This window comes from Periophthalmus magnuspinnatus, chromosome 7 (assembly GCF_009829125.3).
Source record: "Periophthalmus magnuspinnatus isolate fPerMag1 chromosome 7, fPerMag1.2.pri, whole genome shotgun sequence".
NCBI lineage: Eukaryota > Metazoa > Chordata > Actinopteri > Gobiiformes > Gobiidae > Periophthalmus > Periophthalmus magnuspinnatus.
In genome coordinates this window covers 34,540,608-34,612,502 of record NC_047132.1, presented here as the reverse complement: position 1 = coordinate 34,612,502, position 71,895 = coordinate 34,540,608, and the positions used below count along the sequence as shown (strand labels likewise).

The window sequence follows — 71,895 nt, the reverse complement described above, 5'->3', positions numbered from 1 at the left end:
TAGTAGTACCAACAGCAGCACAGACGTAGTTCTGGTGGATGCGTCTCTATAATTGTACTGTGATTCACTAGGCCTGTTTAAATTTCCCGCGCTTTAGCTTGTGACTGGAGTCACAAGTTTCCGGGCAACCACATACATATTTACAACAATAAAACAGTGAATAAGTAATGCTAGTTGTAGTTATAGATGACCAAATATTGTTATGGACATTGAACTCATTCATTATATCATCCATTGTATTTTCTGGGAAGGTCAGATCATGGGAGCATTTGTAGGCCTCTTAATCTTCAGGATTGACTCAAGGAAAATTACTCAAATACCCAAGATTATACAAGACATAATAACCATGTGTCACAAGACTAAATGTATAAGGTGTATATACAATGTGTATCAGCAGGGAGTTGATTCCATAGCACAGGAGCTTGGTAACTGAATGCTCTCCCTCCCACTGTACTTTTGGACACTCTAGGAACCACTAATAGTCCTGCATTCTGAGAGCGGAGTGCTCTGTTTGGCTGGTATGGGACAATAGCATCTTGCAGATAGGATGGGGCCATACCGTTTAGGGCTTTGTATGTCAGGAGGACGACTTTGAATTTGATTCTAAGCTCGACAGGAAGCCAGTGCAGATATTTTAGTACAGGACTGATGTGGTCTCTTCTTTTAGTTCCTGTTAGGACTCTGGCCGCTGCATTTTGGACCAACTGGAGGCTCCTTATAGTACTTTATAGTACTTTATAGTACTTTTGGGGCAGGCGGCGAGCAGAGAATTACAGTAAATGAGTCTGGAAGTAACAAATGCATGGATGAGTTTTTCAGCATCGTTTTTAGGTAAAATATTTCTAATTTTAGTTATATTTTGCAGGTGAAAGTATGCGGTTTTACAAGCTAGGTTTATATGGGCTGTGAATGAGAGATTTTGATCAAATAGGACTCCAAGATTTTTTACAGTAGGACTAGAAGCTATACTCACATTGTCGAGTGAGATTATCTGGTCCGACAGAGAATCTCTTTGACCTTTGGGACCAACGACAATGACCTCTGTTTTTTCAGGATTTAAGAGCAGGTAATTCAAGGTCATCCAGGTTTTGATGTCCTTCACACAGGCACTGAGTTTATCTATTTGATCAGTCTGATTTAAACCAGAGCACATCTCCCTGTTCTAAAGTAGCCTGTGGTGTTCCACAAGGATCTGTGCTTGGTCCAATCCTATTTACTCTGTATATGTTGCCATTGGGTAACATTATCAGAAAACATGGCATTAATTTTCACTGCTACGCTGATGACACTCAGCTGTACTTATTAATGAAGCCAAATCAGACTCGCCTGGCCGATTTTTCTTGTTTTGTCTGATTTTTCCTGTTGTGTCTGATTTTTCCTGTTGTGTCTGATTTTTCTTGTTTTGTCTGATTTTTCCTGTTGTTTTGTTTTTGTGTGTATATCTCGGTGGCTGAGTGGCTCATGTCTCACAGCAAGAAGGTTTGGTTCGATCCCCGGGTCGCCAGGCCTTTCTGTGTGGAGTTTTTCATGTTTCTCCTCGTGTCTGGATGGGTTTCCTCCGGGTACTCCGGTTTCCCCCATCAACCAAAACATGAACGCCCTTCGAGACAACTGTTGTTGTGATTTTGGGCGTTACAAAAATAAATGAATTGAATTGAATTGATTTGGTTTCATTGATAAGTACAGCTGAGTGTCATCAGCATAGCAGTGAAAATTAATGCCATGTAGAGGTAAGATCTTAAGCCCGAGTCCGAGCCCGACCCGAATTTCGGGGACGGGTCGGGCCTAAAATGTCAATCATTACGTTCGGGTCGGGTCGGGCTTCTCTCTAGCTGACTTTTTAAAAATAAATATATGTTTATAAAAATGTATACTAAAACGATGTGTGGATACTAAACTTAGGAATACTTGTTATAAAAAAAATAATTTGGATAAAACAGAGAAGGCGCTGTAAGGTAATTGCTATTTAACTACTAAACAGGAGCCGCAGAGCCAGAGCACACTCTGCGCACGTGAACGCCCCCTCTTCCCATCCGCAAGTCCACATCTATTTAGACCTGGTATCCCTGATATGGAGCAGCAAGAAGTAAAGGATAAACTAAAGACAGGGGAACTGAAAAGGCAAACACGCACCGGCAAGAGTGAGGTGTGGCTTCAAATTGATTGTTGAAAATGCTACAGAAACTTGCGTTGGCTTGGCTGAATGTAGTCAATGTGGCGCTTTGCTTTCACACGAGAGCAAAAAGACTGGCACCTCGACGCTGAGCAGGCATTTAAACAGCTGTACTGGCAAAAGTGATGATCGTCAAACATCTATATTGACCCAAAGACCGCACCTCTTCGTGCTAAGCAGGCCATCACAGACAAGTGCGTGGACTTTTGCTGTCAGGACCTTAGACCATTTTCAGTAGTTAGTGGCGAAGGTTTTTTATTAGTAGGCTTATTTTTACACATGGTTAACTTTGTTTGGTTCTTTATTTTTTTTATTTATCCTCACAAATTAAATATGAAATTTCGGGTTTGCTTCGGGCTCGAGCCTGCAAATCAAGTTAATTGGTCGGGCTCGGGCTGGGTCGGGCTTTAATACCCGCGGGCCTGGGTCGGGTCGGGCTGGATTTTTTAGGCCCGATCTTACCTCTAATGCCATGTTTTCTGATAATGTTACCCAATGGCAACATATACAGAGTAAATAGGATTGGACCAAGCACAGATCCTTGTGGAACACCACAGGCTACTTTAGAACAGGGAGAGGTGCTCTGGTTTATACTAACAAACTGGTACCTATCTGATAGATAGGATTTAAACCATTTGAGGGCGGTCCCTCTGATTCCAATGTCACATTCTAACCTCTGCAGTAGAATGTTGTGATCAATGGTGTCAAACGCTGCACTGAGGTCCAGTAGGACCAGGACTGAAGCCAGCCCGTTATCAGCAGCTAGTAGTAAGTCATTTGTTACTTTAAGCAGTGCAGTCTCTGTGCTGTGGTGAGCTCTGAATCCAGATTGAAATTTTTCAAATATATTATTGTCCTGCAGGTGGCGGCAGAGCTGTTTCACCACCACTCGCTCTAGAATTTTTGAGAGGAAGGGAAGATTAGAGATAGGTCTATAGTTGACTAGTTCATCAGGATTTAGGTTAGGTTTTTTCAAAAGGGGTTTAATCACAGCATACTTAAAGGACTGAGGAACGTAGCCATTTTCTAACGACATATTTATTATGTTATGGATGGAATCTATTATTAGGGGGAGGGCTTCTTTGAGGAATCTGATTGGAATAGGGTCGAGCAAACAGGTTGATGGTTTGGACGACATGATGGCTGAGGTAATCTCCACCTCATCAACAGGAGTAACTTTATCTAATATTATTAGAGGATCCATGTGGGATATTGGTATTACAGACTGGATTAGCTCAGAGCTGATTTTTGGAGTAGCTTTGTTGATTTTTGTCTCTAATGGTTGTAATTTTGTAATCGAAGAAGTGAAGAAAGTCATCACAACTAATGTTCGAGGGGATAAGAGACTCATTAGCAGTGTGGGAGTTTGTCAGCCTGGCTACAGTGCTGAACAGAAATCTGGGGTTATTTTTGTTTACTTCTATTAGATTTGAATAGTATCTAGTTCGGGCTTTCCGCAGAGCGGCCTTATAAGTGAGCAGGCAGAGCTTCCATGCCTTCAGAGACTGCTCAGAGCGCGAGCGGCGCCAAACCTTCTCTGTGCGTCTCACATGTTGTTTGAGTGTCCTGAGCTGTAACGTGTACCATGGAGCCGGAGGTCTTGGTTTAATGCTTTTCTGTTTTAGCGGAGCTACAACATCGAGAGCAGATTTTAAGGTGAGCATTGTTCTGTCAACCAATTGATCAGTGACAATTGGATTCAAATTATTTTCATTGTCACATGACATATCTTTCAGTAATGGCTCAATAATTTCTTTAAACTCTGTAACTGATTTATCTGATAATGTTCTTTTCATTATAGTTTTTTTCTGTGGAGCTGGATAGTCTTTTAGTATAAAATGAAAGGTAATTAAGAAACAGTCAGAGAGTATAGGGGGGGCTTATTCCCAAGAGCTTTTAAAACTGCAGTCATCAAGCCTCTCCTAAAGAAGAGCAGTCTTGATGCTGCAATATTGAACAATTACCGACCAATCTCAAATCTCCCGTTTTTAGGCAAAGTTCTCGAAAAATTTGTTTACCAACAGCTTATTAACTTTCTCCAATTTCTTAGTTGAAATTGGAAAATATGTCTGAGATAAAATGTCCCTGACCTGTGGGGTGCCTCAGGGGTCAATCCTGGGACCATTGCTGTTCACTCTCTACATGCCGTTAGGCCAGTTAATACGCAGCAATAATGTGTCACAACTCTGCAGATGACACTCAGATCTATGTCTCACTGCAGCAGGTGAATATGGACCAGTGGATTCACTGCATCAACAGATCAGTGTGTGGAGGAAAAACAACTTTCTCCAGATAAATTCAGACAAGACTCAAGTCATCATCTTTGTCCACAGAAACATAGAGAAAGTGTCAGCAGTCGCCTCAAGTCTTTCTCTCTAAATCCTGCAAATCAGGCTAGAAATCTAGAGGTAATAATGGACTCAGACTTGAACTTTAACAGCCACATCAAATCAGTAACATCTGCAGCTTTTTACCATCTAAAAATCATAGAAAAAAAATCAAAGGTTTACTGTCAAAACCAGACCTAGAGAGACTTATCCATGCATTTGTCTCCAGTAAGTTAAACTACATGTGTCCTGTGCTCAGGTCTTTGGCTCCTGTGGCTCAAAGAATAGACTTTAAAGCAGCTCTGCTTGTGAACAAGTCTCTCCATGGCCTAACATCAAAATACATCTTTGACATGTTAGTGCCATATGAACCATCTCGCAGTGTGGACACCAGCAGGAGGCCTGTCCCTGAAGTCCTCAGAGTCAGGACGAAACATGGGGAATCGGCATTTTCAGTTTGTAAAACCTGGAACAGTCTTCCTGAAGATGTGAGACTGGCCTCTACTTTGACAATGTTTAAATGTAGGCTCAAAATGGTTCTGTTTAGTTGTGCATACGACTGAAAGGGTTTTATTCTGCACTGCTCTCTTTTACTGTTAATTTTAAAATGATTATTTATGTTTTGTTGTGATTTGAATATGTTTATTCTGTAAAGCAGTTTGAATTACTTTGTGTATGGATTGTGTTAAATAAATAAAACCACAAATAAACCTACCTTACCTTAGGTGCTTTTTGTTTATGTATTTGAGATTGTCAGTAACGGTCCACTGTTACACTAATTGTTCACTGCTGGCGGTTTTGCTGGCTTGTAATTTGTGGTGTTCTTCTGTAAATCTTTTGATTCCTGAAATGATGTTGAGCAACAGTATTAGAATTACTTAAGAATATTTAATGAAGAGATGTTACCAGTAACTATGAACTGAGATCCTATTTTTACCTTGTTTTCAGGTCAGGTTTTTTTGACGGGACTGAACTACTGTTGGTGAACTGGTTGCACTAACCAATTTGTTTTTTGTCCTGTGGTTCGTAGATTATGGACTTGATTACAAACTGTAATCTGCATTTATGTTATTTTGAACTGAACTAAATCCTAAAAAAGGAATGAACTGAACTCTCTCACATTAAGTTAAATATTTGACAAAGGACTGCCTTTCTTTTTGTTGTTTAAAAAGGTTTTATTTTGTTATTCAGTTTCATTTAATTAAATAATATCTCAACTACCTTATTTTGGGGAGTGTTGCCAAATACATTTCATTTTACTTAAGTCAAATCTATAATTTGTCATTCATATGCAAGCTCCCTGAGCAGCCAAGTTCTGTATCAATTGTAATGCATTGATTGCCATCAACAATAGCTCAACCAACTAAAAATATAATAGTGGTTACATACATCTTTGACATGTTAGTGCCATATGAACAATCTCGCACTCTGCGGACTTCAGAGACGGGCCTCCTGCTGGTGCTCAAAGTCAGGACTAAACATGGGGAATCAGCGTTTCAATTTTATGCAACTAAAACATGAACATTCATCTTAGAGGCCTAAGTAGAGGCCTGTCTCACATCTTCAGTCTTCCTGAAAATGCTCAAACCTGTTCTGTTTAGCTTAAAGTTTTTTTTATTCTGTAGTCTTCTCTTTTAATGTTAATTTAATTATGATTATTTATGTTTTGATTTGTTGTATGTTCTTACTCTGTGAAGCACTTAGAATTACTTTGTGTACCAATTATGCTTTACAAATGAACTTGCCTTGCTAAGTATCTCAGGGTCTTGTTCACGGGTGAGTGGAGGATGGAGTGTGAGATTGACAGTTGGATCGGTGCAGTGTCTGCAGTGATGCAGTCGCTGTACCAGACTGTTAGATTGTTGTGTAGAATAAGGAGCTGAGTCAAAATGCAAAGCTCTCAATTTACTGCTCAATCTACATTCCTACCCTCCCCTGTGGTCCTGGTTTAGTCCTGGTTTAGTCCTGGTTTAGTCCTGGTTTAGATCTCTGGTCCTGCCCTCACCTCTGGTCATGAGCTTTGGGTAATGACCAAAAGGACAAAATGGCGGTTACAAGTGGTTGAAACGAGCTTCCACAGCAGGGTGCCTGAGCGCTCTCTTAGAGATAGATGAGGAGCTCAGATTAGAGCCGCTGCTCCTCCATGTTGAGAAGAGCAGCAGAGGTGACTCGGGCGTCTCTTAAGGATATCTCCTGGATGCCTCCCTAGGGAGGTGTTCCAGGAATGTCCCCCCAGGAGGAGGCCCCAGGGAAGACCCAGGACACACTGGAGAGATTATGTCTCTCAACTGGCCTGGGAACACCTTGGGGTCCCACTTTTTGTGATGTTCTTAATTTGTGGGATAAAATTCAGCTCAGAGTCAGTTTTGTTTTTTTTTTTTCCTTGTGAAGATAAATTAAAAGATAATGCTTTGTTTTAGTCAATTTGCAAATGAGAATACCAACAGACTACACCAGGGGCGCTGTTTCTAAAAAGTCCGATATGCAGCCATTAATTCCATTAATCTGTGAAAATAAGTTTGGTCTCTTCCTTAAAGATTACTTCTGGGACATTTCAGACCAGACTCAACTTCTGCTTAAGATCCCACAGAAACCGACGAATAAGAAGACCACTTTAATAGAAGCAAAACAGCGACAAAGGGTTTTAGGCTGCGTGGCTCTCCCCTGGAAACTTGAACATCTGTGTAATCCTTCAGTCATCCAGGTCTGATCCATAGTAAAAGCCAAAAGTAAAATCTGTCAACACTTCTTCAGTTCAGGTCAGATTGCTGCTGGACACTGCCTTATATCCATCTGAGGAGAGGAGCTAGCTGCACGGAAGGCCTTAAACTGTCATGATCCCTGCATTATCTGTATCCCTATGTGCTCTCCCCCTTCCCTACCTGCCTGAATCCGGAGCTGGGCGGTGTTCCTATCTCATCCCATGCGCACCTGGAGCGCATCAAGACAATTACCACCGCCTGCTGCTGAGTATATGAGGGCTCGGCAGAAGACATTCGGAGCCAGATCGTCCGTGTGTCAAACGTGAATGTTCCAGCTTAGTTTTGTGTTTTGTTGCCTGCCTGCTCGTCTCTTATTGGATTTTGCTACTTCCCAGATTCCAGCTCTCTCGCTCGTTCCTGCTCCTGACCCTGCGCTCCAGCTCCGGTACAGTCCACCCCTTGTCTTCGCCTTCTGTCCTGTCTTGGTCTCTGGCTTGCTTCCCGCCTCCGGCCCTGCCTCCCGCTCTCTGGATTACCCTTGCTCGGTCATCCCTGGTCTCGTTCCCGGTCCTGTCTTGCTCCGGCCCTGGCTGTCTCCGTGCCTGCTCTGGACTACCCCTACTCGTCTTGCCCTGGTCCTGTTCCCGATCCTGTCCTCGTTCCGGTCCTGGCTTTCCCCATTCCTGCTGTACACTACGCCCGCCTGGTTTGCCTCCTGCTCCCCGCTCCTTGTGTGTGTTTAATGAACTATTGACTATTGTTTCTGCACGAACTGTAAATAAACACCGCCGCATCCTCTGGAGTCGAGAGGCATGGACCCGGAGCCATACTCAGGTCAGCCCAGCCTCTGCCGAGGGTTTTTGTTCCAGTGCATGTTCCTGTTTCAGTAGTGCCCCACTCGTTTTAATTCTGAGGCCACTAAGATACGTTACATTTGTGGATTACTCTGGGGAAGGGCCCTCCAGTGGGCTGAGGCACGATTAGCGAACACACCTGTGGACAATTTGGATTTTAATTACTTTATTTCCGTCTTGGTATTTGATCACCCGCACTATCAGGCCAATGCCGGTTACTGAGCCTCAACCAGGGGTCCCGGACTGTGGCGGACTATACCATTGAGTTTTGGACGCATGCCGCGGAGGTGGATTGGACGGATAGTGTGCTACGTGCCACCTTCTTATGGGGGCTTAACGAGCACCTTAAGGACGAGTTGGTGTCTTGTGATGAACCCTCTGATTTACGTGCTCTCATCACCCTGACCAACCGGATTGACAACAGGCTGCAGGCACGCCGGAGAGAGAGGCGCCGGTCGCCGGCCCAACCGGACCCGCGCGCTGCCCCGCGCGCTGCCCCGCCACCCCCTGAGGAGCCCATGCAGATCGACCGGACACTCCTATCGGTCGAGGAGTGTCGGCGGAGGCGTCGCTTGGCTGGGGCATGCCTCTATTGTGATGAACACGGACTCAGCCAAAAGGGAGCACCCACCAGTAGCACTGGGAGCACTGGTACCTGCATCCCAGATAGCAACAATAGACTTAGGCTTAATGCCAACCTGTGTGCTCATTCGGAGACTTTACCTGTTTTAGCGCTTGTTGATTCCGGAGCAGAAAAGGATTTTATTGACGCCCAATTAGCGGAGCAACTCGGCGTCAAGCTGGAGTCCCTGCAATGCCCTCTAAACGCCCAGGCTCTTAATGGACGTTTCCTTTCCCACGTGACGCACATCACAGAACCCGTCACCGTGGTTTTGTCCGGCAACCACCGTGAGACCCGGCGTTTCCATGTGCTATCCTCCTCTGCCTCCCCGCTGGTTTTGGGCTACCCCCGGCTACGTACACATAATTCCGTCTTTGATTGGGCCCGGGGTAGAGTTTCAGGGTGGAGCCCCAAGTGCCACGCCCAGTGTCTTCAGTCCGCCTTGTCTACCGCGGGGGAGGCCGGTTCCACTCCCAGTCCTTCTCCGGACGTGCCGAACCTGTCTTCAGTTCCGGCGGAGTATCACGACCTCGGGGAGGTCTTTAGCAAGAGCAGAGCGCTTTCTCTACCCCCGCACCGTCCTTATGACTGCGCTATCGACCTCCTGCCGGGTGCTCCCTTACCCTCCAGCCGGTTGTATAACCTGTCCAAGCCCGAATGAGAGTCCATGGAGGACTATATCCGTGATTCCCTGGCCCTGGGATCATCCGCCCGTCTTCGTCCCTGGTGGTTCTTCTTTGTTGCCAAAAGTGACAAGTCGTTGCGTCCCTGCATTGATTACCAGAGCCTGAATAACATTACGGTAAAAAAACAAATACCTGTTACCTTTACTTGACTCCGCCTTCACTCCTCTCCATGGAGTCACCATATTTTCTAAGCTTGACCTACAGAACGCATACCACCTGGTGCGTATAAGGGAGGGGGACGAGTGGAAGACGGCTTTTAAGACCCCCCTTGACCACTTTGAGTACCTAGTCATGCCCTTTGGCCTTACCAATGCCCCGGCAGTGTTCCAGGCTCTTATAAATGATGTCCTTCGTGATTTTTTAAACCGCTTTGTTTTTGTGTATCTGGATGACATTCTGATATTTTCCCGGTCTCCCCAGGAGCATCGTCTCCATGTACGCCAGGTCCTACAGCGCCTCCTGGAGAACAAGTTATTCGTGAAGGCTGAAAAGTGCGAGTTCCACGTGGAGGAGGTCAGTTTTTTGGGTTTCATAGTGGGGCGGGGCCAGGTGAAAGCAGACCCGGAGAAGATCCAGGCAGTCATGGATTGGCCAGTTCCTGCCAATCATAAGCAGCTCCAGAGATTTATCGGCTTCGATAACTTCTACAGACTGTTCATACAGGATTTTAGTCATGTTATCTCACCTCTCACTAAACTGACCTTTCCTTCATTCCAGTTCTCCTGGTTACCTGAAGCGCACTCGGCCTTCAACCAACTCAAGAAACTATTTACGTCCACCCCCATCCTTCACCAGCCCGACCCTTCGCGCCAGTTCGTGGTGGAGGTGGATGCATCCGACACGGGAGTGGGAGCCGTGCTTTAACAAAGATTTGACCCCCATAACCGCCTCTGCCTCTGCGCCTTCTTCTCCCGTCTACGATGTGGGGGACCAGGAACTCCTTGCCGTGAAACTTGCCTTGGAGGAGTAGCGCCACTGGCTAGAGGGGGCGGAACAACCATTTGTGGTTTGGACGGACCACGACAACTTGGAGTACATACAGTCCGCCAAAAAGCTCAACTCCCGTCAGGTACGCTGGTCCCTGTTTTTCAGCCATTTCAATTTTATCCTCACCTACCGTCCCGGATCACGGAATGTCAAGCTAGACGCCCTTTCCCGCCAATTCACCCTGGAGGACAGCCCTGCCTCGACCAAAACCATCATCCCTCCTTCCTGTGTTGTGGCGGCGGTGCATTGGGAGCCTGGAGCGCATCAAGACAATTACCACCACCTGCTGCCGAGTATATGAGGGCTCGGCAGAAGACACTCGGAGCCAGATCGTCCGTGTGTCAAATGTGAATGTTCCATCTTAGTTTTGTATTTTGTTGCCTGCCTGCTCGTCTCTTATTGGATTTTGCTACTTCCCAGATTCCAGCTCTCTCGCTCGTTCCTGCTCCTGACACTGCGCTCCAGCTCCGTTATAGTCCACCCCTTGTCTTCGCCTCCTGTCCTGTCTTGGTTTCCGGCTTGCTTCCCGCCTCCGGCCTTGGCTCCCGCTCTCTGGATTACCCCTGCTCGGTCATCCCTGGTCTCGTTCCCGGTCCTGTCTTGCTCTGGCCCTGGCTGTCTCCGTCCCCGCTCTGGACTACCCCTGCTCGTCTTGCCCTGGTCCTGTTCCCGATCCTGTCCTAGTTCCGGTCCTGGCTTTACCCATTCCTGCTGTACACTACGCCCGCCTGGTTTGCCTCCCGCTCCCCGCTCCTGGTGCGTGTTTAATGAACTATTGACTTTTTTTCTGCACGAACTGTAAATAAACACCGTAAATCTGCCCCAAGTCTGCACTCCTTGGTCCGCACCTGCACTTGCCGCTATGACATAAACAGAATTAAAGCTTGGAGGCTTTGATGAGCAGCGAAACGTCTTCACTCCTACAACTTTTTGTCCACTTGACAGATTTTACTTTTGACTTTTACTAAACTTGAACATCCCAAACCCGGAATATCCCTCTACAAAAGGTAACACAGCATTGTGTAAAAACCCACCCAACAAAGATGTACACAAAACAACATGGGCAGTTTTAAGTATCTGAAGTATTAGAAGTATCTGAAATATCTATGTTACAAATCCAGAAGAAACTACTGTCTAACTGTCCATTGTCCAGTCAGTACAGTGAGTGCTGGACCTGATGTCCGTATAGTTTATCAGTGTAATAATTAGTCTGGTTTAGCCACATGCACCACTCCTCTCAGTTTCCAAAAGAATGTAAATTACAATTACACGTGTACTGGGCCCACACCCTAAACCAGATTTCAGAGCGGGTGTGAGGACTTTTTACAGGTATTGAATTCACAAGTGCCAAGAGAAGTTGACAACACACAAGGAAAAAATAATACATGAGCTAAAAAGGCATTTATGGCATGAATTCGGGATATGAATCTTTTCATATATTTTTGGTTACAAAAACATGCACAATAGGATAGAATGTTTATTTTCTTTAGGCAGTTAGTATAATCATGATTCATGAATAGCGCAAAGAACACAAAATAACATCACACTTCTACAGAGTGAAGAGGTTTAGAAGTTTAACCTAACACTCTTAACATATAGAATACAAGATGGTAGAAAATTTATTTAAGGACAAAGACAAAAAACTCATATCATGAATGTAGGAAAGAAGACCTCTTTTTGGGTCAATTTGTCCAGCTAAGGTCGTCTTGGCCTGACCACGGTGCTGCACTGCTCCTGAATGGAGTTTAGTTTAGTCAATTGTTCCCATGTGTTAATATGCTGTATGTAGGTTCACATATGTATAAATACTCTGTATATATGTTCACTTTGCAGCTGAGGACCAAAGGACACTCTGTTAGGGACCACAGCTCTTTTACAATTGTTCACAATTGATTCAGTAAATGAGACTTTTTGATTCAAGACAACTTCTTTGTTCGTCTTATATTTTAAAGATTTTGCTATACTAAAATTCCACAACAGTTTTGACATCACAAACTACGCTTTTTGTCCAGTTTGTTTTCTGTGACTGTGATCCAGCGGCTGGTCACCCAGAGAGAGTCACTTCCTGCTTCATCTCTGCCTTTTGAGTACGACGACTGCATGGCTCTCGCTGGAAAACGCCAGCGCCAAGGCTTCAAACCTGATTTAATTCACATTGTTGTGAGCAGTCTTGTTTCAGGAGTTCTGCCTTGCTTAAAAAAATTAATAAATAAATAATTAAAAACACTTTTAATTGAAAGCCCCGCTCTTACCTGCTGTGTCCTGGTGAGACGTCTTTTCTGCTGTTTAGCTGCTGTGGTGAGCACGCTGGCTGGGATTGAAGGCTCTCTATATTGTTTAAATTCTGTCACTCTGAAGGTAGAAGATGTCAGATGACATATCGTTCTTGATGTACCTCGCAGTAATGTGGGTTTTTATTAACTGGGTAGAGCTATAGGAGACGAACATAATGTCTAGTAAAAAATTCACCCTTTGGATGCATAGAGTTCGGTATTCAGCCTGCTGACCATTTTTAGAGAAAAGAAAATGGGACAGAATCAATCCAGGAGCGAGGCTCAGTGGACCCCAGTCTGCAGTCACTGCGGTCACGCGTAACAAGTATGGTCAAAGTGTCATGATTATTTGCATATTTGGTCAGTGCACCTTAAGTGTGTTCCTACTGCAAAATTACAAATGATAAATGGATGAAAAATGGTTGAGTGTGGATGAATGAAATGTATGAGCCTAAGAAAATTTGCAAACAGGCAGCGTGTGAATGAACTGGAGAAAGGGAATAAATGGGAGAAAGGAGGAAAAGGGAAGGTCACAAGTGAGATAACAGCTCTCTCCCATGTGCTTTAAATGACTGGTCAGTTTACATTTTCTCAGGCAGCGTATAGTAATACGAGGGAACGTTTCACTTCTCCTTTACATTGTTCTGACTCTGAGGGTAATTCATTTAGACACTCCTTTCTACTTGCAATTGATGTGCAAATTGAGCCTTTGTCTTGTTTCCACACCATAAGGGCATCAAGTTGTAACCACAAAACATTTGGCTTTGAATCAATCAAATTTCACTACGGGCTTCACATGGAAGTTCTAATTCCCAGTTATGATTTTCATTGGAAATTGTCCCCAATTCTCTGGAATGTTCTTTGTCCGCAGTTGATTTGGGGCCAATTAAATTTAATCGGTGACTAATGTGGAATGAAACTGACACACCTAAAAACATAATAATGACTCTGACCATGATGTACTTTTTGATTGACCGATTAACATTAATGATGAAAAGTAAAAGGCTTTAGCAAAACCACCCTGTGGTTATTAGAGTAATTAACTTTAGAGCTTGAAATTACATTTACATGATCACTGTTCAAAATAAAAATAAATAAAAAACAAGTAAATTTAATGTTAATTTTCATAATTTAAATAAATACAAAATGTACCGTCCCTGAACAGCAGTGTGAGCCATACCATATATAAATATATAAATATATACAGACACTACAGAATTAAATACACTGATGATGCTCAGAGCTGTTGGTCATCGTCACATATTTCTCCTGTGTAATTCCTCATACTTAAATTGTGAGTCTTTCATAAATAGACTTCAGCCTCGTGCTTATGTCACCTACTGTACCACCCTCAATAATTGCTCTGCTGCACCATAATAAAAGCATCAATTAAATGTACCATGTTCCACACCTTAATCGAAATATAAAAATAAAGGCGGTGAAACAGCTTCATTTATTATTGGAGCTACAATCTGCAGTGAGTATCCTACTTCCTTCATTTTATACTGCATTAACTGGTAGTACATCTGTGTATGTTGTTTCTATTGACTTTATATTGACTTAAGGGGTTCTGTGAAAGTGTCTTGTTTTTATGTGTGCATAAACTGTTCAAACATGAACAGACCTAGGTCACTGTGAAGCAAACAGCTCAATGATGGATGGTCCTTTTTTAGAAGAATAAATGACCTCTGCTGGTATAAAGTATCTACATTTAGAGCTCACTGTTTTAAACGTGTCCGTCGATGTACGAGTCCTTTTAGAGCTTAAGCTTTGTCTTATCTGTAAAGGCTAAAATCATAAGTACTTCATTTATCATTATGGGAGACAGTACACACTGTGGTAGTAACAGTTTATGTCTAGATGAGCTTCAAATAAAACACTTTCTTTTTGGTCCTATAATCTTCTATAATCTTAAACATATAGATCTAGAAATGAACGGGTCTGAGAATCAGAACAGGTGTCAGTAGAACAGTTTTTCAAGTATTAATTTGACTAAAGTGTGACTAAATGAGTTAAAATCTACAGTCTGTTTATTTATAGTTTTATTTACATGTCTGTTATTATTTCAGTTCATTTCATTGTAAAACAAATGAATATGTTTCTCTGCTTCTCTGTCACAACAGAACAATGCACGGAGTACTTCTTACCGCAGGTACACAATCTGTTAATTTCTCTTCTTTCTGTGTAAATACAGTGACATTGTGAGAACAGGGAGTTGATGGTTCAAGTCTTATCCAAATGCATACTGTCCTTGTGTCTCTGGGCAAAACACATGACGCTTGAGACTGAGGAGGGAATCAAATGCAAGAAATTTATCTTTTGAGTGTCATAAGACATAGACGCTATATGGGTCAAATGCACTGTTATAACTGTAATAACTATTGTTCTAATCCAGTGATTCTTAATCTGGGTTCGATCGAACCCTAGGGGTTCGGTGAGTCACTCTCAGGGGTTCGGCGGAGGTCAAGACACACACCCGACTCATATGATGAGCAGACTGCGAGCGTCTTCAGACGTTGGCCTAATTCAACAAATGCACCCTTTGATGTGTCTATCGAAGTACCCGCCAGGCTTAAATGAGCTGTTCAAACGGCATAAAAACATAAATCGACATAAAAACGAAGAAAAGGAACAGACTTTGCTGTGAAAATGACATGAGAGTGGCACTTGCCAAGGTGTAGCCCTGCTTTTCTGAACTGGTCTCTCAAAGGCAACAGCAGAAGTTACACTAATTTGCAATAAATATTCATTATTATTCTAGCCTGATGGAAATTAGGTGATGGGTGTGTGTTAAAATGTTAAAAATAATGCATAGCATGAATACAATAAGTTCCTTATTGAAATACATAAGGTTAAAAATCAGAAGATTAGGAACCACTGCTATGATGAAATGTCACAAAGCAATCCTAGGCCTTACAAGTTCTGCCATTCACTTTGAAATATCATCTCTTTTAGGTCTATGCCTGCTTTTGGCTAGTACAGGTAAGTTTCTTTAGTCAATCATCAAAATTATACATTTTTCCACATTTTAGATTTTAACATATTTATTTTTTTCAGCCTCTTCCACTAGGATGGTCTGTGTCTATGACAGAGTGGCATCCACCAGACCCTCCGTCGGCCGGGTCACCCCGGCTATGATTGATCCAACTCTCTGCACTCACATCATCTTTTCTTCTGCAAAAATTAAGACACATAAAGTTGTACCTTTTGACTCCAAAGACATGACTCTCTACGCACAACTGAACAGCCTGAAAAACAGGTTTGTGCCCAAATCTCAAATATATCACTAAATTTAGTTTAAGTCTGACACTTGTTTTTACAGGAATCCACAGCTTAAAACTCTGCTGTCTGTAGGCGGCCCAGGCTTCAACAATCAAAGGTGAGGTTAATATAACTTTGATTATATTTAACATATAAAAGATAATATAAAAATAACTAAAATGTCCATGCTATACTTACAGGTTTTCTGCAGCAGTCGCATCAGCCAATAACAGAAAAAAATTTATCACTTCAGCCAAGGCTCTAATTAAAAACAATGGGTTTAATGGGATTCATCTGGATTGGCGTCATCCTGGAGGTGCAGGTAGCCAGCGAAAGGACCCAACCAGATTCCTAACTCTTTGTCAGGTTAGACAATGCTCTTCTATAAAGTAATATAATTCATTCCCCCCTAAACCCTAAACCCTCAACCTTAACCCTCACATTTATTGATTAGATGTTTTCACAACATATTTTTTGTGGATGGTTTAGGAGCTCAGAGCTGAATTTGATAAAGAGGTTCCAGCTCTGCTCGTCTCTGCCAGTGTGTCTGCAGTAAGAGCAACGATTGACAGCAGTTATCCCGACCCCCGTGCTTTGGCCTCGTAAGAGCATCACTTAATATTTTTATTACATTTATCAGAATATGGTTTTCCTCCCAATAATCTCCCATCTCTGTTTTGACAGTGCAATGGATTTCGTCAATGTTTTAACGTTCAACTTTCACAATCCATCAGAATCAAACACAGCACATCACAGTCCTTTGGGGGCATTATCCTCAAACCCTTCAGATACTCTGACCACGGCAAGAACAGTTTTAAAGATGTTTAATCTTTATTGTTTTCAATCATATATTTATTTATTTGTTATGCACTTAAAGGAATTTGCAATGAACTACTGGAGCACGACTCTGGGTGTCCGAGCAGATAAACTAAACGTGGGATTTGCTGCTTTTGGAGTCGCCTTCAGACTGGCTAATGCTAATACTAATGGAGTTGGTGCACGTACCAGCATTGTGGCTCCAGAAAAGGGATGCTACAGGAATCAGCCGGGTGTTTGGTCATATTATGAGGTAAAGTTACAGAATGTTTCTCAATGGGAATATAAAATAATGTAATATACTGTTTAATTTTGATGTTTAAAGACAAATACGGCAAGTATAAGGGTCACTTAAAAAAAAAGAAAATACTCCATCAGACACAATTTAATTTTCAGTAAAAGTTTTTAATTAATCTAAGCTGCAGTGACATGTCATCAGGTTATTTGTTGAATAAACTATATCAAAAGGAATCTTGGAAGGTGTTAAATTAGGTACTCAGCCGCACACAAAAACCTTCAGTCCTTCCTGACACTATGGTGCAAAATTAACTAAAAGAAAATACTAACCTATCTAATATCTTTAATAATTATTTTGCCTCTGTTGGTAAACTACTTTCTAAAAATATATGTCCACTCGGTGGACATATATTTGGACCTACCTGTAAAGTAGAAGTGATCAACATCATAAACAAGCTAAAGTCTTCTCATACCACTGGTGCTGAAAACATCTGTAGCATAATCATTAAAGCCACAATAAATGAAATTGCTGAGCCTCATGTCTACACTATTAATCTTTCATTAGCACAAGGCATTGTGCCAAAATTAACCAAGATGGCAAAAATAATACCCATATGCAAGTCTGGGGATAAAAATGACACTCAAAATAACAGACCTATATCCATCCTCCCAACTCTCTCTAAAGTATTAGAACGAGTAGTATACTCCAGACTTGTAGAATATTTGGATAAGTATAACATATTAGTACCCTCGCAATATGGGTTTAGGAAAAACAGCACCACATGCTTGGCCATTTTAGATCTTGTTTAGAAAATTAATGATGCTTTTGAAAAAGGAGAGTACGGTATTGGGGTGTTTCTAGATCTTTCAAAGGCATTTGATACTATAGATCATGAAACTCTTCTTGGTAAATGAATGCACTATGGTGTCAGAGGAGTAGCACTCCAGTGGTTTAGAAGTTATATCTGTGGAAGAGAGCAATATGTGCATGTTGAGGAACAAAATTCAGACACAAAAATCATTGAGACAGGAGTCCCACAAGGATCCATTATGGGGCCACTCTTATTTATTATTTATATAAATGATTTTGTCTTTTGTTCCAACGACATTCATAAAGTACTATTTGCTGATGACACAAATCTGTTTATATCACATAAAAACCTGGATCAGTTAGGGAAACTTCTAAATGAATATCTCGTAAAGGTAAATTCCTTTCTTTAGTCTTTAAATATTAACAAAACCTTCTTTATTGTCTTCCTGCTAATCAGACATAAATCCTGTGATGGAGACATATGCATAAAAGTAGATGGCCAAGTTATCCAACAAGTTGATTTCACTAAATTCTTAGGAGTGTATATTGATAAATCTTTAAATTGAAAAAAACACATTGATGAGCTGGTTAAAAAAATATATCCAAAATTGTTGGCCTACTGTTTAAAATAAGACATGTACTTCCATCAGAAGCTCTGCTGACACTGTATATAGATCCTTGTTTGAAACGCACTTGAATTAATGCAATGTGATATGGTGCAACACCGATCCCACTTACACTGCTAAACTTCAGATATTAGAAAAAAAAAAAAAAAAAAAAAGCCATAAGGGCGATCACCTGGTCCTTGTCAAACTCCCCAACAAATCCACTCTTCCACAGATATGGTCTTCTAAAGCTATGTGAAAGTATTTATTTATTTATTTATTTATTAGTTTATTTGAATAGGGACAATGCACATTAATCGACATTTCTGTAAATGCGCCAGTATTAGCTATACAGCTAGTTTCCAACTGCTGTCCCTATGGCAAGATGTAAAATGCCACCACACGCATAACATATATCATATGCTTGTACAATGTACAGTGTGGTTCACAAACTAAACAGTGGATTGTGTGACCTTATCCCACTGCAATCATCCGCTCATCAGCACAACACAAGGAAAAAATGTATATTAAAAGGAAAATTTAGGAAATTAAAATGTACCAGCTTTAGTGTCTGCTGTAGAGGTCCACAAATATGGGATGAATTAAACATTGATAATAAACAGTCTGCCTCATTACCCATATTTAAAAGAATCTAAAATACAAACTAGTGGAAAGTTATAGTGCCTGATGGACTTAGTGCGGCTCAAGTTCTCCTTGCATTGGGTCTTCTCTCTGCTCATATGGGTGTGTGTATGTAAACGTATGTGGATGTGTGTGTGTGTATTATACATATATTAATATGTGTGTGTATGTATGTGTGTGTGTATATATGTATGTATGTTATGCAAGTGTCATATTTAGATATTGGATATGTTGTAAAGGTTATATATGATGTGTGTATGTATATTATTATATGTGTATGTATGTATGTATATATATATATATATATATATATATATATATATATATATATACATACATACACACACACATATATACACACACACACACATATATATATATATATATATACATACATACACACACACATATATACACGCACACACACACACACACACACACACATATATATATATATATATATATATATATATATATATATATATGGCAAAAGTAAAAAAAAGAAAAGAAAAACTTGCCAAGCCATCACAGGTGTTTTGCACAGGGTGATGGACCCCATTACATGAGCTTTACAGCTTCTTGGGGTTCCATGTTTTTCACAGGGTCAATTGGAAATAGGTGAACGATATACACTTCTATATGTAGCATGTCAATGCTGAGTTGTAGATGTGTATGTTGCTATGTGTGTGTATGTATGTGCCTTACTAAACTTTGACCATTGTGAAAGATAAAATTGAATTGAACTGTTAATCCTGTTTACATGTTTCCGTCGTGTGTTTCAGACTTGCACCTACGTTGTGAATGGTATTACAAAAAGGATTCCGGGTCAGAGGGTTCCTTATACGGTCACAGAAGGGCAATGGGTTGGATATGATGATCATCTCAGTATTGACGCTAAGGTATGTAAGCACCACGAACGCAATAAAAGTCAATGTAATAAACCCACAGATTTTAATAACGATTAGGTTTGTGTGAGTTTCGTGTGAGCAAACATGTCCTGCAAACGTAATAACGTCCCATGATGTTTACAATGTTTATTGATGAGTTAAAAATTATTTAGCTTAGAATATTACGGTGCTAACCCACTGTGGACTTCTAATTTCACAGTTTGATCACTGCAAACAGTTCTGGGGATTTAGGACAGAGACTGAAGCCTATGTTCTTTTTGAACTCCATTAGTCACAAGTCTGAAAGTCCATCAGGTCTAAAAATGTCATATATTTACCAATATTACTGTCCAAAAACAAACTGCCTGGCAAAAAAAAAAGTCATCACTTTAAAAAAAAAAAAGTCATACATTCTAATATTTGGTTGTTCCACATTTTTTCTGCATTACTTTTTCACCTGTTGCATTGATGATGGTGGAGTCTGACGCTGCTCAAAGCTTCTCCAGCACATCCCAAAGATTCTCACTGGGGTTAAGGTCTGGACTCTGTGGTGGACATGTGTTAAAATGACGTCTCATGCTCCTGATCCACTCTGTCACAATCTGAGCCCCATGAATTGTGGCATCGTCATCTTGGAATATGCCCAAAACTCCATTGATGGAATAACCTGGTCATTCAGTATATTCAGGTGTCAGCTGACCTCACTCTGCTGAACCTCGACTGGACCAACTGCAGGAGGAGACGACCTGTTTGTTTAGTTTAATCCAGGTGGAGACTTATTTTTGGCCATGCAGTGTATAACTATTGTCCACATTGTTATCATGGAATTAGTTGCCTATAAAACTGCTTCATATTTAATTATTTAAAGACGGAGTGTTTCACTTCTGTGGGGCAATAAAGACAGGGTATTTTAATTCTATGGGATATTAATTAACACATAACATATTTAGATCACCATGTCATCTTTTACTGTTTTAAAAATGTTATATTAACGACGATAGAATCAATAGAATCCGCCAGAATAGGGTCAAGTCAAAATACTGTTTACCTAAATACAATTTACAATTGGCTCAACTAAAGTGCATTGAATAAACAAAAGACAGCCACTTGGCCAAAGAGCAAAAGGCTACATTATCTTAAAATAAGATTATAAATCAGCTACATTAGCATAACAATGCACCGTGATATACTGACATATGAACCAAGGTTCAAGATGGCGTATTGTGATGTTAATGCTCCATAGCAAACAAACAGTTTCACTAATCCGCTGTTTATCGGTCACAGCGGTCTATACCCAGCGTCACTGGTGGTGGTAAGGACTCCTACAAGTTTAGAACATTTAGGACACGGATGGCATTATTTAATGGCAAAAATAGCAAAGACGTGATACCTGCGCAGCTGTCCTGTGGCACTTTGCTCCCAGTTCTGGCGGGACAGCAGCGATTGGTCGAGGTGGTCACATGAGTGAAAACGAAACCCTGTGGTGCTTTCACTGTCATGTATAGATGGGAATTTATGTTTTTGACTGCAGGTTAGTGTATTTTACTCCTGGGTTACACTAAGATAAGAAAAAGGCTCAATAATCGATACCAATTTTGATTTCAAAATAATTAAAAAAGAAAAACACTTAGACAAGAGCATGTCATTTTCAGCACAAAATAAAATACTTCCTTGTGATGATGATGATGATGATGATGATGATGAAATGAAGAAACATCTGGAATCTTGAGTTTATGTAATAGCACAGTTTCTGTTTTCTCTGGTTCTGTTCTATATATATATATATATATATATATATATATATATATATATATATATATATATATATATATATATATATATATTTTTTTTTTTTTTTTTTTTTTTTTATTTAACCTTTATTTAACCAGGAAGGTCCCATTGAGATTAAAAACCTCTTTTTCAAGGGAGTCCTGGCCAAGAGGCAGCACATCTCAAAACAAGTACATAGAAACAAACAATGTTAAAATTGCATAGATCATGAAAAACAGTTGCACATAATCGAGGCAGACTGTAAGGCTTTGAGTTTAGTTTTAAAAACATTTAAGGACAACGGTTCAGTCAGTTTCCAGTCTTTCTGCAGCAAGTTCCAAGTAAAAGGTGCAGAGTGAACAAAGGCTTTCTTCCCCAGCTCTGTGCGGGCAAAAGGAACAGACAGCAACAACTGATCATTTGATCGCAAGGAGTAAGAGCCACTATTTTACCTTGTGATCAACGTACAAATATAAGGAGGCAGCAATCCAAGTATGGCTTTGTAAATAAAAGTGTACCAATGCCCCTGCTTAAGTACAAGTCACAGTGATGGGTCATAGATCTACAGTTGGTATAAATAAACATATTATTATGTTTGTTCCTATTATAATGTCGTAAATCCAGTCTATGTTAATTTTGTCTACATAATTTTAAATTGTAATCTCTTTTCAGACTGCACACATTGGCACTAGGGGCTATGGAGGAGCGTTTGTGTGGGCTCTGGACCTGGATGACTACAGTGGAGGTTATTGCAAGCAAGGCACTTTCCCCTTCACGAGATACCTGAAAAAGAAACTTCCAGGTAAATAGTTACTGCAACCATTTTATTACCCATGAACCAGGAAGGAACACTGGTGCACTGTTAGCATGTTAGTTGTTGTTGGCAGGAGCGTGACAGCAAAACTCTGCTCTAACCTCTTCAAGTTGTAATATGCCCTTAAAAACTCATCACAGTGAATCATTTGGATGTTCAGAATGTGCTATGAAAGTGAGAAATAAGTTTGGACTCCAACCCACTGAAAATGAATTTGTGCTGTTTTTAGGACAGTAAAAATCAGGTACAGCACCTTTAACATGTCTGTTTTTCTCCAAGCCATGACCACCACCACCACCACCACCACCATAAACTTATTAAACATTTTATTACAAAGTCTTAGGTAGATATAGTCTTTTCAAAACAATCAAAGGTAACATGCTGATCGAAATATATAATGTGTTATCATTTAATACCTCATAGAATTGTAATACTCCCTCTTTTCTTTTAGGTACCACTACCACATCCTCTGGCAGCGGTAAAGGGGACGTCTGCAATGGCGTTAGTGGAGTCCACGCCAACCCAGAGGACAATACCACCTTTTATAACTGTAATCACGGCAAAGCCACTCTGCAGAAATGTCCTTCAGGTCTGTTCTTTTCAAAATCGTGCAACTGCTGTGCCACTCCACTGGACATCTGCATTGGCCAAGGGGGCCGTGTGGCCAACCCAGATGACCCTACCACCTTTTATAACTGTGACTGGGGGATTGGCACTCTGGAGAAGTGTCCTAACAAACTGGTCTTTAAAAAATCATGTGACTGCTGTGAGCATCCACCCAAGACTTACACCACCACCTCTACTGCTTCCACCACCACCACGACCACCACGACTCCCACGAAAACCACAACTCCCACCACCACCATGACTCCCACCACCACCACAACAACCACCACGACTCCCACTACCACCACCACGATTCCCACTACCACCACCTCTGCTGCTTCCACCACCACCACGACTCCCACCACCACCACCACGACTCCCACCACCACCACCACGACTACCACCACCACCTCTCCGACCACCACCACGACCAAAGGTAATAAACTGTTTAGTCTGAATGCAATATTAACATGAAGACGAACATTCATGCATATTTGAGTAATCTAGTGATCTATCCTGGGCACTATTCAAACCCTCCTCACAGTTAGCTGTACGATTCTGTCCAATTCGTAAATATACAAGAGCTACAACTTCACAAAACTGACACAATGTGCAGTAGTTTCATTAGCAAAATGTCAATTGAGTTGTGAAACGAAATGAAATATAAACTTATTAAACATTTTATTACATATTTTTTGGCAGAAATAGTCTTTTCAAAACAATCAAAGGTAACATGGTGATCTAAATATATAATGTGTTATCATTTAATACTCATAGAATTGTAATACTCCCTCTTTTCTTTTAGGTACCACTACCACATCCTCTGGCAGCGGTATAGGGGACGTCTGCAATGGCGTTAGTGGAGTCCACGCCAACCCAGAGGACAATACCACCTTTTATAACTGTAATCACGGCAAAGCCACTCTGCAGAAATGTCCTTCAGGTCTGTTCTTTTCAAAATCGTGCAACTGCTGTGCCACTCCACTGGACATCTGCATCGGCCAAGGGGGCCGTGTGGCCAACCCAGATGACCCTACCACCTTTTATAACTGTGACTGGGGGATTGGCACTCTGGAGAAGTGTCCTAACAAACTGGTCTTTAAAAAATCATGTGACTGCTGTGAGCATCCACCCAAGACTTACACCACCACCTCTACTGCTTCCACCACCACCACGACCACCACGACTCCCACGAAAACCACAACTCCCACCACCACCATGACTCCCAGGACCACCACCACGACCACCACGACTCCCACCACCACCACCACCACGATTCCCACTACCACCACCTCTGCTGCTTCCACCACCACCACGACTCCCACCACCACCACCACGACTCCCACTACCACCACCACGATTCCCACTACCACCACCTCTGCTGCTTCGACCACCACCACGACTCCCACCACCACCACCTCTCCGACCACCACCACGACCAAAGGTAATAAACTGTTTAGTCTGAATGCAATATTAACATGAAGACGAACATTCATGCATATTTGAGTAATCTAGTGATCTATCCTGGGCACTATTCAAACCCTCCTCACAGTTAGCTGTACGATTCTGTCCAATTCGTAAATATACAAGAGCTACAACTTCACAAAACTGACACAATGTGCAGTAGTTTCATTAGCAAAATGTCAATTGAGTTGTGAAACGAAATGAAATATAAACTTATTAAACATTTTATTACATATTTTTAGGCAGATATAGTCTTTTAAAAACAATCAAAGGTAACATGGTGATCTAAATATATAATGTGTTATCATTTAATACTCATAGAATTGTAATACTCCCTCTTTTCTTCTAGGTACCACGACCACCACCACCACCACCACCACCATGACTCCCACCACCATGACCACCACTCCCACCACCACCACGACTCCCACCACCACTCCCACCACCACTCCCACCACCACTCCCATCACCACCACCACCACGACTCCCACCACCACTACCACCACCACCACTCCCATCACCACCACCACGACTCCCACCACCACCACCACCACGACTCCCACCACCACCACCACGACTCCCACCACCACCACGACTCCCACCACCACGACCACCACTCCCACCACCACCACCACTCCCACCACCACTCCCACCACCACCACCACTCCCACCACCACCACTCCCACCACCACCACAACTCCCACCACCACCACAACCAAAGGTAATAAACAGTTTAGTCTGAATGCAATATTAACATGAAGATAAACATTCGTGCATATTTGAGTAATCTAGTGATCTATCCTGGGCACTATTCAAACCCTCCTCACAGTTAGCTGTACGATTCTGTCCAATTCATAAATATACAAGAACTACAACTTCACAAAACTGACAAAATGTGCAGTAGTTTCATTAGCAAATTGTCAGTTGTGTTGTGAAATGAAATATAAACTTATTAAACATTTTATTACGTAGTTTTTATTTTATTACATAGTTTTAGGCAGATATAGTCTTTTCAAAACAATCAAAGGTAACATGGTGATCTAAATATATAATGTGTTATCATTTAATACTCATAGAATTGTAATACTCCCTCTTTTCTTCTAGGTACCACAACCACCACCACTCCCACCACCACCACACCTCCCACCAAAACCACCACTCCCACCACCACCACACCTCCCACCACCACCACCACTCCCACCACCACCACAACCACCACCACGACTCCCACCACCACCACGACCAAAGGTAATAAACTGTTTAGTCTGAATGCAATATTAACATGAAGACGAACATTCATGCATATTTGAGTAATCTAGTGATCTATCCTGGGCACTATTCAAACCCTCCTCACAGTTAGCTGTACGATTCTGTCCAATTCGTAAATATACAAGAGCTACAACTTCACAAAACTGACACAATGTGCAGTAGTTTCATTAGCAAAATGTCAATTGAGTTGTGAAACGAAATGAAATATAAACTTATTAAACATTTTATTACATATTTTTTGGCAGAAATAGTCTTTTCAAAACAATCAAAGGTAACATGGTGATCTAAATATATAATGTGTTATCATTTAATACTCATAGAATTGTAATACTCCCTCTTTTCTTTTAGGTACCACTACCACATCCTCTGGCAGCGGTATAGGGGACGTCTGCAATGGCGTTAGTGGAGTCCACGCCAACCCAGAGGACAATACCACCTTTTATAACTGTAATCACGGCAAAGCCACTCTGCAGAAATGTCCTTCAGGTCTGTTCTTTTCAAAATCGTGCAACTGCTGTGCCACTCCACTGGACATCTGCATTGGCCAAGGGGGCCGTGTGGCCAACCCAGATGACCCTACCACCTTTTATAACTGTGACTGGGGGATTGGCACTCTGGAGAAGTGTCCTAACAAACTGGTCTTTAAAAAATCATGTGACTGCTGTGAGCATCCACCCAAGACTTACACCACCACCTCTACTGCTTCCACCACCACCACGACCACCACGACTCCCACGAAAACCACAACTCCCACCACCACCATGACTCCCACCACCACCACAACAACCACCACGACTCCCACTACCACCACCACGATTCCCACTACCACCACCTCTGCTGCTTCCACCACCACCACGACTCCCACCACCACCACCACGACTCCCACCACCACCACCACGACTACCACCACCACCTCTCCGACCACCACCACGACCAAAGGTAATAAACTGTTTAGTCTGAATGCAATATTAACATGAAGACGAACATTCATGCATATTTGAGTAATCTAGTGATCTATCCTGGGCACTATTCAAACCCTCCTCACAGTTAGCTGTACGATTCTGTCCAATTCGTAAATATACAAGAGCTACAACTTCACAAAACTGACACAATGTGCAGTAGTTTCATTAGCAAAATGTCAATTGAGTTGTGAAACGAAATGAAATATAAACTTATTAAACATTTTATTACATATTTTTTGGCAGAAATAGTCTTTTCAAAACAATCAAAGGTAACATGGTGATCTAAATATATAATGTGTTATCATTTAATACTCATAGAATTGTAATACTCCCTCTTTTCTTTTAGGTACCACTACCACATCCTCTGGCAGCGGTATAGGGGACGTCTGCAATGGCGTTAGTGGAGTCCACGCCAACCCAGAGGACAATACCACCTTTTATAACTGTAATCACGGCAAAGCCACTCTGCAGAAATGTCCTTCAGGTCTGTTCTTTTCAAAATCGTGCAACTGCTGTGCCACTCCACTGGACATCTGCATTGGCCAAGGGGGCCGTGTGGCCAACCCAGATGACCCTACCACCTTTTATAACTGTGACTGGGGGATTGGCACTCTGGAGAAGTGTCCTAACAAACTGGTCTTTAAAAAATCATGTGACTGCTGTGAGCATCCACCCAAGACTTACACCACCACCTCTACTGCTTCCACCACCACCACGACCACCACGACTCCCACGAAAACCACAACTCCCACCACCACCATGACTCCCAGGACCACCACCACGACCACCACGACTCCCACCACCACCACCACCACGATTCCCACTACCACCACCTCTGCTGCTTCCACCACCACCACGACTCCCACCACCACCACCACGACTCCCACTACCACCACCACGATTCCCACTACCACCACCTCTGCTGCTTCGACCACCACCACGACTCCCACCACCACCACCTCTCCGACCACCACCACGACCAAAGGTAATAAACTGTTTAGTCTGAATGCAATATTAACATGAAGACGAACATTCATGCATATTTGAGTAATCTAGTGATCTATCCTGGGCACTATTCAAACCCTCCTCACAGTTAGCTGTACGATTCTGTCCAATTCGTAAATATACAAGAGCTACAACTTCACAAAACTGACACAATGTGCAGTAGTTTCATTAGCAAAATGTCAATTGAGTTGTGAAACGAAATGAAATATAAACTTATTAAACATTTTATTACATATTTTTAGGCAGATATAGTCTTTTAAAAACAATCAAAGGTAACATGGTGATCTAAATATATAATGTGTTATCATTTAATACTCATAGAATTGTAATACTCCCTCTTTTCTTCTAGGTACCACGACCACCACCACCACCACCACCACCATGACTCCCACCACCATGACCACCACTCCCACCACCACCACGACTCCCACCACCACTCCCACCACCACTCCCACCACCACTCCCACCACCACTCCCACCACCACCACTCCCATCACCACCACCACCACGACTCCCACCACCACTACCACCACCACCACTCCCATCACCACCACCACGACTCCCACCACCACCACCACCACGACTCCCACCACCACGACCACCACTCCCACCACCACCACCACTCCCACCACCACTCCCACCACCACCACCACTCCCACCACCACCACTCCCACCACCACCACAACTCCCACCACCACCACAACCAAAGGTAATAAACAGTTTAGTCTGAATGCAATATTAACATGAAGATAAACATTCGTGCATATTTGAGTAATCTAGTGATCTATCCTGGGCACTATTCAAACCCTCCTCACAGTTAGCTGTACGATTCTGTCCAATTCATAAATATACAAGAACTACAACTTCACAAAACTGACAAAATGTGCAGTAGTTTCATTAGCAAATTGTCAGTTGTGTTGTGAAATGAAATATAAACTTATTAAACATTTTATTACGTAGTTTTTATTTTATTACATAGTTTTAGGCAGATATAGTCTTTTCAAAACAATCAAAGGTAACATGGTGATCTAAATATATAATGTGTTATCATTTAATACTCATAGAATTGTAATACTCCCTCTTTTCTTCTAGGTACCACAACCACCACCACTCCCACCACCACCACACCTCCCACCAAAACCACCACTCCCACCACCACCACACCTCCCACCACCACCACCACTCCCACCACCACCACCACCACCACCACGACTCCCACCACCACCACGACCAAAGGTAATAAACTGTTTAGTCTGAATGCAATATTAACATGAAGACGAACATTCATGCATATTTGAGTAATCTAGTGATCTATCCTGGGCACTATTCAAACCCTCCTCACAGTTAGCTGTACGATTCTGTCCAATTCGTAAATATACAAGAGCTACAACTTCACAAAACTGACACAATGTGCAGTAGTTTCATTAGCAAAATGTCAATTGAGTTGTGAAACGAAATGAAATATAAACTTATTAAACATTTTATTACATATTTTTTGGCAGAAATAGTCTTTTCAAAACAATCAAAGGTAACATGGTGATCTAAATATATAATGTGTTATCATTTAATACTCATAGAATTGTAATACTCCCTCTTTTCTTTTAGGTACCACTACCACATCCTCTGGCAGCGGTATAGGGGACGTCTGCAATGGCGTTAGTGGAGTCCACGCCAACCCAGAGGACAATACCACCTTTTATAACTGTAATCACGGCAAAGCCACTCTGCAGAAATGTCCTTCAGGTCTGTTCTTTTCAAAATCGTGCAACTGCTGTGCCACTCCACTGGACATCTGCATCGGCCAAGGGGGCCGTGTGGCCAACCCAGATGACCCTACCACCTTTTATAACTGTGACTGGGGGATTGGCACTCTGGAGAAGTGTCCTAACAAACTGGTCTTTAAAAAATCATGTGACTGCTGTGAGCATCCACCCAAGACTTACACCACCACCTCTACTGCTTCCACCACCACCACGACCATCACGACTCCCACGAAAACCACAACTCCTACCACCACCATGACTCCCACGACCACCACCACGACCACCACGACTCCCACCACCACCACCACCACGATTCCCACTACCACCACCTCTGCTGCTTCCACCACCACCACGACTCCCACCACCACCACCACGACTCCCACTACCACCACCACGATTCCCACTACCACCACCTCTGCTGCTTCGACCACCACCACGACTCCCACCACCACCACCTCTCCGACCACCACCACGACCAAAGGTAATAAACTGTTTAGTCTGAATGCAATATTAACATGAAGACGAACATTCATGCATATTTGAGTAATCTAGTGATCTATCCTGGGCACTATTCAAACCCTCCTCACAGTTAGCTGTACGATTCTGTCCAATTCGTAAATATACAAGAGCTACAACTTCACAAAACTGACACAATGTGCAGTAGTTTCATTAGCAAAATGTCAATTGAGTTGTGAAACGAAATGAAATATAAACTTATTAAACATTTTATTACATATTTTTAGGCAGATATAGTCTTTTAAAAACAATCAAAGGTAACATGGTGATCTAAATATATAATGTGTTATCATTTAATACTCATAGAATTGTAATACTCCCTCTTTTCTTCTAGGTACCACGACCACCACCACCACCACCACCACCATGACTCCCACCACCATGACCACCACTCCCACCACCACCACCACCACGACTCCCACCACCACTCCCACCACCACTCCCACCACCACTCCCACCACCACCACTCCCACCACCACCACTCCCATCACCACCACCACCACGACTCCCACCACCACTACCACCACCACCACTCCCATCACCACCACCACGACTCCCACCACCACCACCACCACGACTCCCACCACCACCACCACGACTCCCACCACCACCAAGACTCCCACCACCACGACCACCACTCCCACCACCACCACCACTCCCACCACCACTCCCACCACCACTCCCACCACCACCACTCCCACCACCACCACAACTCCCACCACCACCACAACCAAAGGTAATAAACAGTTTAGTCTGAATGCAATATTAACATGAAGATAAACATTCATGCATATTTGAGTAATCTAGTGATCTATCCTGGGCACTATTCAAATCCTCCTCACAGTTAGCTGTACGATTCTGTCCAATTCATAAATATACAAGAACTACAACTTCACAAAACTGACAAAATGTGCAGTAGTTTCATTAGCAAATTGTCAGTTGTGTTGTGAAATGAAATATAAACTTATTAAACATTTTATTACGTAGTTTTTATTTTATTACATAGTTTTAGGCAGATATAGTCTTTTCAATACAATCAAAGGTAACATGGTGATCTAAATATATAATGTGTTATCATTTAATACTCATAGAATTGTAATACTCCCTCTTTTCTTCTAGGTACCACAACCACCACCACTCCCACCACCACCACACCTCCCACCAAAACCACCACTCCCACCACCACCACACCTCCCACCACCACCACCACTCCCACCACCACCACAACCACCACCACGACTCCCACCACCACCACGACCAAAGGTAATAAACTGTTTAGTCTGAATGCAATATTAACATGAAGACGAACATTCATGCATATTTGAGTAATCTAGTGATCTATCCTGGGCACTATTCAAACCCTCCTCACAGTTAGCTGTACGATTCTGTCCAATTCGTAAATATACAAGAGCTACAACTTCACAAAACTGACACAATGTGCAGTAGTTTCATTAGCAAAATGTCAATTGAGTTGTGAAACGAAATGAAATATAAACTTATTAAACATTTTATTACATATTTTTTGGCAGAAATAGTCTTTTCAAAACAATCAAAGGTAACATGGTGATCTAAATATATAATGTGTTATCATTTAATACTCATAGAATTGTAATACTCCCTCTTTTCTTTTAGGTACCACTACCACATCCTCTGGCAGCGGTATAGGGGACGTCTGCAATGGCGTTAGTGGAGTCCACGCCAACCCAGAGGACAATACCACCTTTTATAACTGTAATCACGGCAAAGCCACTCTGCAGAAATGTCCTTCAGGTCTGTTCTTTTCAAAATCGTGCAACTGCTGTGCCACTCCACTGGACATCTGCATTGGCCAAGGGGGCCGTGTGGCCAACCCAGATGACCCTACCACCTTTTATAACTGTGACTGGGGGATTGGCACTCTGGAGAAGTGTCCTAACAAACTGGTCTTTAAAAAATCATGTGACTGCTGTGAGCATCCACCCAAGACTTACACCACCACCTCTACTGCTTCCACCACCACCACGACCACCACGACTCCCACGAAAACCACAACTCCCACCACCACCATGACTCCCACGACCACCACCACGACCACCACGACTCCCACCACCACCACCACCACGACCGCCACGACTCCCACAACCACCACGACTCCCACTACCACCACCACGACTCCCACAACCACCACGACTCCCACTACCACCACCACGATTCCCACTACCACCACCTCTGCTGCTTCCACCACCACCACGACTCCCACCACCACCACCTCTCCGACCACCACCACGACCAAAGGTAATAAACTGTTTAGTCTGAATGCAATATTAACATGAAGACGAACATTCATGCATATTTGAGTAATCTAGTGATCTATCCTGGGCACTATTCAAACCCTCCTCACAGTTAGCTGTACGGTTCTGTCCAATTCGTAAATATACAAGAGCTACAACTTCACAAAACTGACACAATGTGCAGTAGTTTCATTAGCAAAATGTCAATTGAGTTGTGAAACGAAATGAAATATAAACTTATTAAACATTTTATTACATATTTTTAGGCAGATATAGTCTTTTCAAAACAATCAAAGGTAACATGGTGATCTAAATATATAATGTGTTATCATTTAATACTCATAGAATTGTAATACTCCCTCTTTTCTTCTAGGTACCACGACCACCACCACCACCACCACCACCATGACTCCCACCACCATGACCACCACTCCCACCACCACCACCACCACGACTCCCACCACCACTCCCACCACCACTCCCACCACCACCACTCCCACCACCACCACTCCCATCACCACCACCACCACGACTCCCACCACCACTACCACCACCACCACTCCCATCACCACCACCACGACTCCCACCACCACCACCACCACGACTCCCACCACCACGACCACCACTCCCACCACCACCACGACTCCCACCACCACCACGACTCCCACCACCACGACCACCACTCCCACCACCACCACCACCACTCCCACCACCACTCCCACCACCACCACCACTCCCACCACCACCACAACTCCCACCACCACCACAACCAAAGGTAATAAACAGTTTAGTCTGAATGCAATATTAACATGAAGATAAACATTCATACATATTTGAGTAATCTAGTGATCTATCCTGGGCACTATTCAAACCCTCCTCACAGTTAGCTGTACGATTCTGTCCAATTCATAAATATACAAGAACTACAACTTCACAAAACTGACACGATGTGCAGTAGTTTCATTAGCAAATTGTCAGTTGTGTTGTGAAATGAAATATAAACTTATTAAACATTTTATTACATATTTTTTGGCAGAAATAGTCTTTTCAAAACAATCAAAGGTAACATGGTGATCTAAATATATAATGTGTTATCATTTAATACTCATAGAATTGTAATACTCCCTCTTTTCTTTTAGGTACCACTACCACATCCTCTGGCAGCGGTATAGGGGACGTCTGCAATGGCGTTAGTGGAGTCCACGCCAACCCAGAGGACAATACCACCTTTTATAACTGTAATCACGGCAAAGCCACTCTGCAGAAATGTCCTTCAGGTCTGTTCTTTTCAAAATCGTGCAACTGCTGTGCCACTCCACTGGACATCTGCATTGGCCAAGGGGGCCGTGTGGCCAACCCAGATGACCCTACCACCTTTTATAACTGTGACTGGGGGATTGGCACTCTGGAGAAGTGTCCTAACAAACTGGTCTTTAAAAAATCATGTGACTGCTGTGAGCATCCACCCAAGACTTACACCACCACCTCTACTGCTTCCACCACCACCACGACCATCACGACTCCCACGAAAACCACAACTCCCACCACCACCATGACTCCCACGACCACCACGACTCCCACCACCACCACCACCACGATTCCCACTACCACCACCTCTGCTGCTTCCACCACCACCACGACTCCCACCACCACCACCACGACTCCCACTACCACCACCACGATTCCCACTACCACCACCTCTGCTGCTTCGACCACCACCACGACTCCCACCACCACCACCTCTCCGACCACCACCACGACCAAAGGTAATAAACTGTTTAGTCTGAATGCAATATTAACATGAAGACGAACATTCATGCATATTTGAGTAATCTAGTGATCTATCCTGGGCACTATTCAAACCCTCCTCACAGTTAGCTGTACGATTCTGTCCAATTCGTAAATATACAAGAGCTACAACTTCACAAAACTGACACAATGTGCAGTAGTTTCATTAGCAAAATGTCAATTGAGTTGTGAAACGAAAAGAAATATAAACTTATTAAACATTTTATTACATATTTTTAGGCAGATATAGTCTTTTAAAAACAATCAAAGGTAACATGGTGATCTAAATATATAATGTGTTATCATTTAATACTCATAGAATTGTAATACTCCCTCTTTTCTTCTAGGTACCACGACCACCACCACCACCACCACCACCACCACCATGACTCCCACCACCATGACCACCACTCCCACCACCACCACGACTCCCACCACCACTCCCACCACCACTCCCACCACCACTCCCACCACCACTCCCACCACCACCACTCCCATCACCACCACCACCACGACTCCCACCACCACTACCACCACCACCACTCCCATCACCACCACCACGACTCCCACCACCACCACCACCACGACTCCCACCACCACCACCACGACTCCCACCACCACCACGACTCCCACCACCACGACCACCACTCCCACCACCACCACCACTCCCACCACCACTCCCACCACCACCACCACTCCCACCACCACCACCACTCCCACCACCACCACTCCCACCACCACCACAACTCCCACCACCACCACAACCAAAGGTAATAAACAGTTTAGTCTGAATGCAATATTAACATGAAGATAAACATTCATGCATATTTGAGTAATCTAGTGATCTATCCTGGGCACTATTCAAACCCTCCTCACAGTTAGCTGTACGATTCTGTCCAATTCATAAATATACAAGAACTACAACTTCACAAAACTGACAAAATGTGCAGTAGTTTCATTAGCAAATTGTCAGTTGTGTTGTGAAATGAAATATAAACTTATTAAACATTTTATTACGTAGTTTTTATTTTATTACATAGTTTTAGGCAGATATAGTCTTTTCAAAACAATCAAAGGTAACATGGTGATCTAAATATATAATGTGTTATCATTTAATACTCATAGAATTGTAATACTCCCTCTTTTCTTCTAGGTACCACAACCACCACCACTCCCACCACCACCACACCTCCCACCAAAACCACCACTCCCACCACCACCACGACTCCCACCACCACCACCACTCCCACCACCACCACCACCACCACCACGACTCCCACCACCACCACGACCAAAGGTAATAAACTGTTTAGTCTGAATGCAATATTAACATGAAGACGAACATTCATGCATATTTGAGTAATCTAGTGATCTATCCTGGGCACTATTCAAACCCTCCTCACAGTTAGCTGTACGATTCTGTCCAATTCGTAAATATACAAGAGCTACAACTTCACAAAACTGACACAATGTGCAGTAGTTTCATTAGCAAAATGTCAATTGAGTTGTGAAACGAAATGAAATATAAACTTATTAAACATTTTATTACATATTTTTTGGCAGAAATAGTCTTTTCAAAACAATCAAAGGTAACATGGTGATCTAAATATATAATGTGTTATCATTTAATACTCATAGAATTGTAATACTCCCTCTTTTCTTTTAGGTACCACTACCACATCCTCTGGCAGCGGTATAGGGGACGTCTGCAATGGCGTTAGTGGAGTCCACGCCAACCCAGAGGACAATACCACCTTTTATAACTGTAATCACGGCAAAGCCACTCTGCAGAAATGTCCTTCAGGTCTGTTCTTTTCAAAATCGTGCAACTGCTGTGCCACTCCACTGGACATCTGCATTGGCCAAGGGGGCCGTGTGGCCAACCCAGATGACCCTACCACCTTTTATAACTGTGACTGGGGGATTGGCACTCTGGAGAAGTGTCCTAACAAACTGGTCTTTAAAAAATCATGTGACTGCTGTGAGCATCCACCCAAGACTTACACCACCACCTCTACTGCTTCCACCACCACCACGACCACCACGACTCCCACGAAAACCACAACTCCCACCACCACCATGACTCCCACGACCACCACCACGACCACCACGACTCCCACCACCACCACGACCGCCACGACTCCCACAACCACCACGACTCCCACTACCACCACCACGATTCCCACTACCACCACCTCTGCTGCTTCCACCACCACCACGACTCCCACCACCACCACCTCTCCGACCACCACCACGACCAAAGGTAATAAACTGTTTAGTCTGAATGCAATATTAACATGAAGACGAACATTCATGCATATTTGAGTAATCTAGTGATCTATCCTGGGCACTATTCAAACCCTCCTCACAGTTAGCTGTACGATTCTGTCCAATTCGTAAATATACAAGAGCTACAACTTCACAAAACTGACACAATGTGCAGTAGTTTCATTAGCAAAATGTCAATTGAGTTGTGAAACGAAATGAAATATAAACTTATTAAACATTTTATTACATATTTTTAGGCAGATATAGTCTTTTCAAAACAATCAAAGGTAACATGGTGATCTAAATATATAATGTGTTATCATTTAATACTCATAGAATTGTAATACTCCCTCTTTTCTTTTAGGTACCACTACCACATCCTCTGGCAGCGGTATAGGGGACGTCTGCAATGGCGTTAGTGGAGTCCACGCCAACCCAGAGGACAATACCACCTTTTATAACTGTAATCACGGCAAAGCCACTCTGCAGAAATGTCCTTCCGGTCTGTTCTTTTCAAAATCGTGCAACTGCTGTGCCACTCCACTGGACATCTGCATTGGCCAAGGGGGCCGTGTGGCCAACCCAGATGACCCTACCACCTTTTATAACTGTGACTGGGGGATTGGCACTCTGGAGAAGTGTCCTAACAAACTGGTCTTTAAAAAATCATGTGACTGCTGTGAGCATCCACCCAAGACTTACACCACCACCTCTACTGCTTCCACCACCACCACGACCACCACGACTCCCACGAAAACCACAACTCCCACCACCACCATGACTCCCACCACCACCATGACTCCCACCACCACCACCACAACCACCACGACTCCCACCACCACGACCGCCACGACTCCCACAACCACCACGACTCCCACTACCACCACCACGATTCCCACTACCACCACCTCTGCTGCTTCCACCACCACCACGACTCCCACCACCACCACCACGACTCCCACCACCACCACCACGACTACCACCACCACCTCTCCGACCACCACCACGACCAAAGGTAATAAACTGTTTAGTCTGAATGCAATATTAACATGAAGACGAACATTCATGCATATTTGAGTAATCTAGTGATCTATCCTGGGCACTATTCAAACCCTCCTCACAGTTAGCTGTACGATTCTGTCCAATTCGTAAATATACAAGAGCTACAACTTCACAAAACTGACACAATGTGCAGTAGTTTCATTAGCAAAATGTCAATTGAGTTGTGAAACGAAATGAAATATAAACTTATTAAACATTTTATTACATATTTTTAGGCAGATATAGTCTTTTCAAAACAATCAAAGGTAACATGGTGATCTAAATATATAATGTGTTATCATTTAATACTCATAGAATTGTAATACTCCCTCTTTTCTTCTAGGTACCACGACCACCACCACCACCACCATGACTCCCACCACCACCACCACCATGACTCCCACCACCACTCCCACCACTCCCACCACCACCACCACCACGACTCCCACCACCACTCCCACCACCACTCCCACCACCACTCCCACCACCACTCCCACCACCACCACTCCCACCACCACCACTCCCATCACCACCACCACCACCACCACTCCCATCACCACCACCACGACTCCCACCACCACCACCACCACCACCACGACTCCCACCACCACGACCACCACTCCCACCACCACCACCACTCCCACCACCACCACGACTCCCACCACCACGACCACCACTCCCACCACCACGACCACCACTCCCACCACCACCACCACTCCCACCACCACCACCACTCCCACCACCACTCCCACCGCCACCACCACTCCCACCACCACCACTCCCACCACCACCACAACTCCCACCACCACCACAACCAAAGGTAATAAACTGTTTAGTCTGAATGCAATATTAACATGAAGATAAACATTCATGCATGTTTGAGTAATCTAGTGATCTATCCTGGGCACTATTCAAACCCTCCTCACAGTTAGCTGTACGATTCTGTCCAATTCATAAATATACAAGAACTACAACTTCACAAAACTGACAAAATGTGCAGTAGTTTCATTAGCAAATTGTCAGTTGTGTTGTGAAATGAAATATAAACTTATTAAACATTTTATTACGTAGTTTTTATTTTATTACATAGTTTTAGGCAGATATAGTCTTTTCAAAACAATCAAAGGTAACATGGTGATCTAAATATATAATGTGTTATCATTTAATACTCATAGAATTGTAATACTCCCTCTTTTCTTCTAGGTACCACCACCACCTCCACCACCACGACTCCCACCACCACCTCCACCACGACTCCCACCACCACCTCCACCACCACGACTCCCACCACCACCACTCCCACCACCACCACGACTCCCACCACCACCACTACCACCATCACCACGATTGCCTCCACCACCACGGCTCCCACCACCACCACCACCACTCCCACCACCACCACAACCACCACCACGACTCCCACCACCACCACGACCAAAGGTAATAAACTGTTTAGTCTGAATGCAATATTAACATGAAGATAAACATTCATGCATATTTGAGTAATCTAGTGATCTATCCTGGGCACTATTCAAACCCTCCTCACAGTTAGCTGTACGATTCTGTCCAATTCATAAATATACAAGAGCTACAACTTCACAAAACTGACACGATGTGCAGTAGTTTCATTAGCAAAATGTCAGTTGTTTTGTGAGAAGAAATGAAATATAAACTTATTAAACATTTTATTATGTAGTTTTTATTTTATTACAAAGTTTTAGGCAGATATAGTCTTTTCAATACAATCAAAGGTAACATGGTGATCTAAATATGTAATGTGTTATCATTTAATACTCATAGAATTGTAATACTCCCTCTTTTCTTCTATGTATCGAAGCTCCCAACCCCTGCGAAGGCAAAAACTACAATTATGCCAACCCAGATGACCCACACACCTTTTTTAACTGTGACTGGGGTCATGGCTCTCTGATGAGTTGTCCTTCAGATCTGGTCTATTATGAATCGTGCGACTGCTGTGACTACGCCACCAACCCTCACCACGCCAGGACTACCACCACCACCACCAAAAAGACCGGAACCACCACCACCACCAAAGGTAATAAAGTGGTCGGAGGATCGAGTCCAGCTCGGACCAAGTTCTGTCGTTGTGTCCTTAGGCAAGACACTTCACCCACATTGCCTAGTATCAAAGTGGTGTGTGCGTGAATTATAGGTGGAGATTGATAGATTGGCAGCCTCCCTTCCGTCAGTCTGCCCCAGGGCAGCTGTGGCTACAATAGTAGCTTACCATCGCCAAGTGTGGAAATGAATGAATAATGACTATAGTGTAGAGCTTTGAGAGGGTGTGAAAAAGTGCATTACAAGTGTAAGCCATTATTATTATTATTATTATTATTATTATTATTATTATTATTATTATTATTAATATTAAGGTGGAAAAGATCATCCATGCATGTTTGAGCAATCTAATGATCTCTCGATTGTTTTGTCAAACTTAGTCAAACTGACACTTGTTAAACATTTTATTACAAAGTTTTTGGCAGATATTTTGGCCCCTCCCCGAACCGCCACCTTAACGTGGTTGAGGGGTTTGAGCACCCGAATGATCCTGGGAGCTATTTTGTCGGGGGCTTCATGCCCCTGGTAGGGTCACCCATGGCAAACAGGTCCTGGGAGACGGGTCTGACTAAGAGCGGATCAGAAGCCCCCCATGAAAAGAAAAAGAACAAGGCCAGTTACGTCGTCCGGACTGGCGTTACCGGGGCCCCACCCTGGAGCCAGGCCTGGGGTGGGTGCTTGGCAGCGAGCGCCTGGTGGCCGGGCCTTTCCCCACGGGGCCCGGTCGGGCCCAGCCCGAAGGAACGACATGGGGCCGTCCTCCCGTGGACCCACCACCTGCGGGAGGAGCCATGCGGGGCGGGTGCAGAGAGATCTGGGCGGCAGTCGGAGGCGGGTACCTCGACGACTGGATCTCCGGACATGGAGACTAGCTCTGGGGACGTGGAATGTCACCTCGCTGGGGGGGAAGGAGCCTGAGCTTGTGCGGGAGGTTCAGCGTTACCGGCTAGATATAGTCGGCCTCACCTCCACGCACAGCTTGGGCTCTGGAACCCAACTTCTTGAGAGGGGTTGGGCTCTCCATTTCTCTGGCGTTGCCCACGGGGAGCGGCGGCAAGCTGGTGTGGGCTTGCTCATTGCCCCACAGCTCAGCCGCTGCGTGTTGGGGTTCACTCCGGTGAACGAGAGGGTCGCGTCCCTGCGCCTTCGGGTCGGGGACAGGTCTCTCACTGTTGTGTCGGCCTACGGGCCAAGCAGCAGTGCAGAGTACCCGGCCTTCTTGGAGTCCCTGGGAGGGGTACTAGACAGTGCACCAACCGGGGACTCCGTTGTTCTCCTGGGGGACTTCAACGCCCATGTGGGTAACGACAGTGACACTTGGAGGGGCGTGATTGGGAGGAACGGCCTCCCCGATCTGAACCCGAGCGGTGTTTTGTTATTGGACTTCTGTGCTAATCACAGCTTGTCCATAACAAACACCATGTTCGAGCACAAGGGTGTCCATCGGTGCACGTGGCACCAGGACACTCTAGGTCGGAGGTCGATGATCGACTTTGTTGTCGTGTCATCTGACCTCCGACCGCGTGTCTTGGACACTCGGGTGAAGAGAGGGGCTGAGCTGTTAACTGATCACCACCTGGTGGTGAGTTGGATTCGCTGGCGGAGGAGGAAGCCGGACAGACCTGGCAGGCCCAAGCGCATTGTGAGGGTCTGCTGGGAACGTCTGGCGGAGCCCTCTGTCAGGGGGGTCTTCAACTCCCACCTCCAGCTTCTCCCTGATCCCGGGGGAGGTTGGAGACATGGACTCCGAGTGGGCCATGTTCTCCACCTCTATTGTCGATGCGGCTGCTCGTAGCTGTGGTCGTAAGGTCTGTGGTGCTTGTCTTGGCGGCAATCCCCGAACCCGGTGGTGGACACCGGAAGTAAGGGATGCCGTCAAGCTGAAGAAGGAGTCCACTCGAGCCTTGTTGGCTCGTGGGACTCCTGAGGCAGCTGATGAGTATCGGCGGGCCAAGCGTGCCGTGGCTCGGGCAGTCACAGAGGCAAAAACTCGGGGTTGGGAGGAGTTCGGGGAGGCCATGGAGGAGGACTACCGGACGGTCTCAAAGAGATTCTGGCAAACCGTCCGATGCCTCAGGAGGGGGAAGCAGTGCTTCACCAACACCGTTTACAGTGTGGGTGGAGAACTGCTGACCTCGACTGGGGATGTTGTCGGGCGGTGGAAGGAATACTTTGAGGATCTCCTCAATCCCACTGTCACGTCTTCCGAGGAGGAAGCAGAGACTGGGGACCCAGAGGCGGACTCGTCCATCACCCTGGCTGAAGTCACTGAGGTGGTTGGCAAGCTCCTCGGTGGCAAGGCTCCGGGGGTGGACGAGATCCGTCCTGAGTACCTCAAGTCTCTGGATGTTGTGGGGCTGTCTTTGCTGACAAGTCTTTGAAACATCGCGTGGCGGTCGGGGACAGTACCTGTGGAATGGCAGACCGGGGTGGTGGTCCCTCTGTATAAGAAGGGGGACCGGAGGGTGTGTTCCAATTACAGGGGAATCACACTCCTCAGCCTTCCCGGTAAGGTCTATTCCAGGGTACTGGAGAGGAGAATCCGATCGATAGTCGAACCTCGGATTCAGGAGGAGCAGTGTGGTTTTCGTCCTGGTCGTGGAACACTGGATCCCCTCTATACTCTCCATCGGGTCCTCGAGGGCTCATGGGAGTATGCCCAACCAGTCCACATGTGTTTTGTGGATCTGGAGAAGGCATTCGACCGTGTCCCTTGTGGTGTCCTTTGGGGGGTGCTCTGGGAGTATGGGGTCCGGGGCTCTTTGCTAAGGGCTGTCCGGTCCCTGTATGACCGAAGCAGGAGCTGTGTTCGCATTGCCAGCAGTAAGTCAGACCTGTTCCTGGTGCATGTTGGACTCCGCCAGGGCTGCCCTTTGTCACCGGTTCTGTTCATTATATTTATGGACAGAATTTCTATGCGCAGCCAGGGGCCGGAGGGGGCCTGGTTTGGGAACCACAGGATTTCATCTCTGCTGTTTGCAGATGATGTTGTCCTGATGGCTTCTTTGAGCCAGGACCTGCAACAGGCACTGGGGCGGTTTGCAGCCGAGTGTGAAGCGGCTGGGATGAGAATCAGCTCCTCCAAATCCAAGGCCATGGTTCTCGACCGGAAAAAGGTGGTTTGCTCTCTCCGGGTGGGTGGTGAGTCTCTGCCCCAAGTGGAGGAGTTCAAGTATCTCGGGGTCTTGTTCACGAGTGAGGGAAGGATGGAGCGGGAGATTGACAGGCGGATCGGTGCAGCGTCTGCAGTGATGCGGTCGCTGTATCGGTCCGTTGTGGTAAAGAAGGAGCTGAGCTGGAAGGCGAAGCTCTCGATTTACCTCAATCTACGTTCCTACCCTCACCTATGGTCATGAGCTCTGGGTAATGACCGAAAGGACAAGATCGCGGATACAAGCGGCTGAAATGGGCTTCCTCCGCAGAGTGGCCGGGCACACCCTTAGGGATAGGGTGAGGAGCTCAGTCACACGGGAGGAGATCGGAGTAGAGCCGCTGCTCCTACACGTTGAGAGGAACCAGTTGAGGTGGCTCGGGCATCTGCTCAGGATGCCTCCTGGACGCCTCCCTAGGGAGGTGTTCTGGGCATGTCCCACCGGGGGGTCTCGGGGAAGACCCAGGACACGCTGGAGGGACTATGTCTCTCGGCTGGCCTGGGAACGCCTTGGGGTCCCACCGGAGGATCTGGAGGACGTGTCCGGGGTGAGGGAAGTCTGGGAGTCCCTGCTTAGACTGCTGCCCCCGCGACCCGGCCCCGGATAAGCGGAAGAAAATGGATGGATGGATGGGTTTTTGGCAGATATAGTCTTTTCAAAACAATCAAAGCTAACATGCTGATCTAATTATGTAACTTGTTATGATTTAATACCTCATAGAATTGTAATACTCCCATTTTCTTCTAGATACAGAGAACGTCTGTGAAGGCAAAAATGGCCGTTATACCAACCCAGATGACCCACACAGCTTTTTTAACTGTGACTGGGGTCATGGCTCTCTGATGTATTGTCCTGGAGATCTGGTCTTTTACGAATCGTGCGACTGCTGTGACTATGTCGACAAGTATCACTACTACGACAAGACTACCACCACCAAAAAGACCGGAACCACCACCACCACCACCAAAGGTAATAAACTGTTTAGTCTGAATGTAATATTAAGGTGGAAAAGATCATCCATGCATGTTTGAGCAATCTAATGATCTTTTGATTGTTTTGTCAAAATAAATGAAACTGAAACCTGTTAAACATTTTATTACATAGTTTTAGGCAGATATAGTCTTTTAAAAACAATCAAAGGTAACATGGTGATCTACATATATAATGTGTTATCATTTAATACTCATAGAATTGTAATACTCCCTCTTTTCTTCTAGGTACCACGACCACCACCACCACCATGACTCCCACCACCATGACCACCACTCCCACCACCACCACCACCACGACTCCCACCACCACTCCCACCACCACCACTCCCATCACCACCACCACCACGACTCCCACCACCACTACCACCACCACCACTCCCATCACCACAACCACCACTCCCACCACCACCACCACCACGACTCCCACCACCACGACCACCACTCCCACCACCACCACCACTCCCACCACCACCACCACCACTCCCACCACCACGACTCCCACCACCACCACGACTCCCACCACCACCACTACCACCACCACCACGATTGCCTCCACCACCACGGCTCCCACCACCACAACCACCACCACGACTCCCACCACCACCACGACCAAAGGTAATAAACTGTTTAGTCTGAATGCAATATTAACATGAAGATAAACATTCATGCATATTTGAGTAATCTAGTGATCTATCCTGGGCACTATTCAAATCCTCCTCACAGTTAGCTGTACGATTCTGTCCAATTCATAAATATACAAGAGCTACAACTTCACAAAACTGACACGATGTGCAGTAGTTTCATTAGCAAATTGTCAGTTGTGTTGTGAAATGAAATATAAACTTATTAAACATTTTATTACGTAGTTTTTATTTTATTACATAGTTTTAGGCAGATATAGTCTTTTCAAAACAATCAAAGGTAACATGGTGATCTAAATATATAATGTGTTATCATTTAATACTCATAGAATTGTAATACTCCCTCTTTTCTTCTAGGTACCACCACCACCTCCACCACCACGACTCCCACCACCACCTCCACCACGACTCCCACCACCACCTCCACCACCATGACTCCCACCACCACCTCCACCACCACGACTCCCACCACCACCTCCACCACCACGACTCCCACCACCACCACCACTCCCACCACCACCATGACTCCCACCACCACCACTACCACCATCACCACGATTGCCTCCACCACCACGGCTCCCACCACCACCACTCCCACCACCACCACAACCACCACCACGACTCCCACCACCACCACGACCAAAGGTAATAAACTGTTTAGTCTGAATGCAATATTAACATGAAGATAAACATTCATGCATATTTGAGTAATCTAGTGATCTATCCTGGGCACTATTCAAACCCTCCTCACAGTTAGCTGTACGATTCTGTCCAATTCATAAATATACGAGAGCTACAACTTCACAAAACTGACACGATGTGCAGTAGTTTCATTAGCAAAATGTCAGTTGTTTTGTGAAAAGAAATGAAATATAAACTTATTAAACATTTTATTATGTAGTTTTTATTTTATTACAAAGTTTTAGGCAGATATAATCTTTTCAATACAATCAAAGGTAACATGGTGATCTAAATATGTAATGTGTTATCATTTAATACTCATAGAATTGTAATACTCCCTCTTTTCTTCTATGTATCGAAGCTCCCAACCCCTGCGAAGGCAAAAATTACAATTATGCCAACCCAGATGACCCACACACCTTTTTTAACTGTGACTGGGGTCATGGCTCTCTGATGAGTTGTCCTTCAGATCTGGTCTATTATGAATCGTGCGACTGCTGTGACTACGCCACCAACCCTCACCACGCCAGGACTACCACCACCACCACCAAAAAGACCGGAACCACCACCACCACCAAAGGTAATAAAGTGGTCGGAGGATCGAGTCCAGCTCGGACCAAGTTCTGTCGTTGTGTCCTTAGGCAAGACACTTCACCCACATTGCCTAGTATCAAAGTGGTGTGTGCGTGAATTATAGGTGGAGATTGATAGATTGGCAGCCTCCCTTCCGTCAGTCTGCCCCAGGGCAGCTGTGGCTACAATAGTAGCTTACCATCGCCAAGTGTGGAAATGAATGAATAATGACTATAGTGTAGAGCTTTGAGAGGGTGTGAAAAAGTGCATTACAAGTGTAAGCCATTATTATTATTATTATTATTATTATTATTATTATTATTATTATTATTATTATTAATATTAAGGTGGAAAAGATCATCCATGCATGTTTGAGCAATCTAATGATCTCTCGATTGTTTTGTCAAACTTAGTCAAACTGACACTTGTTAAACATTTTATTACAAAGTTTTTGGCAGATATTTTGGCCCCTCCCCGAACCGCCACCTTAACGTGGTGGAGGGGTTTGAGCACCCGAATGATCCTGGGAGCTATTTTGTCGGGGGCTTCATGCCCCTGGTAGGGTCACCCATGGCAAACAGGTCCTGGGAGACGGGTCTGACTAAGAGCGGATCAGAAGCCCCCCATGAAAAGAAAAAGAACAAGGCCAGTTACGTCGTTCGCACTGGCGTTACCGGGGCCCCACCCTGGAGCCAGAACTGGGGTGGGTGCTTGGCAGCGAGCGCCTGGTGGCCGGGCCTTTCCCCACGGGGCCCGGTCGGGCCCAGCCCGAAGGAACGACATGGGGCCGTCCTCCCGTGGACCCACCACCTGCGGGAGGAGCCATGCGGGGCGGGTGCAGAGAGATCTGGGCGGCAATCGGAGGCGGGGACCTCGACGACTGGATCTCCGGACATGGAGACTAGCTCTGGGGACGTGGAATGTCACCTCGCTGGGGGGGAAGGAGCCTGAGCTTGTGCGGGAGGTTCAGCGTTACCGGCTAGATATAGTCGGCCTCACCTCCACGCACAGCTTGGGCTCTGGAACCCAACTTCTTGAGAGGGGTTGGGCTCTCCATTTCTCTGACATTGCCCACGGGGAGCGGCGGCGAGCTGGTGTGGGCTTGCTCATTGCCCCACAGCTCAGCCGCTGCGTGTTGGGGTTCACTCCGGTGAACGAGAGGGTCGCGTCCCTGCGCCTTCGGGTCGGGGACAGGTCTCTCACTGTTGTGTCGGCCTACGGGCCAAGCAGCAGTGCAGAGTACCCGGCCTTCTTGGAGTCCCTGGGAGGGGTACTAGACAGTGCACCAATCCGTTGTTCTCCTGGGGGACTTCAACGCCCATGTGGGTAACGACAGTGACACTTGGAGGGGCGTGATTGGGAGGAACGGCCTCCCCGATCTGAACCCGAGCGGTGTTTTGTTATTGGACTTCTGTGCTAATCACAGCTTGTCCATAACAAACACCATGTTCGAGCACAAGGGTGTCCATCGGTGCACGTGGCACCAGGACACTCTAGGTCGGAGGTCGATGATCGACTTTGTTGTCGTGTCATCTGACCTCCGACCGCGTGTCTTGGACACTCGGGTGAAGAGAGGGGCTGAGCTGTTAACTGATCACCACCTGGTGGTGAGTTGGATTCGCTGGCGGAGGAGGAAGCCGGACAGACCTGGCAGGCCCAAGCGCATTGTGAGGGTCTGCTGGGAACGTCTGGCGGAGCCCTCTGTCAGGGGGGTCTCCAACTCCCACCTCCAGCTTCTCCCTGATCCCGGGGGAGGTTGGAGACATGGACTCCGAGTGGGCCATGTTTTCCACCTCTATTGTCGATGCGGCTGCTCGTAGCTGTGGTCGTAAGGTCTGTGGTGCTTGTCTTGGCGGCAATCCCCGAACCCGGTGGTGGACACCGGAAGTAAGGGATGCCGTCAAGCTGAAGAAGGAGTCCTATCGAGCCTTGTTGGCTCGTGGGACTCCTGAGGCAGCTGATGAGTATCGGCGGGCCAAGCGTGCCGTGGCTCGGGCAGTCACAGAGGCAAAAACTCGGGGTTGGGAGGAGTTCGGGGAGGCCATGGAGGAGGTCTACCGGACGGCCTCAAAGAGATTCTGGCAAACCGTCCGATGCCTCAGGAGGGGGAAGCAGTGCTTCACCAACACTGTTTACAGTGTGGGTGGAGAACTGCTGACCTCGACTGGGGATGTTGTCGGGCGGTGGAAGGAATTCTTTGAGGATCTCCTCAATCCCACTGTCACGTCTTCCGAGGAGGAAGCAGAGACTGGGGACCCAGAGGCGGACTCGTCCATCACCCTGGCTGAAGTCACTGAGGTGGTTGGCAAGCTCCTCGGTGGCAAGGCTCCGGGGGTGGACGAGATCCGTCCTGAGTACCTCAAGTCTCTGGATGTTGTGGGGCTGTCTTTGCTGACAAGTCTCTGCAACATCGCGTGGCGGTCGGGGACAGTACCTGTGGAATGGCAGACCGGGGTAGGGGTCCCTCTGTATAAGAAGGGGGACCGGAGGGTGTGTTCCAATTACAGGGGAATCACACTCCTCAGCCTTCCCGGTAAGGTCTATTCCAGGGTACTGGAGAGGAGAATCCGACCGATAGTCGAACCTCGGATTCAGGAGGAGCAGTGTGGTTTTCGTCCTGGTCGTGGAACACTGGACCCGCTCTATACTCTCCATCGGGTCCTCGAGGGCTCATGGGAGTATGCCCAACCAGTCCACATGTGTTTTGTGGATCTGGAGAAGGCATTCGACCGTGTCCCTCGTGGTGTCCTTTGGGGGGGTGCTCTGGGAGTATGGGGTCCGGGGCTCTTTGCTAAGGGCTGTCCGGTCCCTGTATGACCGGAGCAGGAGCTGTGTTCGCATTGCCAGCAGTAAGTCAGACCTGTTCCTGGTGCATGTTGGACTCCGCCAGGGCTGCCCTTTGTCACCGGTTCTGTTCATTATATTTATGGACAGAATTTCTAGGCGCAGCCAGGGGCCGGAGGGGGCCTGGTTTGGGAACCACAGGATTTCATCTCTGCTGTTTGCAGATGATGTTGTCCTGATGGCTTCTTCGAGCCAGGACCTGCAACAGGCACTGGGGCGGTTTGCAGCCGAGTGTGAAGCGGCTGGGATGAGAATCAGCTCCTCCAAATCCAAGGCCATGGTTCTCGACCGGAAAAAGGTGGTTTGCTCTCTCCGGGTGGGTGGTGAGTCTCTGCCCCAAGTGGAGGAGTTCAAGTATCTCGGGGTCTTGTTCACGAGTGAGGGAAGGATGGAGCGGGAGATTGACAGGCGGATCGGTGCAGCGTCTGCAGTGATGCGGTCGCTGTATTGGTCCATTGTGGTAAAGAAGGAGCTGAGCTGGAAGGCGAAGCTCTCGATTTACCTCAATCTACGTTCCTACCCTCACCTATGGTCATGAGCTCTGGGTAATGACTGAAAGGACAAGATCGCGGATACAAGCAGCTGAAATGGGCTTCCTCCGCTGAGTGGCCGGGCGCACCCTTAGGGATAGGGTGAGGAGCTCAGTCACACGGGAGGAGCTCAGAGTAGAGCCGCTGCTCCTATATGTTGAGAGGAACCGGTTGAGGTGGCTCGGGCATCTGCTCAGGATGCCTCCTGGACGCCTCCCTAGGGAGGTGTTCTGGGCATGTCCCACCGGGGGGTCTCGGGGAAGACCCAGGACACGCTGGAGGGACTATGTCTCTCGGCTGGCCTGGGAACGCCTTGGGGTCCCACCGGAGGATCTGGAGGACGTGTCCGGGGTGAGGGAAGTCTGGGAGTCCCTGCTTAGACTGCTGCCCCCGCGCCCCGGATAAACGGAAGAAAATGGATGGATGGATGGATGGATGGATGGATGGGTTTTTGGCAGATATAGTCTTTTCAAAACAATCAAAGCTAACATGCTGATCCAATTATGTAACTTGTTATGATTTAATACCTCATAGAATTGTAATACTCCCATTTTCTTCTAGATACAGAGAACGTCTGTGAAGGCAAAAATGGCCGTTATACCAACCCAGATGACCCACACAGCTTTTTTAACTGTGACTGGGGTCATGGCTCTCTGATGTATTGTCCTGGAGATCTGGTCTTTTACGAATCGTGCGACTGCTGTGACTATGTCGACAAGTATCACTACTACGACAAGACTACCACCACCAAAAAGACCGGAACCACCAACACCACCACCAAAGGTAATAAACTGTTTAGTCTGAATGTAATATTAAGGTGGAAAAGATCATCCATGCATGTTTGAGCAATCTAACGATCTTTTGATTGTTTTGTCAAAATAAATGAAACTGAAACCTGTTAAACATTTTATTACATAGTTTTAGGCAGATATAGTCTTTTAAAAACAATCAAAGGTAACATGGTGATCTACATATATAATGTGTTATCATTTAATACTCATAGAATTGTAATACTCCCTCTTTTCTTCTAGGTACCACCACCACCACCACCACCACGACGCCCACCACCACTCCCACCACCACCACCACCACCACCACCACCACTCCCATCACCACCACCACTACCACCACTCCCACCACCACCACCACGACTCCCACCACCACGACCACCACTCCCACCACCACCATCACTCCCACCACCACCACCACCACCACACCTCCCACCAAAACCACCACTCCCACCACCACTCCCACCACCACCACGACTCCCACCACCACTACCACGACTCCCACCACCACTCCCACCACCACCACACCTCCCACCAAAACCACCACTCCCACCACCACCACGACTCCCACCACCACTACCATCACTCCCACCACCACCACCACCACGACTCCCACCACCACCACACCTCCCACCAAAACCACCACTCCCACCACCACCACCACCACGACTCCCACCACCACCACGACCAAAGGTAATAAACTGTTTAGTCTGAATGCAATATTAACATAAAGATGAACATTTCTGCATGTTTGAGTAATCTAGTGATCTATCCTGGGCACTATTCAAACCCTCCTCACAGTTAGCTGTACGATTCTGTCCAATTCATAAATATACAAGAGCTACAACTTCACAAAACTGACACGATGTGCAGTAGTTTCATTAGCAAATTGTCAGTTGTTTTGTGAAATGAAATATAAACTTATTAAACATTTTATTACGTAGTTTTTATTTTATTACATAGTTTTAGGCAGATATAGTCTTTTCAATACAATCAAAGGTAACATGGTGATCTAAATATATAATGTGTTATCATTTAATACTCAGAATTGTAATACTCCCTCTTTTCTTCTATGTACCAAAGCCCCCAATGTCTGCGAAGGCAAAAATGGCCGTTTTGCCAACCCAGATGACCCACACACCTTTTTTAACTGTGACTGGGGTCATGGCTCTCTGATGTATTGTCCTGGAGATCTGATCTTTTACGAAGCGTGCGACTGCTGTGACTATGTCAAAGACCCTTGGCATTTAAGGACTACCACCACCACCACCAAAAACACCGGACCCACCACCACCACCACCAAAGGTCTGAATGTAATATTAAGGTGGAAAAGATCATCCATGCATGTTTGAGCAATCTAATGATCTCTTGATTGTTTTGTCAAACTAAATGAAACTGAAACTTGTTAAAGATTTTATTACAACGTTTTTGGCAGAAATAGTCTTTTCAAAACAATCAAAGGTAACATGGTGATCTAAATATATAATGTGTTATCATTTAATACTCAGAATTGTAATACTCCCTCTTTTCTTCTAGGTACCACCACCACCACCACCACCACCACCACGACGCCCACCACCACTCCCACCACCACCACCACCACCACCACCACCACTCCCATCACCACCACCACTACCACCACTCCCACCACCACCACCACGACTCCCACCACCACGACCACCACTCCCACCACCACCATCACTCCCACCACCACCACCACCACCACACCTCCCACCAAAACCACCACTCCCTCCACCACTCCCACCACCACCACGACTCCCACCACCACTACCACGACTCCCACCACCACCACCACCACTCCCACCACCACCACACCTCCCACCAAAACCACCACTCCCACCACCACCACGACTCCCACCACCACTACCATCACTCCCACCACCACCACCACACCTCCCACCAAAACCACCACTCCCTCCACCACTCCCACCACCACCACGACTCCCACCACCACTACCACGACTCCCACCACCACCACCACCACTCCCACCACCACCACACCTCCCACCAAAACCACCACCACCACCACCACCACGACTCCCACCACCACCACACCTCCCACCAAAACCACCACTCCCACCACCACCACCACCACGACTCCCACCACCACCACGACCAAAGGTAATAAACTGTTTAGTCTGAATGCAATATTAACATAAAGATGAACATTTCTGCATGTTTGAGTAATCTAGTGATCTATCCTGGGCACTATTCAAACCCTCCTCACAGTTAGCTGTACGATTCTGTCCAATTCATAAATATACAAGAGCTACAACTTCACAAAACTGACACGATGTGCAGTAGTTTCATTAGCAAATTGTCAGTTGTTTTGTGAAATGAAATATAAACTTATTAAACATTTTATTACGTAGTTTTTATTTTATTACATAGTTTTAGGCAGATATAGTCTTTTCAATACAATCAAAGGTAACATGGCGATCTAAATATATAATGTTTTATCATTTAATACTCAGAATTGTAATACTCCCTCTTTTCTTCTATGTACTAAAGCCCCCAATGTCTGCGAAGGCAAAAATGGCCGTTTTGCCAACCCAGATGACCCACACACCTTTTTTAACTGTGACTGGGGTCATGGCTCTCTGATGTATTGTCCTGGAGATCTGATCTTTTACGAAGCGTGCGACTGCTGTGACTATGTCAAAGACCCTTGGCACCTAAGGACTACCACCACCACCACCAAAAACACCGGACCCACCACCACCACCACCAAAGGTAATAAACTGTTTAGTTTGAATGTAATATTAAGGTGGAAAAGATCATCCATGCATGTTTGAGCAATCTAACGATCTTTTGATTGTTTTGTCAAACTAAATGAAACTGAAACTTGTTAAAGATTTTATTACAACGTTTTTGGCAGAAATAGTCTTTTCAAAACAATCAAAGGTAACATGGTGATCTAAATATATAATGTGTTATCATTTAATACTCAGAATTGTAATACTCCCTCTTTTCTTCTATGTACCAAAGCCCCCAATGTCTGCGAAGGCAAAAATGGCCGTTTTGCCAACCCAGATGACCCACACACCTTTTTTAACTGTGACTGGGGTCATGGCTCTCTGATGTATTGTCCTGGAGATCTGATCTTTTACGAAGCGTGCGACTGCTGTGACTATGTCAAAGACCCTTGGCATTTAAGGACTACCACCACCACCACCAAAAACACCGGACCCACCACCACCACCACCAAAGGTAATAAACTGTTTAGTTTGAATGTAATATTAAGGTGGAAAAGATCATCCATGCATGTTTGAGCAATCTAACGATCTTTTGATTGTTTTGTCAAACTAAATGAAACTGAAACTTGTTAAAGATTTTATTACAAAGTTTTTGGCAGAAATAGTCTTTTCAAAACAATCAAAGGTAACATGGTGATCTAAATATATAATGTGTTATCATTTAATACTCAGAATTGTAATACTCCCTCTTTTCTTCTATGTACCAAAGCCCCCAATGTCTGCGAAGGCAAAAATGGCCGTTTTGCCAACCCAGATGACCCACACACCTTTTTTAACTGTGACTGGGGTCATGGCTCTCTGATGTATTGTCCTGGAGATCTGATCTTTTACGAAGCGTGCGACTGCTGTGACTATGTCAAAGACCCTTGGCACCTAAGGACTACCACCACCACCACCAAAAACACCGGACCCACCACCACCACCACCAAAGGTAATAAACTGTTTAGTTTGAATGTAATATTAAGGTGGAAAAGATCATCCATGCATGTTTGAGTAATCTAGTGATCTCTTGATTGTTTTGTCAAACTAAATGAAACTGAAACTTGTTAAAGATTTTATTACAACGTTTTTGGCAGAAATAGTCTTTTCAAAACAATCAAAGGTAACATGGTGATCTAAATATATAATGTGTTATCATTTAATACTCAGAATTGTAATACTCCCTCTTTTCTTCTATGTACCAAAGCCCCCAATGTCTGCGAAGGCAAAAATGGCCGTTTTGCCAACCCAGATGACCCACACACCTTTTTTAACTGTGACTGGGGTCATGGCTCTCTGATGTATTGTCCTGGAGATCTGATCTTTTACGAAGCGTGCGACTGCTGTGACTATGTCAAAGACCCTTGGCATCTAAGGACTACCACCACCACCACCAAAAACACCGGACCCACCACCACCACCACCAAAGGTCTGAATGTAATATTAAGGTGGAAAAGGTCATCCATGCATGTTTGAGCAATCTAATGATCTCTTGATTGTTTTGTCAAACTAAATAAAACTGAAACTTGTTAAACATTTTATTACAAAGTTTTTGTCAGATATAGTCTTTTCAAAACAATCAAAGGTAACATGCTGATCTAATTATGTAACGTGTTATCATTTAATACCTCATAGAATTGTAATACTCCCTCTTTTCTTTTAGATACAGAGAACGTCTGTGAAGGCAAACATGGCCGTTATACCAACCCAGATGACCCACACAGCTTTTTTAACTGTGACTGGGGTCATGGCTCTCTGATGTATTGTCCTGGAGATCTGGTCTATCGCGAATCGTGCGACTGCTGTGACTATCCTACCAAGACTTACTAACACTAAGGGGGTGAAGGCGCTCTGATGTATTGTCCTGCAAACCTGGTCTTTAAAAAATTGTGCAACTGCTGTGACTATCCCTAAAACAATCCCATGGAAATATACTGGTCACATTTAAACAGTGATTTTTTTGTCACATTAAGTGGGTTGGGATTGTTCTGTTTCCAGTTTATTATTTATAATTTATAATATCATAATTTAACTTCTATACCTGATCACAAAATGTCTTGAAATGATATCAGTAATATATATATATATATATATATATATATATATATATATATATATATATATATATATATATATATATATATATATATATATATATATATATAAAATGTGTTGAAATTGTAATAAAATTCCACTAAATCAAAAAGTTGTCCATCCATTTTCTTCAGCTTATCCTGAACCAGGTCACAAGGTCATCAGTCTAAGCAGGGACTCCCAAACTTCCCTCACCCCAGACACGTCCTCCAGCTCCTCTAGTGGGACACCAAGGCGTTCCCAGGCCAGAGAGACATAGTCTCTTCCAGCGTGTCCTGAGTCTTCCCCGGGGCCTCCTCCCAGTGGGACATGTCCGGAACAATTGCCTAGGGAGGCGTCCAGGAGGCATCCTGAGCAGATGCCCAAGCCACCTCAACTGGTTCCTCTCGATGTGTAGTAGCAGCGGTTCTACTACAAGCTCCTCCAGTGTGACCGAGCTCCTCTCCGTATCTCTAAGAGAGTGCCCAGCCACCCTATGGAGGAAACTCATTTCAGCCGCTTGTATCTGCGATCTCGTGCTTTAGGTCATTAGGCAGAGCTCATGACCATAGGTGAGGTGGACGTAGATTTAGGGTAAATCAAGAGCTTTGACTTCCAGCTCCGGTCCTTCTTTACCACAACGGACCGATACAGCGACCGCATCACTGCAGACGCTGCACCGATCTGTCTGGTCAAGAACCATGGCCTCAGATTTGGAGGAGCTAATTCTCATCCAGCCACTTCACACTCGGCTGCAAGCCGCCCCAGTTCCTGCTGCAGGTCCTGACTCGATGAAAACATCAGGACAACATCATCCACAAATAGCAGAGATGAGATCCTGTTGTTCCCAAACCGGACCCCTTCTGGCCCCTGACTGCATCTAGAACAGGGGTCAGCAACCCGCGGCTCAGGAGCCGCATGCGCCTCTTTCAGCCTTATACTGTAGCTCTGCGTGTCTTGGGAAAACACATTTTAAGTATTTAATTGAAGTGTATTTTATTTGTGTTAGCTCTTTTTTGTTGTAGTTTAAATTGGAAGATTATTATGGTCTTAAAATAAAATCATATTTTCTTATTTTTCGATGCTCAAAATAAGCGTCACACTTGTGGAACAATGTTAAAAACAAACACTGCTCACGTCTCACAGACACAGACATAGACACAGACACAGCTCACAGTACTGCATAAAGAGCCCTGATGTTCAGACGCTGTGCGCATAGGGGTCAGGAGGATCCTCTCCAACGTAACTTTCGCCCGTCCCTAATGACACACTAATAAGCTCATCCATAGATATATCATGAAAATCCTGCTGGAAATCGCGACAGAAATCTATTTGATGCAGTAGCAAGTGTATTATCTGCTCTTCTCTCCGCGATGACGTATCACATGTAACACATCAGACACGAAAAGTAGAGCCACAAGTGAGTGAAAATGAGTCAAAGCAACAATCTTTGGAGAGATTTTTAACAAAGGGGAAAAGGCCAACTGAGGAGCCAGAAGAGGAGCGACCTCCAAGAAAAAGAAAGCTAAATTTAGCAGACAATACCTACTTAAAATCTGGGATTGTCTCTACAGGTGACTCTCGCGCCCTGCGTAATATGCGGGAAAAACAAATGAGGCAATGAAACCTTCAAAACTACTTTGGCATATGGAGAATAAGCACCTGGGATTAAACAATACGCCTTTAGAGCTTTTTGAAAGAAACTGTGGAGCAGAGTAGACATAATCACATAATCAGCGCAGGGCTCACACTGATGCTGCGGTTTGGTGAGTTGTATTTTTTTATGCACTTTACTTATTTTTGCCATATTTATCTGCCATATGTAGAAGGCCAGTCCGTGAAAATAAAATCTACATTATTCCTTTACATTATTATTATTATATACAGTGTTATCTTTATTTTAGATGTCAAAAGGTATTTGCGACTCCCAGTGTTTTATTTTACGTGGAAAGTGGGTCCAAATGGCTCTTTACTTGTTAAAGGTTGCCGACCCCTGATCTAGAAATTCTGTACATAAACATCATGAACAAAACAAGGGCAGCTCAACATGTCCAACATGCACTGGGAACAGGTCTGACTTACAGCCAGTAATGAACACCGCTCTGGCTCCAGTCATACAGGGAGCGGACAGCTCTTAGCAAAGAGCCCCAAACCCCATACTCCCAGAGCACCTGCCCAAAGGACACCACGTCTTCTCCAGATCCATAAAGCTCATGTGGGCTGGTTGAGCAAACTCCCATGAAGCCTCAAGGACCCAATGGAGAGTATAGAGCTGGTCCAGTGTTCCGCGACCTGGACAAAAACCACACTGCTCCTCCAGAATCCGAGGTTCGACTATTGGTCAAATTCTCATCTCCAGTCCACTGGAATAGACCTTACCGGGAAGGCTGAGGAGTGTGATTCCCCTGTAATTGGAACACACCCTTCTTATACAGAGGGACCACCATCCCGGTCTGCCAATCTAGCGTTACTGTCCCCAACCGCCACTCAATGTTGAGGTACTCAAAAAGTATCTCCCGGGGGCCTTGCCCCCGAGGAGCTTGCCAACCACCTCAGTGACTTCATCCACCTCCAGGTCCCCAGTCTCTGCTTCCTGCTCAGAAGACGTGATGGTGAGATTGAGGAGATCTTCAAAGTATTTCTTCCACCGCTGACAATATCCCCAGTCGAGGTCAGCAGCTCTCCACCCGCACTGTAAACAGTGTCGGTGAAGCACTCCTTCCTTCTGAGGCATCGGACGGTTTGCCAGAATCTTTTTGAGGCCATCCGATAGTCCTCCTCCATGGCCTCTCCGAACTCCTCCCAACCCCGAGTTTTGCCTCTCCGACCGCATGAGCCGTGGCACACTTGGCCTGCTGGTACTCGTCAGCTGCCCTAGGAGTCCATAGGTCTCCTTCCTTCAGCATCACTTACTTTTGGTGTCCACCACCGGGCTTGCCGCCATGACAAGCATCGCAGACCTTAGGACCACAGATATGAGCAGCCACATCAACAATAGGGGTGGAGAACACGGCCAACTCGGAGTCCATTTTTCCCAATCACACCCCTCCAGGTGTCTCTGTGGTTACCCACATGGGCATTGAAATCCCATAGGAGAATAATGGAGCCCCCGGTTGGTACACTGTCTAGTACCCCTCCCAGGGATTCCAGCAAGGCCAGGTACTCTGTACTGCTGTTTGGCCTGTAGACCGACATAACAGTGAGAGACCTGTCCTCGACCCAGAGGCACAGGGACACGACCCTGTAGTTCACTGAAGTGAACTCAAACACATGGCGGCTGTAATCGTGAAGGAAGAGATTGAAGACCAGGTAGAGAGTTGAATGAAGTTGTGTGTGTTTTGACAATTCCTGGAAGCTAACTTCATCCTGCTTCCCAGAAATGGACTCTGTGCAAAGGATGTTGTGAAATGTTTTGTAGGCGAATGTCAAGATGACCCTTGTGAGAGGAACCAGATGCCAGATTGAGCTCAGATCCCGTCTCACTTCCCTAAATTTTGGCGTCACGACATTCAGGAGGAAAGAGAGGCCGATACAGGCGACACACGGCAGAATCAGGTAAGTATAGATTTCTTACTCCGCTGGTTGTCGCTTTTGAGTATTGGTGTTTTTCCAAAAAACTGTGTGCTGGGGTTGACCCAAGGGGATGTAGACGCAGTAAATTGAGAAACAAATTAGTTACGTAGTAATCGCTTTTGGTATGTTACGCAAAATAAAGGAAGATAATGGAAAAAAAGGAAACCTAAGGGCAGTCTTTTGACCACGTAAATATAGGGGTTTAGCACCGCTGGCTGAGGAACTGATCAGCAGGACGAAAATTGGGGCGAAATGTGTAGGCCAGGACTGAGATGCTGGTTCTGACCATAAAACTTTAAAATACTGACTGCAGGGCGTTAACTCTCTGATAAAAGCAGGTCTGCCTAGAATAGGGGCCCCAAATGAGTAGACATTCCTAAGGTGAGATTGGAACCCTGTGTGAAGAAAAAAGGGCGAGTGTAGCCAGGAGCATCACAAAAAATTTTGAGGCAGTGTCAGGGAGGAGAGAACGCAGCTCTGTGCCGTTTTGACCTTAAAAGTGAGAAATAGTATTTGGTTCAAGTTAAATTTTCGGAGTTTGTGGGCTACAGAGTTTAAGGAGAAAGAATAAGTGCACGAGGGAGGTGCCAGGGGAGGACTGATCACCCTTTCTGGGCAATCTCTTTAGGGATAAACCTCTTGAGTGTACACTGGAGATGGCCAAAAATCCTGCGTCAGCGCTGTTTGTTAAATATGTAAATACATTTTAAAGTCTAGACAGCATATTATATAAAATAGTGTTGTATTCAGTTCATTGTTGTACATAGTGCCATAAACTGCTCTTCTCTATGCTTGGCTCTGTAGTCTTCACTCTCGCATGCGTGTGATGCGAGAGGGAGGAAAGCTGGCTTGGCCTGAGGTGAACCCTAGTGAGTGAGAGCAGCCCCCACCATCAAATATTTTAGACTTAGAAAGGCGCGCACACGACACGGCGCGCGAGAGCAGCCCCCACCTTTGCGGATTTGGGACTGTGGAGGACAGGGAGCATGCAGAAATCAGAGCTCAAAGGGCCAGCTGTATTTAATACTTTGTACAAAGTGACAGAAAATGGCAGGAGGTGGCGTAAGTGCGGTCCAATTACTGAACAAATTTAACCCATTATTAATGGACAAAATTTTGAAATTCTCAAAAAAGTGGGCGAAGCGCACTAAACCTGATCAATCACCGTGGCCTGAAGATGGCACCTTTGATTTGTCTGTGTGCGGCAATTTGGAGGTGGCAATTAAGAATCATAAACCCATCCATCCATCCATTTTCTTCCGCTTATCCGGGGCCGGGTCGCGGGGGCAGCAGTCTAAGCAGGGACTCCCAGACTTCCCTCACCCCGGACACGTCCTCCAGATCCTCCGGTGGGACCCCAAGGCGTTCCCAGGCCAGCCGAGAGACATAGTCCCTCCAGCGTGTCCTGGGTCTTCCCCGGGGCCTCCTCCCGGTGGGACATGCCCAGAACACCTCCCTAGGGAGGCGTCCAGGAGGCATCCTGAGCAGATGCCCGAGCCACCTCAGCTGGTTCCTCTCAACGTGTAGGAGCAGCGGCTCTACTCCGAGCTCCTCCCGTGTGACCGAGCTCCTCACCCTATCCCTAAGGGTGCGCCCGGCCACTCTGCGGAGGAAGCCCATTTCAGCCGCTTGTATCCGCGATCTTGTCCTTTCGGTCATTACCCAAAGCTCATGACCATAGGTGAGGGTAGGAACGTAGATTGACCGGTAAATCGAGAGCTTCGCCTTCCGGCTCAGCTCCTTCTTTACCACAACGGACCGATACAGCGACCGCATCACTGCAGACGCTGCACCGATCCGCCTGTCAATCTCACGCTCCATCCTTCCCTCACTCGTGAACAAGACCCCGAGATACTTGAACTCCTCCACTTGGGGCAGAGACTCACCACCCACCCGGAGAGAGCAAACCACCTTTTTCCGGTCGAGAACCATGGCCTCGGATTTGGAGGAGCTGATTCTCATCCCAGCCGCTTCACACTCGGCTGCAAACCGCCCCAGTGCCTGCTGCAGGTCCTGGCTTGAAGAAGCCATCAGGACAACATCATCTGCAAACAGCAGAGATGAAATCCTGTGGTTCCCAAACCAGGCCCCCTCCGGCCCCTGGCTGCGCCTAGAAATTCTGTCCATAAATATAATGAACAGAACCGGTGACAAAGGGCAGCCCTGGCGGAGTCCAACATGCACCGGGAACAGGTCTGACTTACTGCCGGCAATGCGAACACAGCTCCTGCTCCGGTCATACAGGGACTGGACAGCCCTTAGCAAAGAGCCCCGGACCCCATACTCCCAGAGCACCCCCCAAAGGACACCACGAGGGACACGGTCGAATGCCTTCTCCAGATCCACAAAACACATGTGGACTGGTTGGGCATACTCCCATGAGCCCTCGAGGACCCGATGGAGAGTATAGAGCTGGTCCAGTGTTCCACGACCAGGACGAAAACCACACTGCTCCTCCTGAATCCGAGGTTCGACTATCGGTCGGATTCTCCTCTCCAGTACCCTGGAATAGACCTTACCGGGAAGGCTGAGGAGTGTGATTCCCCTGTAATTGGAACACACCCTCCGGTCCCCCTTCTTATACAGAGGGACCACCACCCCAGTCTGCCATTCCACAGGTACTGTCCCCGACCGCCACGCGATGTTGCAGAGACGTGTCAGCCAAGACAGTCCCACAACATCCAGAGACTTGAGGTACTCAGGACGGATCTCATCCACCCCCGGAGCCTTGCCACCGAGGAGCTTGCCAACCACCTCAGTGACTTCAGCCAGGGTGATGGACGAGTCCGCCTCTGGGTCCCCAGTTTCTGCTTCCTCCTCGGAAGACGTGACAGTGGGATTGAGGAGATCCTCAAAGAATTCCTTCCACCGCCCGACAACATCCCCAGTCGAGGTCAGCAGCTCTCCACCCGCACTGTAAACAGTGTTGGTGAAGCACTGCTTTCCCCTCCTGAGGCGTCGGACGGTTTGCCAGAATCTCTTTGAGGCCGTCCGATAGTCCTCCTCCATGGCCTCCCCGAACTCCTCCCAACCCCGAGTTTTTGCCTCTGTGACTGCCCGAGCCGCGGCACGCTTGGCCTGCCGGTACTCATCAGCTGCCTCAGGAGTCCCACGAGCCAACAAGGCTCGATAGGACTCCTTCTTCAGCTTGACGGCATCCCTTACTTCCGGTGTCCACCACCGGGTTCGGGGATTGCCGCCACGACAAGCACCACAGACCTTACGACCACAGCTACGAGCAGCCGCATCAACAATAGAGGTGGAGAACATGGCCCACTCGGAGTCCATGTCTCCAACCTCCCCCAGGATCAGGGAGAAGCTCTCCCGGAGGTGGGAGTTGAAGACTCCCCTGACGGAGGGCTCCGCCAGACGTTCCCAGCAGACCCTCACAATACGCTTGGGCCTGCCAGGTCTGTCCGGCTTCCTCCTCCGCCAGCGGATCCAACTCACCACCAGGTGGTGATCAGTTGACAGCTCAGCCCCTCTCTTCACCCGAGTGTCCAAGACACGCGGTCGGAGGTCAGATGACACGACAACAAAGTCGATCATCGACCTCCGACCTAGAGTGTCCTGGTGCCACGTGCACCGATGGACACCCTTGTGCTCGAACATGGTGTTTGTTATGGACAAGCTGTGGCTAGCACAGAAGTCCAATAACAAAACACCGCTCGGGTTCAGATCGGGGAGGCCGTTCCTCCCAATCACGCCCCTCCAAGTGTCACTGTCGTTGAAGTCCCCCAGGAGAACAACGGAGCCCCTCCCCGAACCGCCACCTTACCGTGGTGGAGGGGTTTGAGCACCCGAATGATCCTGGGAGCTATGTTGTCGGGGGCTTCATGCCCCTGGTAGGGTCACCCATGGCAAACAGGTCCTGGGAGACGGGTCTGACTAAGAGCGGTTCAGAAGCCCAACATGAAGAGAAATCCAAGGAGGCCGTTTACGTCGCCCGGACTGGCGTTACCGGGGCCCCACCCTGGAGCCAGGCCTGGGGTGGGTGCTCGGCAGCGAGCGCCTGGTGGCCGGGCCTTTCCCCACGGGGCCCGGTCGGGCCCAGCCCGAAGAAACGACGTGGGGCCGTCCTCCCGTGGACCCACCACCTGCGGGAGGAGCCATGAGGGGCTGGTGCGGAGAGATCCGGGTAGCAGTCGAAGGCGGGGACCTCGACGACCGGATCTCCGGACATGGAGACTAGCTCTGGGGACATGGAATGTCACCTCGCTGGGGGGGAAGGAGCCTGAGCTTGTGCGGGAGGTTGAGCGTTACCGGCTAGATATAGTCGGCCTCACCTCCACACACAGCTTGGGCTCTGGAACCCATCTTCTTGAGAGGGGTTGGACTCTCCATTTCTCTGGCGTTGCCCGCGGGGAGCGGCAACGCCAGAGTGTAGATGAGTTAGTACAGAAAATGAGCAAGTGTACCTTGGCTCCATGGGAGGTAAAGCCAGGCCAACCAGGCCGACTAGCATGAGGCTATAGTGAGGACGTGAAAAGGAAATTAAGACAAGCTGAGGGTCTCGAGAGGGTGAGTGAGAGCCCCCCGAAGGAGGAGGGGGCCTGGGGAGGAAGACTTGCAGATAAATCATTGATTGACGTTGAGTATTCAGAACTACCTACTCCAGCGAAATCCGTTAAAAAGAAGAAAACAACAATTATAATTAACAACAATACACCCCCTCCCCCGCCACAGGTCATACTTGTGCCTGCAGGTTGGCCCCCAAGAGGGAGAGGTTATCAAAGGTTCCGTACGAGAGACGGGAGGAGGATGAATTGGGGTGGTGACAGGCTAAGAAACGCCATATGTTATGCTTGTGGGAAACAGGGTCACTTAAGTTACACGTACCCAGAGTTACAACCTCGGAGAGAGGGGGGACAAACAAGAAATAAACACACCTATCCAGCAGAACCAGGGGATCAGTGGCAGGGCCAGTCTGGTCTGGTGGACCCCTGGAGAGGAGCTCCTGCTGGTTATTAGGGGTGCCCAGAGAATCCAAAAGGGGGACAGCAGCTGGCTATTACATCAAGCCTTGATGAGGAACCTATCGTTCTATCGGGGAAAAGAAACTGAAATGATGGTCGATACAGGTGCAGCATACACCTGTGTCGGTCACGCCAGTTCCTCTCACATCCCCCGAGGTGGACCGTTTGTGAAGGTGGTTGGATTCTCAGGGAAGAAGAAGCTAATCGAAAAATCTGTTCCCGTCCCCCTGGCAAGGACGAACTATTGAACTGCCTGTGTTAATTTCAGATCAGACACCTGTTAATCTGCTGGGGAGAGATGCTTTATGTAAACTGAATTGTATTATCTTGTGCACCTCAGATGGACTAGTGGTGGACGTGGGACACTGTCAAATGAACGTGATGAAAACCAGTGAAGCGATGGTGTACTGGTAGTGACATTTTTATGGATGCTGCCAGAGAGTGGATGGACTTTATCAAGGTAAAGCTGCCGGAGGCCAGAGCACCGTCCTGCCCTCCCCACTGTACTCTGAAATACTTTAAAGATGGGTCTGAGGCAGATCTGGGGGAGTGGCTGAAAGCGCAGCCAAAAAAAGTTCAGTTGTACACATCCCACATTGTGTTGGGAAGATAGGGAGCTGCTATGGTGATTGACCAGAATGAATATTTAAAAAAAGAGTTTGAAATAAGAAACAGCATTCCACCTGTTAGTAAATCCAGGATATGAATCAAAACATTTGGGACCAATGGTTGTAGAAGCGTCAAAAGTCAATTTTTTACCAACAGAAAATAAAAATATTTGTATTAGTGAGGATAATATGTACATTAAGATTGTAGTTACTGCATTTGGTTGGACGCACCCATGAGTGGTCCAGCTTCTGTGTGAATCGAAAATTTGTTTGCAACATTGTGAGGTTAAAGAGGAGATGTTAGCCGCAGTCCCACCACAACTTTGGGCTAAACATGAGACAGATGTGGGACTAATTAAGTCCGCACAACCAGTAGAGATTAAGCTGAAACCAGGATGTCACCCGCCCTGGGTGCCACAGTACCAGCTGAAGCCGGAAGCTGAGGCTGGAATAGAGCCAATTATCAAAGGTATAGAAAAAGCTGGCATATTGGTGAGGGACACCAATCCATGCAGTAACACACCAATTTTTCCGGTGAAAAAAGTGAACAAAAATAAGTACAGATTAGCTCATGATCTCCGGGCATTGAATGAGATCATAGAGGGGTGTATATCACAAGTGCCAAACCCGCATACTTTGTTAACGATCGTGCCATCAGATGCAAAATGGTTTACGGTGGTGGATCTGTGCTCTGCGTTTTTTCAGCGTCCCCTTGAGTCCGAGAAGCAGTCATCTCCTGGCATTTACGTACAAAAATTAATCATACAGATACACCCGATTGGCACAAGGCCTGAAACACAGACCACACCTGTTTAACAAAGCATTAAAGGAGGACATGGCAGAGTTACCTAGCAAGATTTCTAGCACAGTAATACAATATGTGGATGACATTCTCTTATGTGCACCTGACCTGGAGACGTGTCACCGAGACTCCATAACCTTGTTGACGATCCTAGCACAAAAAAGTCATAAAGCTTTTCTGGAGAAGTTGCAATATTGCAAACCAGAGGTTGAATATCTGGGCCAATTGATCAAAGAGGGGTCATGGGCCTTGGCCCCAGCTCAATTAGAAACAATAACAAGAGCTCCAAAACCGATAACGATGAAACAAATGTTGAAGTTTCTGGGAATAACGGGTTACAGAGCAGAATAGATCGACAGATACTCTGCCATTGTACAGCCACTGAGAGACATGTTTAAAAAACAGGTGCTAAACTGGAGTGGACTCCAGAAGGCCACATGGCTTTCGAAACGATCAAAAATTTATTACAGCAGGCACCAGCTTTGGCTCTTCCAGACTACAACAAACCTTTTCAATTGTTTGTGTCGTGTCGTTGCACGTGGGGTTTTAGCTCAGACAACAGGGGTTGGCCTGCATGCCCAACCTATCCGTTACTATTCTGTCGGACTCTCAGCGGTAGAATTGGGGCTGTCAGAATGTTATAGGGATCTGGCAGTGGCACACCTTATTCATGAAAAACCGTCAGCAGTAACTATGGGATACCCTGTGGAACTCCTGTCGCACCACAAACTGGTAAACTCAATTGAAAAAGGGAGATTTGTCTTAACGACACAGAGACTTAATGATTACTATCAATTGCTTGAATATCCGGATGTAACAATTAAGGTCTGTAAGGTGAAAAATCTTTTTGCAAAAAATCAGACAATGGAATTTCTGGGCGCCAAATTTACAGCAACATATTGACAGTGTGTTTAGCCGGTGTGATACATGTCTAAAAAGTAACATCAGGAAAGGCGAATCCCCGCCCGCGAGTCACATTCCAGCACCAGAAGGACCATTTATGTATTTAGCCATGGATTTTGTAGACATGATTAGACCAGTACAGGGGAAAAGGTACATGCTGGTGCCATCAAAACACAAAAATGCAGACACAGTGGTGAAATTCCTGTGCAGAGAAGTTATACCTCGATTTGGTATCCCAGCTCGGATCAGCTCAGACAATGGTCGCAACTTTGTGGACAAAGTAGTAAAATGCATCTTACAAAAACTGGGAGTTAAACAGAGACTATCTTGTGTCTACGCGCCTTGGGCCAACGGAATGGTGGAAAGAGCGAACGGAGTGTTAAAAAATAAGCTGTTAAAAATTTGCATGAGCACAGGATTAAATTGGGTGGATGCCCTTCCACTGGCACTGATGGCATATAGAGCAAGTGCAAATAGGATGCTAAAATTGTCACCACATGAGGCTTTAACGGGAAGGGTTATGCCAACACCAGTGTATAAAACTACCAAGGGCCCACCGTTAGATATTCTGGTGAATGATTTAAAGGCGTATATACGACAACTAACCAAAATCCATGGGAGCATTTCTGCTCATGTGGCTTCTCTGTATTTGCAGGAAAAGGGAGACGAGGAGGAGAAACCCAGGGTGAAATCGGGGGATCTCGTGTATGTTAAGGTCTTTCGGAGGAAGTGGGATGGTCCACGGAGGGAAGGACCTTACGAGGTTACCAGAGCTACAACGACAGCTGTCCAAGTGAAAGGGTCAGACACTTGGTACTGTTTAAATCACTGTGTGAATGTTCCTTCAGATTTGATAGACTCTGGTGAAGGGAAGGCTCAAGATGGTGCTGGATTCCAGGAAAAAGAATTTCTGGAAAAGGGGGGAGGTGATCTTGATGGTTTTGATTCTCCTGTTAACAGTGCAGATTGCGACCAGGAGTGGAAAGGAGAGACGTAGACGCAAAAGGGCAACTGAAGCTGTAACTCCGATAGATTGGCCCACCAGCAATAATGGATGTCCTCAGGAGAGCTGAAGAATGTTGATCATCGATGGTCTGTGAGAATGTCCAAATATTAATGGTCTGACCGTGTCAGGTACTTTCAGTTACAGGTGGTGAAGGGAAAAGGTGTAAGTTAGTTATTAAAGGAGTGCAGAAGCAGATGATGTTGAATTCAGTGCCGAATTACGCGTTGGAGACTATGGGTGATGACAGTACTCTGAGGAATGGTCTCAATTTGCCGTGCAGGGACATAGACAGCGTAGGGTCTAACGACGATTAATTTTCAGGATGGAGATCTGCTTATGTGCTGGAAACCTCTGAGCAGATCTCGCACCTAAGACCTCTCTCTCGACTGTGTGTAAAACACGAGGTGAAGAGAAGAAGACATCGTTCCAGAAATAAATAACTTAGGGCATGGACTCTGATCTTTACTTTCATGTTCACTCACTTAATTTTAACCAGGTCATTCACTGTCAATGCTTGTGTATGTTATCCTGATTGTTGTTCCTTTAATGTGATCACATGGTTGTACTCAACACATCATTATGGGGGTCTTATTCAAGAGATCTCAGTATACTTTCAGTATTCTACAACGCAAAGTGCCAACATGATCTGCAACAGCTTACAATCATGTGTACCAGGTTATCATTTCATTATCATAATTCATTCACATGGTATATTTTCACTAATGTGTACTGTCAGGACCTTTCATGCAACTGGGACACGATGAATGATAGATGGCATCTGGCGGTGGCTGCTCAAAAATTGAGAGTCGTGGAGGAATTTTTCCCTAATTCACACTGGGGTTTTTTTGCCTCCACTGCATGAAGGGTCTCCAATGACAGTCAACAGTTTTTATATGTTCACTTTAATGATGTTATGCACTGTACACTGTTTAAAGGGTATTTGAGGTCAGGCAGAGAATGCCTGAAAGGGGGGTTATGTGGGTGTTTTGACAATTCCTGGAAGCTAACTTCATCCTGCTTCCCAGAAATGGACTCTGTGCAAAGGATGTTGTGAAATGTTTTGTAGGCGAATGTCAAGATGACCCTTGTGAGAGGAACCAGATGCCAGATTGAGCTCAGATCCCGTCTCACTCCCCTTCTATGGTCAGAGTCAGGGACGGAGTTAGAGTGCACCAAATTGCGTCAGGTGGGTGGACGGCCGAGGAAAGGGTGGAACCTCTATTCGAGTAGATCTAATAAAAGTGACAGCCACACCCAAATCTGGGGCTTTTGCTGGGGCTTTTGGGGCTTTGTTGGGCACCTTTAGATTCAGAGCCACTTGTTTCTCACTGAACTGGTCTGGGTCCTCTCAATTGGGTCTAATGACTGAGACACCTGATCTGTAAGCTAAAGTAAATTCTGTTCATACTCAACACTTCAATAAACCTGTGGAACCTTATTTCTGGACTCGGCTTCTTTCGAGAGAAAGCACCCACAAAGTTTATCTGATCAGATGAATGAAGTTACAGACAGCAGGCACATGCGTTACGTTTCAGACGAGTTTTCCAGTACTTAAAGCCCCTTCAAGGTACTATCTATAGAAGGCAGGTCTTATAAGGACTTAACTGATTTTACATACTGTCCATACAAGGTCACAAAGGGATGTATAGTTAGCCATTGTCAAATTTGCGTTACCTTCCTCTACTGATGGTAAATAAGTACAACAGCTATCTCCACCCACAATTTAACAAACTCCCCACAATTCAGCAGTAAGATAATCTAAAGCTATTCGATTGTGTTGTACAAATTGTTTCAAGGTTATCAATTCAGCATTCGCGTCTTGGAAACCGCGGATTGTCTCATTAGATAATTTAACTAAATCATGTCTAGTAAGAGCTATGAGATAATGATTGTCATATTGAAGACTAGTACTAGCAAACCAAGATTTAAAAAACATTTGTGTACTAGTAAAAGGTTTAAATTCATCAGGCAAAGCATGAAATCTAGAAGCAAGAGATTGAGGGTTTGGTTTGCGTTGAATAAGTGGACATATCCACCTACTATACTACATTTTTGGATGTGTGAATTGGAAGTAGATATAAAGTTAGATGGTTGAACAATGTAAGTAAGATCATTCATAGTACAAATACCACAAAGACCAGTCCAGTTAAGGGGAAGAGACACCCAAATATTTTTTACCACAACACCAATAGAAATTAGGGGTTTGAATTGTACCAACTGTAGGAAGAATAGAAAAATTTCCTTTAAGAGTACTTATCTGTGTACACTGTTGATGTTTTAAAGTACCCACATTTACTGTAAATTGATCTAGTCTTGATAGGCTAGAATTAATACAGAAATCAAAAATAGCAGAATTATTAATTGTGGCAGAAACTTGTAAAGGGTAATTCATTATCTCCAGGGGAACATGGATAACATGCTTTCTATAAAAGCTGGAACAGGTGCGTGTAGATGGATAATGGTCAGGGATGTGTAGTGTAGTAATATGTATCTTATTATCAGCAGACTTTTGTTGGTCAATAATTGTAATATTAGAATATATTGCATATTTTAAAATTGGGTTATCATGTGGATTAATCTTATCAGTATTGTCAACATTTAGAAGTGTGATTAATAAATTGTTAGGTCTAACTAGAAGGTTATCTTGTTTTTGTAGTAAAGGGTGTGTTTGCATTACATATTGAAAAACTAGAATGCATAGAGTTGGCACACCAAGGGTCCCTGGTGGGCCTCCTGTAAGAGGAAGTGCTACATATGGAAATGTAATTTCAGCAGATTGAGGCAATAAAGAACAAGCATAACAGGAAGCTGTGGTTATCCTTTGTACTCTAGATTCTAGATTAGTATACCATGAATTGGAATAAAAAGGATGATTGGTGCTTTGCTCAAGATCCAGTTCGTTTGATCTATATATCGTTTTCTCACTGTCTTCAATAAAATCGTCAGACATCACGTCATTGTTAAATTTAGGCCATGCAGCTTTAGTAGGTGGTACCGTGGCTCTAGTAGGGTTACCTGAACAAATACTGGGTTTTGAGACCCAGTATGGCGCACAATTTCTCTGCCAACCCACAGGTAGAAAACTGTACATGTAGGAGTCACAATTCCATATATGTTGTAACGGTGCGGGTTTAGGACCAAAGGATGCGGACTCAGAGCGGGTTGACAGTGTTTATTTACAAGTTTGTGAAAGGAGTCTTAAACAGTTCAGACGACACACACACGAGGATCCGGGAAGCAGGAGGCAGGCAGGACGGACGGAGAGCGGGTCGGGAACGGGAAGCCGGGGCCGGAGTGAAGAGGGAGGCGGAGACGAGACCAGGACGAGCGGGGAGAGCGTAATCCAGGAAGCGGGACCCAGAGTCAGAGGCAGGCGGGACGCCAGAGACCAGGACAGGCAGAGCAGAAGGAGATGACGGTACCGGAGCGGGCGAAGGCAGGAGTCTGGAAAGGGAGCAAAATCCAAAATGAGCACAGGCAAGCGGGTCATACGAATGCAAAAAACAGAGCTGGACGTTTTACACGTGGACGGTCTGGCGCCGAGTGTAGTCTGCCCAGTCTTCTTATACACCGCAGCAGGTGATGGTGATTGCGCTAATGCGCTCCAGGTGTGGGCAGAAGGAGTCATAGAATCCGTCCAGCTCCAGACAGACAGGTGAGGGAGGGGGAGAGAGAGTACAGGAGGGCAGCACAAACAGGCATCATGACAATATAATATGATCTATTGAAGGAAATGGGAGATTATTATTTATAAAATCAGTAAAGGGAGCTAATAAACAAGCAGTTGAAGTTCCTAAGTCAAAACGTACAGGAGTCCATGGTATGGACCTTAAGCAAACTACTGGAGATTGAGCTTCTTTGGATTGCATAAATTTGGGATGAAAATTATCATAACTCTCTAGATCTACCTGTGCATATAATCCAGGTGTAAATGTTTTCCATAAATTATTACAATGTTCTACAGAGGCTAGCTCTTTGAAATGAGATAGAACCATTGCCAATGACATTATTTCCTCTCCTACATTTGATTGGTACTGGACTCTAACAGAAACCTTGTTTAGTTTAATTTCTAAGAAAGTAACATTGTTTACGTAGAAAGGTTGAGTAGCATTAACAAAAAGGGGATTATATAAGCATTGAAAATCAAGATGGTTCACTGGGATGTGAGATAGGTCTCTCCACCTTTGGCCAACAGTGCTAGGTTTGAGCTGTGCACTTGTTGTGGCCTGTAACAAAAAGAAAAACCTTTCAGTCATCTGTTCAGTTAAATCCTCCAAGCTTATCCTGTTATATTTCCTATTTTTAGATTTGAACTCATTCCCTTCCCTAACAGCTCCAGGGAAGTCTCTAAATATAGTAGTCAAGTCTTGTGTAGTCTCTCTTTTTCCCAAGCATAGAGTACTTATAAAATAAGGGTCAGTGTTGTATATAAACAGACCTAAACCCCCTCCTATTATAAGTTATATGCCAATGGCATGCCTAATGGAAAAAATAGGCATTCGTAAGGTAGAATTTATGGTGGTAAAGCGGATGTCATTGTTGTTGGCGCCGCTTTGACTCGACTGGCTTGGACCCATGAGGGCGTCCCCTTAACCTTTAAGGTGGTCCTTGTAACCAGCAACACCTTTACGGGTTCCCCGTATCATGGTTCTGTTGCAGTTGGCTTAAAACTCCAGATCAACACCAAGTAACCGGGTTGAAAAGGATGAGTAGGCTTTTCAGACGGCACCGGACCAGCATCAGAGACCTGTTGGAGATACTGAGCAATAAATGTGAATAAATTGTGAACATACTGTTGTTGCAATTCTTGCAAATTTGTGAGGTCCGGTGCTGGATTGGTCTCCTTTGCTGCCAACGGAAATGGATGATCCATTAGAATTTCATAAGGAGATAAGTCAATTGATTTACAGGGCATTGCTCTGATAGACAATAGTGTCAGAGGTAATGCGTCTAACCATGTCATTTGACATGTGAATTTTCATGATTTTGTTTTTTATTGTCCTGTTAAGTCTTTCTACCATTCCACTTGAAGGTGGATGCCATGGCACATGAAATTGCCACTTGATGCCCAATGCTGTTGTGATAGAAATTTAAGTAGTCATGTTGTGTAATTAAAAAGCATTTGATCTGTGTCAGTCTGCCAGACCCAGACCAGACATTAACATGTGTGAAGCTCTCTCTCCATCCCACAGGAAACTCGCTGTTGTTCTACCTGTCTAAGTGTAAAAGTTCATTATCATATGGGTGTGAAACAAAAGTCACTCTGCTTTGAAATGTCATTGACAATCATTGTGGTATAAAATAGTCAGAGCTCAGATGCTCAGGGTGGTTGGTTGGTTGGTTGGTTGAGACTTCAACTTAGAGGAAGAGGGGAAATGGGGGAGAGGCCGGGAGGCTACCAGTCTGTGGCCAGGCCTGGGCCCTGTCCTGTCTGTATCTGCTGTAACAAACAATAAACCTTTTTTCCTGTATTGCAAAACTCACCGAGCTTTGTAAATG

General features: G+C 45.4%; 1 protein-coding gene across 1 annotated transcript; it reads left to right on the top strand.

The window, feature by feature from the left end:
- Positions 1–14,069: 14,069 nt before the first annotated feature.
- LOC129456360 (mucin-2-like) lies at positions 14,070–54,214 on the top strand. The gene is made up of 33 exons (XM_055222779.1): positions 14,070–14,101; positions 14,748–14,776; positions 15,580–15,606; positions 15,682–15,883; positions 15,947–16,003; positions 16,086–16,251; positions 16,375–16,487; positions 16,570–16,687; positions 16,763–16,954; positions 19,779–19,895; positions 22,326–22,455; positions 22,919–23,509; positions 23,879–24,413; positions 24,784–24,809; positions 26,155–26,469; positions 27,115–27,429; positions 29,379–29,693; positions 31,685–31,930; positions 32,017–32,157; positions 33,462–33,776; positions 35,777–36,022; positions 36,109–36,243; positions 36,743–37,393; positions 38,623–38,859; positions 39,257–39,475; positions 43,398–43,619; positions 43,868–44,257; positions 44,641–44,928; positions 45,326–45,544; positions 49,473–49,694; positions 49,943–50,392; positions 50,783–51,012; positions 54,119–54,214. The coding sequence occupies exons 2-33, from the start codon at positions 14,752–14,754 to the stop codon at positions 54,212–54,214; spliced, it is 7,551 nt and encodes a 2,516-aa protein (XP_055078754.1). The 5' UTR covers positions 14,070–14,101; positions 14,748–14,751.
- Positions 54,215–71,895: the final 17,681 nt, after the last annotated feature.

Bases quoted from the DNA above. Each gene is read 5' to 3' on its own strand.
- LOC129456360 (XM_055222779.1), top strand. From the start codon at position 14,752: ATGCACGGAGTACTTCTTACCGCAG. The intron at 23,510-23,878 runs GTAATAAACTGT...CTTTTCTTTTAG, and splicing joins GACCACCACCACGACCAAAG to GTACCACTACCACATCCTCT. The intron at 27,430-29,378 runs GTGAGCATCCAC...CTTTTCTTTTAG, and splicing joins TAAAAAATCATGTGACTGCT to GTACCACTACCACATCCTCT.